The 72,089-nt window shown below is 37.2% G+C and overlaps 1 long non-coding RNA gene across 2 annotated transcripts; it reads right to left on the bottom strand.

Annotated features, from left to right (window-relative positions):
• Nucleotides 1-29,435: 29,435 nt before the first annotated feature.
• Nucleotides 29,436-38,729, bottom strand: LOC117661946 (uncharacterized). 2 transcript variants are annotated; one of them, XR_015731891.1, is made up of 2 exons: nucleotides 38,669-38,729; nucleotides 29,436-29,722 (listed from the first exon to the last, which is right to left on the bottom strand). It is a non-coding gene; the product is annotated as an uncharacterized LOC117661946 (long non-coding RNA). The 2 variants fall into 2 exon arrangements; XR_004590173.2 differs by lacking the exon at nucleotides 38,669-38,729 and adding an exon at nucleotides 37,982-38,064.
• Between the last annotated feature and the right edge of the window lie 33,360 nt (nucleotides 38,730-72,089).

The following is a 72,089-nucleotide window of genomic DNA, read 5'->3' on the forward strand; positions in this document are numbered from 1 at the left end:
CAATGCCAGTAGTTTAATAGTATGTGAAATAATATAATAAATCTCTTGTATGCACTCATCTGCTGGATGCCTTATGGGTACTTGTGATTAATATTTGAATTTTATCAATAGATTTCTTGTAAAGATATCTCCAGATCTGCAGTGACCCCTAGAAGAGAACTGGACAGTTTAAATGAAGCAAAGTAAAAATAATTATAAACCTAAGAAGAATTAGCTGATCTGTTTCTGCAGGAGCTTACTTCTTCTTTTCCTCTCATTATTTAGGTTTCAGTCAATATTTTAATCCTAATTTTTTAAAAAAAGGATTTCCATTTGCTGTACTAGGAATAGAAAGCCTATTAGGTTTGCTTTGAATAAAAAACTGATGAGTGTTACTATACTCTCATGATGTCCACTGTCAAAGTGATGGAATTGTGGCTGCTATGTTTAGAACATGTTCATCCCAGAAGAAAAAAGAAAAACACAGTGCAGGAAACTGCCAATGGCCAATTTTCAGTTATGCTCCCAGTGTGTCTGGAAAGACTGCTATTGCTCAGCCTCTCAATGATTCTAACACAAATGGGGACAGGTCCCTCAGGTCTGTTTACGTGACCTGCAAGAAGTTGCATTAGCTGCTATTGTACAGCAAAGACAGTTCCTGCTATGGTCACTCTGTAGGCATACATACAGGCTAGATTTGAATCTCGCACTTCCTTCTCAAAATGTACCCCTTATTTGTCCTCTCACTTTGTTAGACCTTTGCCTTCCAGGCAAGTTGGTGGGATCATTTTTGTGACTTTCAGAGGTTTCTTCCAAAGGTTGCCAAAATTGTACCTATTGACAAGGCAAGCCAATGACACTCAACCCTTTCCCTTTCTGTCCTTTTCTTTTCTGCAACCTTGTACAGTGTCCTGTAATTGACTCAGAATTTTAGTCAACACCTAGGAGAGAAGATGCCTATACAAAAAACTAAATTTTCCTACTTATCTTCGCATGTTGTAGGATAACAAAGTTCCTGTTCTAACCCCAATTAGATTATTATTTCCCACTTCTGTTTTAGCTGGTGCCCAATACCTGCCAGACAATTAGCAATGTAGCTAATCCTCATTAATATGTAACCTTCTCTTCCCGGTGCCCAAACTAAACAATTTTGATGGAGGAAGGGGAGAAGAGGTTGAAGGGCTGCTGAACTTGTCCCATGAAAACACCAGCATATTATTGAGTCAGCTGCTTACACTTGTTCAGTGATTTTAAAGTTTGAAAAAAGAAGAATCTTGGCCCACTTTATTGCTGCATCTTTGGTGTATTACATGAATAAAACACAAGAACAGAGAAATGAAGAAACTCTGGCATGCAGTGTGATAGGAAAGCAAATTTAGTAATATTTTTGTTTTGTTCTTTTTCAAGAGCATGTATTTACTAATCTTTTGTATCCTTAAGAGGTTGAGATTTGTCTGTAGGCTTTATTAGGAAATTAGGAAACTAATTCACATTACTGAGATGTATTTAACTAAGATGATTAAGGGCCTGGAAACAAAAATGTATGAACAATAGTTGCAGGAATTGGGTTTGGCCAGTCTAGAGAAAAGAAGGACTAGGGCTGACATGATAGCAGTATTCCTGTATTTGAGGGGCTGCCATAAAGAAGAGGGAGTCAACTTCTTTTCCAAAGCATCAGAAGGCAAGATAAGAAACAATGGATGGAAACTAATCAAGGAGACAAGCAACCTGGAATTAAGGAGAAACTTCCTAACAGCAAGGACAATTAACCAATGGAACAGCTTGCCTTCAGAAGTTGTAGGTGCTTCATCGCTGGAGATTTTTAAGAAAAGACTGAACAACCACCTATCTGAAATTGTATAGCGTCTCCTGCTTTAGCAGTGTTCTGCCCCAGCTCTGGATTCCCAAGGATATTGACACACACCAACGGTCCTTATCAAATTTATTAAGTAGCAAGAATAAACCAAAGTCCAGGAAAGGTTGGCAACCAGCCCAGAAAACAAGATACAATAAGACTTTTCCAAAAATGTTCTGATGAGAATTACAAGCTGTTTCCAGCAAGAAATTACTAACTGGCGACTTAAATAGGCTAAGGGAGTGGCCAATTATCCTCAATCCTTACTCTCGAGGAGACCTCCACCTCCTGAGTAGCCACTCCTGCCTTTTGGCAGCCCTACGTGCTCGAGCATTGAGGAGATGCTCCTCCACTTCGCTCTCTCCACTTGAAGGAGACTGGAGGTTCTGAAGGCCCAGGCTAAGTCTCTGCCTCTGGCACCACATCCTCTTCAGCCTCCTCGCTGTCCGACGCGAGCGCCAGCTGCACAGGCTGCTGGCGCGACCCCACACCAGTCTCGTCATCGTCGGGATCAGCCACAATCTGCGCAGACCGCTGGCGGGCCACAACAAGCAGGGGCTTGGACTGGAAGACCTCCAAGGTCCCTTCCAGCTCTATTCTGATTGAGATTGGAGAACTTACTCGCTCCTTCCCATATTGTAAAATAAAACTTTGGTTGAACAAAGTTGTGATGGGTACAAGAGATTAATTTCTATGGGTCCATAGAAATACCATATCATATGAAAGATTGTGACCTGAATTAGAAGTAAATGATAAAAAGTATGAATTATATAACTCAATAAAAGAAAAATAGAAGTGTATTTGCTCAGTATCTGAGCAAACGTAAAGGGTTGCTTTAAGTATGTAGTTTAAGAAGGAATCAAAACTACGTGGGATCAATTTGATCCTTTGGATTTTGAGGAAGCAGAGAGTATTATTTGCTGTTAATTCTGTCACCTGTGCATTCATTCTGTGCCCTGTCCATGTAGCAAAAGCTGCCAGGCAAGTGACAGGAAGTTGAAGAAGGGCACAATTGAGTGAGTAGTTTGCATCCCTTGTCTTGTTAATCCCTTCTTCAAGAAGCCATCATTCAATCTTAATATTCTGGATAATTATGACCACTCTTCCTTTTTGACAAAGACAATGTGTTAAAAGGTGTTTAACAGCTATATGCAACTTTGGAGAAAATATATTATTTTGTTCATTTCAGTAAGGATTTAGCCCTAATGATAGGACTGGGGGGTGCAACTTTCCTGATCCCACTCAACCTTTTGGCTGCCTCTGATAACATCAACCATGATATTCTTCTAGGTTGATTATGAACTAATAATGATGTTTGTGAGTGTCAGGCACTGTACTGAGTGTCAGGGGCAGAATCCTTGGGCATGTTATTTTGGAATGTCAGAAGCAGACAGAATTCTACAAGAATGTGCCAGTCAAAAGCCGATTGAGTCTGGAGATTGTCTGTCTTTGATACTGAATGAGGTTGCAACCGCAAACTTTTTGGATTTGCAACTCCTGTTTGAACAACAAGGGTCTAAGAAGGTCTTCAGATAAAATTGGGTGCTAATTATGTTTATTTATGTGACAGGAGATTTTGTACATAATTTTTCATCCTCTTGTTATATCTTGGCAGGATTATTGCAATTCATTCTATACAGAGGTGCCATTGATGACTCTTTGGAAACTTCAGCTAATTATAGAGGTGCTATAATTTACCTGTGTAATATTGTCACTTATGGGAGCTGCATTGCTTGCCAGTTATCTTCTGGGTGCAATTCAGTATCTTGGTTGTTAACACCCTGCATGGTTGAGATCTTGGGTATATCGGAGACTATGTTCCCAAGATTGAATTTCTTATTTGGTAAAGATCAGGAGAGCAGTCTTCCAGAGGACCTCATGAGTAAGGGAATGCCATCTCTATAGACCTTATACTAATGCTTTCTCTGTGATTCTCCTTACCCATAGATATCTGGATCACTCCTTCTTTCTTATATTTCTAAAGATCAATGAAAGCATGAACTTTGGGGATAAGTAAGACCATCCTACCTCTAAATAACCCTCTTGTTGGTATTCTACAAAGCATTCAGAGTTTTTGGAAATGGAACAGCATATAAACAAGTATATTTCTCTATTTCATAGACACGAAAATAAAAAGGCATTGAAGATTGCAACAACTGTTGGAGTATATAGTCTCTTTTATCACACCATTTTTCCCATTTCTTTCTATGGACCTTTAAATTTTTTGTGTGGGAGTGTGCAAGCACACATGTGCAATCTAACTTTCTCTTCAAGTCAATTCTCAGCTTAATTTTGTCCTGGGTTTCTATTTCTGGCAGTTTTGTAAATATTTGAACAGTTCTGAGGCATTTTTGCCTAATATCTGAGAAACTATATGATGGACACTTAAGTTTGTATGATCTGAGAGGATTGGTAATTATTAAATTGTCTTTTCTTACCTTCCCTAATTAGTATTTCTTTTACATGTCATTATCAATAGGGAAATAAAATCAGGCAACAGCTTCAGTTTTCCAGTTCAATGGAATTTCTAAGAATTTCAAACAATTAATGGGTATGTCAAGCAACAATATATCTTAAATGAAATACCTCTTATTCTTTTTAACTCTTCAGGAATTGAAAATGAATTTGCAAAATGTCAGTATAGACCAATAAAACAAAATTCTATATTTATAAAAATTCTCCTTGCTTCTTAGCTTAAATAACAACAGCAACAGCAAATAGACTTATATACCAATCCATAGTGCTTTACAGCACTCTCTGAGTATATACACATTGCCCCCAACAATCTGGGTTCTCATATTACTGACCTTGGAAGGATGGAAGGCTGAGTCAACCTTGAGCTGATTCAGGATCCAACTCCTGGCTGTGGACAGAGTTAGCCTGCAATACTGCATTCTAACCACTTTGCCACCATGGCTTTTGATATCCAGCTGTAGGAATGCAGGGTCACACATACCTTTTAAGATGTTATTATCTGCTTAAGTGGATTTCTAGGGGAGCTATGGCAAATTGAAGAAGACATCTCAGCAAAAGTGGAGCTGACAACCTCAGCAAAGACTAACAAACCAGTTAACAGACCAGTTCTTTGAAACCTTTCTGGATAAGAAGATGGGAGATCACCCACAAACAGCTATTCCTCACACAGAGACTGAAGAATTACAGCACTTTCAGAAATTTCCTGTTAAGCACCATAAAACTATTAGAGACCTTCAGAATCACAGGAGAGTGTTTTTGTTTTTTTTTTTAAGTTTTGGGTTTTTACTAGCAATCCAGGCAGCACCAGCTTTCCTGCTAATAAACTTTTAAAATTTGAAACTTGCCGCAAGTTTAGCATTTATTTTGTATTACCAGCCTCCTTTCTCATTCAGACCATTCTGTGTCACAACCATGTAGACTGAATGGAAGGAAACCAAATCAGCATATATATACATACAGGGGAAGATTCCTAGTTCACGTTTTCATAGATACGGTAACTGAGGCTGCCACACACATTTTGTTAGAATAATGGAATCATAGAGTTACAGTTAGAAAGGACCTTGGGCATTATCCTAGTTTAACCATCCATAATCTATAATGTACATGCAGGCCAATGGTCATCATCTAGTACCCTCAGATATGTGAGGTGCTGACTTCTAGAACTTCTAGTTAACCCAAACAGGGCAAGCCATTTTGGCTAAGAACTCTGAAAATTGAAGTCAAATTATCAGAAGATACCAGATGGGAATGCACTGAAATAATTTATAACTGAATTCCCAATTTATATTGTTCACTTTTTTATTGGTCAGAAATTCTGCCCATTTAGTGTTGATATATCCATGCTTCTATTGCAAAGGACACTCACCTTGTGGCAAAGTATAATCATGCTGTGAAAATGGGATCTATTTAATGAGGAATGTAGTTGTCTTCAATCAGCACGAAGGACATTCTGTCTAAATATAATAGATCTCTCAGAAGCAAAAAAAAAAAAAAAGACAAGAAAAGAAAAAAGATTCAGAATGCTTTGTGTCTGCTATGAAAGCCTCAGTTATTCACAAAAGTACAATTTGCAAGCTGATTATGTGCTGAAAAAGAATGCTTATGTTCAGTTATCAAGGAGGCTGCTAGAAAAATTATTCTCATATATTTGAACCATACCAAGCCTCATCAACTTGTCTATGGCTGCCACTAATTGGAAGTCGGTTAGCTTATTGTGTTTTCATGTGTATGTATGAGAAAGAGAAGATGCTCAAATGAATGAAGCCAATTACAGTAGGCTTTGAAAACATATTGTGAACTCATTAGCTTTCATACTTTATGTAATGGGGCTATTCTTGAAGAGTATCTGGAAGCTCAGCTGGTACAGAATCCAGCATTGTGGACAGTTATGGGCCATCCTAGAACAGTGTATTTTACACCTCTATTCCATGAGGTACATTGGTTGCCAGTTTGCTTTTGAGTCCAATTCAAAATGCCGGTTTGGACCTATAAAGGTCTTCTTGGTATAGGACCAAGCTATCTGAGATACTACCTCAATCTGGTTACATCAGCCCATCATGTTAGATCTGCCAGAAGCAGCATGCTGTAGTTACCATCAGCTAGATACCTACATTGAGTGGGTTCCAGGAGAAGGACCTTCTCTGCTGTGGCATCCACCTTATGGAACTAAAGAGAACTAATTTCTTAGAGTAACTAAAGAATTAGAAAACAAATTCTTTTGATATTATGGAAGGGCCTCCAGACCCGTTTATATTATTGGAGTTGAGGTTCCTAGGGAATGGGGACATGCTTATAAGGCTCCATTATTGAGATGGCTATTTTTATTCTCCCTTCCCCTAGGATTTATTTAATTTATTTATCATATTTTTATCTGGTTACATTGTGTCTGCTTTTATAATATTTACCATTAATGTGATCTTTATAGTTTTATACCTGTGGTTTTTATATGTGGTTTTACCTATCTGTTCTGTACTGCCCAGAATTGCCTTCCGTGAGATGGGTGACTATATAAATTCAACAAATAAACAAATCATCAAACATTTCTTCTTGTCACAAACAGAATGGCTGTTGAATAAGCTTCTCTAATCTGGCATCCTCCAGATGTGCTGGGTTTAATATCTAGGTGCTAGAATTCTATCCAGATGTTGACTATGCCCCTGGAAATTCTTTTGTGATTCTCCAACATTTCTGGATGTCAAAAAGTCAGAGAAAGACTGATATTTATAAATGGTTTTGAATATAATGCTATATTGCACAAATCTCTGACTAATAGAAGAATTAGAAGAATTTCACTATTCTGTAGAAGGAGGATATTTCTTAAATTATGATGTTTGGTTCTAACACATCTGGAAGACATCAGGATGCTGCAGGCTGAATATTCCCAGATGGCATAATTCTGGATATCTTTCACTCAAGATCAAACTGTAATGTTCATGGCTAAAGAGCTTTATTTCTCAAAAGTAGTATACCTTGCCCATGTCTGTTTTTGTTTGAATCAACTGCCCCACCTGAACCTTAGAATTTCACATGGAATGCTGTTCTAAAAGCTATGCAAGTAATCTTTGTTTAGCAATCACATTTGAGACTGGCAACTTGGTTATTCAGTAAAGTGGTTGTCTATGGAGAATCTCAGTCATTCAGGTCATGGTTGTCTCCAAAGTGCTTCTCTTCAAAAGGCAACTGGACTTTGTTTTTCCTTGAAGACATTTCACTTCTCACCAAGAAGCTTCTACAGTTCTGACCGAATGGTTTATATTTATAGGATTTATATTCCTTGCAGTCATCTGGTCATTAGCACTCTTTCTGAGAGTCATTGAGGCCACCTGGAGGTTTATCTGTGCTCTCAAGGATCACCTGAATAGTGCAAATGGGTGTGGAACTTTCTTGGAACTGTTGAAAGGACTGTGTTTTTACAACACAGTTGTGAACAGTAAAGTGGTTGCTGAGTGAAACCATGACTGGATTTGTGACCTTACTTCAGCTTTTCTTTTCTTTACAGACCTGTGAAGGTCATTAATATGAAGATTGCTTATAAACAGATGTGGGTTTCAGCAGGTTGTGATCAGTTCTGGAGAACTGGTAGTCAAAATTTTGAGTAGTTCGGAGAACCGGTAAATACCACCTCTGACTGGCCCCACCCCCATCTATTCTCTGCCTCCCGAGTCCCAGCTGATTGGCAGGAAATAGGGATTTTGCAGTAACCTTCCCCTGGAGTGGGGAGGGAATGGGGATTTTACAGTATCCTTCCCCTGCCACGCCCATCAAGCCACGCACATAGAACTGGTAGTAAAAAAATTTGAAAGCCACCACTGGTTATAAAAGGGTTGTAAAATCCTCTTTCTAACTGTGTCCTCTCATTAACAAAATTATTTTTAAGTAGTGACTTTTCTGGCAGTGGATCCAGTCTCTGTATGTACTCTATCTCTTGTGGGAATCTAACTTTAAAAAAAAAACAGTAATGGGTGTTAATCACTCATTTAATATGTACATTCAAAATCTTTTCACTTGCACTAATATTTTATCATTGCTACATCACAAATCTGGTAAATCCCAGTGGAAATGCCACTAACTAAACACAATCCATCAATGAGGTGGGGATTAATCCTACTTAGCTTTCATGCTACAAAACCGAGGACACTCAGGCCTGGTGAGGACATAAATCCCTGCATATCTTGGCTTTTCTAATGTATAGTCATATCAAACTGCAATGTCTAGCCAGCCTTTCCAATCTGTGATGCATATTAAAAGGAGGGTTTGATTCCATGGTTGGAGCAATCGTCTTGAGTTTGTTGTGTTTTTTTTTTTAACTTCCTGTGGATACCACAGAACCCGCTCCTTGTGGCTTGTAAAAGCTAGCAGGAAGACAGCAAAAAGAAATCTAATGATCAACCCAGAATTATGGCAAGTAGGCAGGACTGACTGAGCAATGGATAGAAAGGGGGCAAAGCAAGGCCAGTTGTCATGGTGACAAACAGATAATCACCTCCTTAAAACAGCTGTGAGGGAAGTTTTAAAAAACACACAGACATGTACAGGGAACCAAATTGCTATCAGCTGAACTTTCGTTAATCAAAAAGGAGCTTCCCTTCATTCAGCTGTAATGGAGAAAGAGAACAATAGTTTGGATCTACTATTCTGCTCTATTCTGGTTTTCCTGATCAAACATGAGAAAGAGCTAAAATCCTCCCTTCTCATTCCAAAGATGTAGCATTCAAATCCTACTCTAATGCCTATAGTGAGACTGTTTTGAATTTAGATGTGATTTATTGCTATATCACAATATAGCAAAGCTTGGAGATTCGTAGCTCTTTTCCTGTGAGCTTATAGTGAACTGTATGTACTGGAAAATCTTCTCCCACTACAAGTATGTCTATTTCTATATCTGGAATTTGAATGGGACAATTTGCCACAGCAAATTCGCTACAGCCAACTCACATCCAATTTGCCATGGTCAACTCACAACCAATTTGCCATGGGCAACTCACCATGGCCAATTTGCTACAGGCCAACTTGCCACGGCCAACTCACCATAGGACAACTCTCTGCAGGACAATTCAACAATTCAATTTAATTCTTTAAAATAATTTTAAAAATATTTTGATTTTTGTCATTCACATTTCATTCAGTCCCTCCTTTGGCATCCTTTCTTTAATTGTATTGTATTGAAAAGTATTCATCCTTTCTTTAATTGTATTGTATTGAAAAGTTCAAAAGTATTGAACTTTTTCTTCAATACTAATATAATTCTTGTCTCATGATGAGTCATCCTGCAGCTAGTTGGCCATGGCAAGTTGACTGCAATGAATTGGCTGAGATGAGTTGACCAAGGCAAATTGGCTGTGGCAAGTTGGCCATGGTGAGTTAAATATACCTATTGTACACAGGGGAAACTATATGAATGTATGCATGCTAGTATACAAGGTTCGATAGTATTTCATATGTAAGATTTGTAACTTGCACATAGTAGCCAGCATGTTTCTAATTTTATTTTTATTTTATTTTATTTATTCCACCACAGGAATTACTTGTCTGGAGCTTCCATGGCTTTTTTCCCCCCTACATATATAGTTATGTACTTGTAAGATTGTTCTCTTCTAATATGCCAATACAAATTTGCAAATAGTTTATTGAATAAGTCTTCAGGCTATTTTTAGTATACTTCAGCTAATGATAATGCATACATATATGTTTATCTCAAAATGGAACATTATTTAAATCTAAAAGTAATAGATTTAACATATATGATGTAATGCTTTAAAATGGTGAAGAATAAAAACTTTAATACGCCTAGCTAAACTCTAAACTCTAAAAGTATTACAGATTCATTATGTCTGGAGATTATCACTATCTCTTTCTCCTAGGTTGCCCTCACTGCAAAGAAAGCAACCCACTTTGTCAGAAACTGGATGGTACTTTGTAAGACAATATTCAGTTTATTTTCAACATTTCTTATAGCTGAGTAATAAGAATAAGCAATGAGACCTGTGTTTGACACACAACTAGCATTCCAATGTGTAGTGTGCCACATCTTCTGTTTCATATGCCTCACATATATGGAGTCTGTCTTCCATAAGGTGCCTCTGAACCTGCCTCCTGTATCCCATCTGTTCAAATTGGAGACCAGTAAAGGTACATAATAATATCTTTTCATTGCAAAAACAGATACTTTTCTTCTAGAAATTGGGATTTAACTCTCCCTATATTTTTTTAGCCTTGTAATCAATAGAACAGACACAGTACCTGCACTGTATGTCTATCTGTCCTCTAATATCTAATATTCATTGAAAACATTTCTTAGGTTGATCCCTGGTATACTGAACTACTCTAACACTATGCTGAAATGCCAGTTTTGAAAAATTAGAAAACCAGGACTTGTGAAAGGTTTTAACCATCTGCTCATTAAATCCTATGAAGTCTATCTTGATTCATTTGAGTTAACCAGACACAGTAATTAAATAACCTAAAAGGGATTATGGCTACCACTGTGAGTAATCCAAATTCAGCTCTGATAGGATGTGCTAGTGAAACAGTTAAGATCAAGGGTAAAATACCAATTCCAAGAACTTTCAATTCCTTTAGTTGTAGCAAACACTTGTTTGGGGATTAACGGTCAGCAAAATAGCATATAACCTTAACAACCTTCAAAACTGGTTTAATGAACCTTTATATATTTATAATTCAGCTCTCCATTAAAAATGTAAACACATATCTTCAGTTTTTATATCTTTATCTAAAGAATTCTGTAGCCTATGGATGAAAACACTATAACCAATCAAAGAAAAGATCCAACCTTTTCTATTTTATGGAAATTTAGAAACCACTTTTGTTGCTTCCTTTTCTTGCCAAAACCCACCTCTTTTGATTTTATACAATTAATAAATAGGTCATTCTAAAATAATACATATTAAACTTTTTCAGTTGTCTATGTAACCTCAATTGAGATGTGGCTAACAATATCATATCATCAGGATATGCTAGAATATATACTCTCCAATTCAAAACAGTTGGAATATAAAAATCCTGGTTGTAAACAGTGGGCTCAACTTAATTAACAAAGACATTAAAAAGAAATGGATCTAATATGTGTACTTGATGTAGTCCTTTAACAGTAGGAAGCTTGTTTGTTAAGGCATGATTTATACTTGTTCCCCCCATTAAGCCTGTATCTGTACAAAGGGCCTTTAAAAGGTAGTGAAGTCTTCAATGAACATTATTTTTAATAATTTCTCCCTCCAAAGATTTCTACTTATGAAATCAAATGCAGTACTTAAATCAATAAATGCAGCATTAAAATACCACCATTATTTGTATGTTTTATTATGAGGTGGAACAGGATAGGATAAAACATAGCTGAATTGACTCTCCTTGTTTAAAACCTGTCCGCTCTTCTACTAATGTGGAATTATGCTTTGCCCAGTCTTCCAGTTCTTCTGAAAGAGGAATTTTGCACAATGTTTTTGCTGAATATCTATTAAACTTATGGTCCTATAATTTCTAGGATCCGCTCAATTGCCTTTCTTAATCAGTGGTGCCACTATACTAAACTTCTCTCCCGGCATTATTTATGTGAGTAAACAAACCAATCACTAAGGCAGCCCACCAATCCAAATTATCTTTGAAAAGCTCAGGTGACATAAAATCAACTTCTGGAGCTTTTTTAGTGACTCTGCTATGGATTTTAATTCCTATATAGTAACAGATGGTCATTTGGGTAAATCAACAATACCTCTGAAAGTGTTTTCCTGACAAGAATTATCATATTGTGTTCCATCCCTGAACAATGAAGCTTAAAAATCTTCACATGCAGCAACTGATTCAGGTATCTCAAAATTTCTTGAATCTCTGAATGGTAAAATCATGTTAAATTCTGCCCAGCTTTTTGTAATATAATTAGGTTGTTTTTTTTATTAGAACCAATTTTTTACATTCTTGTCTAAGCATAAGTTTCAAGGCATGACTGCCTAAAAATTTGCCTACACTTTTTTCATTTGTTTTTTTATAAGCCTGCTCAAATTTCTACATTTGGTATCAAAATATAATTTAGGCAGTTAAATCTGTATCTGTATAACTAATACAAGTTTAATCTGAAAAGAGATTTATATGCATGCAATACAGTGTCAAAATTTGATTCTGCAGTTCACTCAGTACTTCCTTGACCTTTTCCTACCTCTGATGTCTGCAATGATTTAAAATTTAACATGTCCACCTACTATCATTTTAATATTTTTTTGTATACTAAATACACATTTTTAACACCTGTCTGTCAGCCAAAGACACTGGACTTAAGTCAGATTCAAGGAATAATTGTGTAGATATCAGCTGGTAATCATTATAGACTTTAGTAAAAACTAGAAAACAAACAAATGTTTTGCTTAGACACGTATATATAATTCTGCTGCCTGTATTAAGAAAATAAATTGTGTAAGGATATAATAATTTAGGGTCACTAGGGCCCAGCATCTGCAACTGTATTCTATATAACAATACCGATGAATTATGCCCAACACTATTCATTCTGTTATCAGCGGAGATCAAATATGGTTTTTTTAATCCTTCTGGAAACCCCATTAGTTTTGAGGGATGTGGTCTTATTCTGGCATTAACATTGTTCAACACTATGATTAGTGAATCAGAATAAATGGCATTTACTTCAGTATTTTTCCCAGAAGGAAGCAGATATCTATAAAATGATAGAGCAGGGTTTATTAGAGGGATATGGATATTTACCCAGGTTATAATTACACTTAAGGTTTTTAATTTAAGATGTATCCAGTTTGGGGATATGTCAATATTTGACAACAAGTCACCTGGCCATCCTTAGTCTTCCTTAATAAACACTGTTAGACCTAGTACTCAACCTTCATCTTTCAAAAGAAAGATTGAAAGATTCTTCTCTCCTCAAGAAGCCTTCTCTGGACCCAGCAGTGTTGGCTAATTACCGTCCAGTCTCCAACCTTCGCTTCATTGCGAAGGTTGTTGAGAGTGTGGTAGCGCGACAGCTTCCTCAGTACTTGGATGAATCGGCTTATCTAGATCCGTTCCAGTCGGGCTTCAGGCCTGGATACAGCACGGAAACGGCATTGGTCGCATTGGTAGATGATCTCTGGAGGGCCCGGGACAGGGGTTGCTCCTCTATCCTGGTCCTATTAGACCTCTCAGCAGCTTTTGATACCATCGACCATGGTATCATGCTGCACCGGTTGGAAGAGTTAGGGGTGGGAGGCACCGTGTTGCAGTGGTTCTCCTCCTTTCTATCTGATCGGTCGCAGTCTGTGTTGACAGGGGGGCAGAGGTCGACCCCGAGGCCCCTTGTATGTGGGGTGCCACAGGGGTCGGTTCTCTCACCCCTTCTGTTCAACATTTATGTGAAGCCGCTGGGTGAGATCATCCATGGTTTTGGGGTGAAGTATCATCAGTATGCTGATGATACTCAGCTATACATCTCCACCCCGGACCACCCCAATGATGCCCTTAAAGTGATGTCCCAGTGCCTGGAGGCTGTACGGATGTGGATGGGGAGGAACAGACTCAGGCTCAACCCATCCAAGACCGAGTGGCTGTGGTTTCCGACGTCCCGATACAGTCAATTGGTGCCATCACTGACTATTGGGGATGAGTCATTGCCCCCCATGGAGAGGGTTCGCAACTTAGGCGTCCTCTTGGACTCACGGCTGTCTTTAGAAGAACACTTGACAGCTGTGGCCGGGAGGTCTTTTTATCAGGTTTGCCTGATTCGCCAGTTGCGTCCCTTTCTGGATCGGGACTCGTTAAAAACGGTCACTCATGCCCTCGTCACTTCACGCCTGGACTACTGTAATGCTCTCTACATGGGGCTCCCCTTGAAGAGCACCCGGAGGCTCCAGCTGGTCCAGAATGCGGCCGCACGGGTAGTTATGGGAGCAGCATGGCGCTCCCATGTGGCTCCCCTCCTGCGCGAGCTGCACTGGCTCCCTGTGGTCTTCCGGGTGCGCTTCAAGGTCTTAGTTACCACCTTTAGAGCGCTCCATGGCTTAGGACTGGGATACTTACGAGACCGCCTTCTGCCACCAATAGCCTCTCACCGCCCAGTACGCTCCCATAGAGAGGGGCTTCTCAGGGTGCCGTCAGCCAAACAATGTCGACTGGCGGCCCCCAGGGGGAGAGCCTTTTCTGTGGGGGCACCCACCATCTGGAACGAGCTCCCCCCAGAGATACAGAAGATTCCGGATCTGCGCACTTTCCGCCGTGCCCTCAAAACATTCCTGTTTCAGCAGGCCGGCCTGGCCTAACTTTCCCTTTATATTGCTTTTTGATTTTATTTTAAACTGGGATGTCTTGAATTATCTAGGACCAGAATGTTTAGTATATTTTAATTGGTTTTTTATTATTAACGTTTGTATTACATGTATTTTTATCGTTCGCTGTTCACCGCCCTGAGTCCCTTAGGAATAGGGCGGTATATAAATTTAATAAATAAATAAATAAATAAATAAAACAAGTTTGAAGCCTGTGGTATACTCTGGTACAGATTATCTGTTTTAATTATAAATCAAGAGGAAACACAGTAAATCTGGAGAATATTCCAATCAAGAACAAACCTTCAAACTAGCTGCATTCCAAAAGAGGATCTTAACTAGCAAAATTGTAGTTTGTGAATTATAACTAATAGGAGGCAATTGTATGTTAGAACTATACACGATATGAGAGGGGAAAGTTAACCCCTGAATCTCTAACTGGAAATAAGAATTAACTGCCTTTTCTTCTTTTTTTTTGTACTACATAACTTTGCATATAGTAACAGTGGCCAGAATTGCTCTGGTGCAAATGTGAAAACAGATCAATACACCATCTGAAGAAATAGTAATTAAAAAGATCCTCGAATGTGCTGAAATGGATAAAATGACAATGGAGATTAAAGAAGGAGATGATTCGGACTACTATAAAGTGTGGAATAGATTCTATACGTGGCTAGAAAATACAAATCAAAACAAGAAATAAGAATGCAAATCGAAATTTGACCCATTGGAATCTAAGAGTATTGAACACTGGTAAGGATAAAATATTGACTATGTTAATAAATAGGATGCAAGTATATATAACAATTTAGTTTATAAGAATGTTCAATATGGTTATACAAGAATAAGAGAATGATTAGGATGATTGAATTTAAAAGTAAAGATAATTGTCGATGCAGAAAGTTGTAAAATATTATATAATGTTGTTATTTATGTTTTGTATTTTACTGTTTGATGTATGTGTATGTTTTTTTCTTTTTTTTCTCGTCTTGTTTTTTTTTATTTTTTGTCCTTTTCTATTATGTTTTTGGTTTTAAAAATGTAAAATATTCAATAAAAACTATTTTTTAAAAAAAGAATTAACTTGCCAATTGTTTTGAATATGGTTTCGCTCAACTCAAGTATCAAGGAATACAATGTCGCATTTGAGAAAACGCAATAACTAACATTAGACTTCACTAGCTAAACAATGTCTATTTGATGAAACTTTAGTTGATTTTTCTTTTGGCTCTCTTCCCAGTTTGTTTTAATTCAAGTACCTTATTTCAAGTTAGTTTGCAACCGCCATCAAATTCCCTTTTGTGTACTATGTTGCCTACACTGGACCAAGTTTTTTTTAATGCAACTTCCCCATACCCTCATCCTTCTCATTACTAATTAAAGTTTCACATCCAGACTTGTATTTCTCCCAAAACTGTTCTGATCCTATAATTCCCATTTTGTCTATACACAATTTACATTCACTTAATCTCACAATGACATATACTTGGGATCCCAGAGGCATGTCTATTTTTTTAATTACACAATTCCAACTATCCAGTATCTCTGTCTGAACAACTAATTGGCAGGACTAGAATGTATTCAATAAAGCTTTCTCTTGTGGGGTGAAAGACTTCATCCTTTCAACAGGCATTTGTACATGTCCTGAGTAGCAATTGAAGCTTCCCAATTAGACTTTTCAGCAGTTAATTGTATGTTAGGTAAGAGTAGATTTTTTGAGACCAATGTAAATCAATACGATTTGAAGGGCATTTCTCTTCCATGTAATTATTATCTTTAGAAGCTACAATTGAAAGCTACAAAGGAGATTGATTTTCAAAAAACATCTTAAAAATAGTTAAGCCATTCTCTGAATTTCTCCTTACATTTATAAATAGAAGTGTCCAGATCTTTGTATGTTATTATATTCTCAATGCTGATTCCATCAAAATATAAATATTCTAGAAAAACAGCTAATGTGGCAGGTGTTAAACTATTTAAGATATTTAAAAGACCTATTTACTCACACTAAGCTAAAAACCATATAGTTTTAGTGAAAATTAAGTATGACTAATTTGTTTGGCATTATCACTGATTTAGAATAGATTCTTTTGTGAGCTGTAATTATCTTTGGTGACTTACAGAACCCAGTCTAATCACAGAGACATCTATTTTCCTCCTTTCTTGAGTAGTATTCAAAACTGTTTCCAATCAATCTGGTATATTTGCACCATCAGGGGTCTAGTCTGCTTTATTCTTTAAAATTAAAGTTTTTCCTTGTTTATTTGCTGCACATTTGTTTAGTCCCATTTTCCTATTTTTGTTACAAACTTAGACTGGTTTTCGGTCCAGTCATTTGCCTAGGTTCTTTAAGATTCATTTCTAACAATGCAGGCCTTGTTTGACTCCCCTTATAATATTTTGATCTTTAAATTTTTAATTTTTATTCTGACTTTGGCATCCAACTTTTGAGTCTGCTTCATAGCCTCTTTAGTCAACTTTACTAATGGATTTTTTTCCTTTTTGAACTAGATTCCTTTTGAGCAGATCATTTTCTTCCAGCATCTCTATCAATGTAGCGTCCATTACTATCTGAAAGAAAATATTTAATGGGAGATTGTTTTTTACATTTATTAATAACTACGCTTCTATTTATTTTATCTGATTAAATGTATGAGGAATTGGATTTGCATTTTAAACAAGATTTATACATATTTGTTTGAGACACGTTCATAAAATTGGGGCTGTTCAGGATCTTCCATAAGTGGTGTTATTTATGCTATTAATCATTTCAACTTCACCCCTCTGCTGGTACTGCTACTGATACATTCCCTTTGTAGAGGGCATGGCTTGGCCAACTTAGAGACCAAGTCAACTGTGCCTCTTAAAGACATTCATTCTTTCAAGATCTTTTAAGATCCACTGACCATCTAGCATGGAATGCATGAAAGGTAAATCGTCCTTCCCTGGCTTCACTGTCCAATGTCATTGTCCTTTCCTTCACTTGGTTTCAAATACTGAGTAATTTTTAATTTGTTTTCTGGGTTGCTGAAAAATTGCCCTCTGAACTAGGAATGCTCTCAAGATCATTAAAAAGTCTCCAAATATATCTCATATTCTTAGCCACTACAGGTAATCTTTAATTTACAACAGTTTGTTTAGTGACTGTTCAAAGTTAAACGGCACTGGAAAAAGTGACTTATGACCATTTTTCACACTTATAACCATTGCAGCACTCCCATGATTAAAATTTAGACTGGCTCATATTTATGACAATTGCATGTGATCCCCTTTTGCGACCTTCTGACAAGCAAAGTCAATGGGAAAGCCAGATTCGCTTAACAACTGCACGACTAACTTAACAATTGCACTGATTCATTTAACAACTGTGGCAAGAAAGATCATAAAATGGGGCAAAACTCACTTAACATAAATGTCTCACTTAGCAACAGAAATCTTGGGCTCGTTTGTGGTCGTAAATCGAAAACTACCTGTACTTTTCTCCTCCTCTCTATCTTCTAAACTACTTGCAGTTACTTTTAAAGTGCTTCAATTTTAAGAGCAGACAAATATTTATACTTCTTGAGTATAAATATTGCTCTGCTAAAACAGAGCAGCTAAAACTAGAGTCTCATCAATCTAGAAAAGAGAGAGAGAAAGAGAGAATAAATGAAATATGTACATTTAGTTGAATTCAAGTTGTCTTTTCAAAATAGAAGAATAGATCCATGAAGAGCAAGAAGGCAAACTACAGAGTCAACTTTCTCTTGGAATAGGAGATACCACCATAGACCATCAAAGTTGCACCTGTACAGTTTCTACAACCCATTTTTAATTCAACATTTTCTGAAGAAAACTAGCCACAAAGGCTCTTACATTTTAAAAGATGTTTTTTATGCAACCAGGGAACTTATCTCTGTAGGGCAGCGTGTGCGAGAGTGAAACTGTTGTAGCATTCAAGTGTTGCGCCTTCTGTCTTGTTTAATGAATGATGTTTTCAAAGATGAAAATTCTTCTCCAATATGGGAATTCCAAGCAGCATTGATATTTAGCAATAATTATATGCCAGTGGCATTGGCAATAGAGGAGATTCTAAAAAGAAACTAAATGTAAGCAAAGCTCAAAGCAACCTGTTTCTTCTGGCTGTCATTTCCAGCTCTTCTTCTGTAATAATGTAAAAGCAGCCACTATATTCTACTAAGTTGTAATAAATTTGAAGGAATCCGGATAAATAAGTCACTAATTTATTTACTTATTTCTGTGCTACAAATACTTTTACAATATCTATTTCATCCAACTCCTGGAAGCATGTATCTATGTGAAAGGTCCTCCCCCCCACACTTTATGAGGACAAAATAAATAAAATTATTGGATGCATACCAGTATAGCTATACTTTAATAACACTTAGAAAATTTAATAATTCTCAAAATTATTTTGAGAATAAAATGTTTTATTTATTTTACCACAAATTGATGGAATATATATAAAGAACCCTTTATTTTGACATTTGTACTATACACAGCATGCACAAACATCAAAGAGAAGAACTGACCAAGTGCACTCTGGTCAGTTGTACATATCCATCCGCTATTAGTTCTGAGTTTCTCATAGCTTTGCCATGCAATATTGACGTGATTATGGAATGCACTTCAGCAGCTAAGCCAGTGGAAAACAAACAAAATCTCTTTTCTGTGCTTCTTTGCCATACATTTATTTTAGAAGCAGACTGTGTTCCATAACAATTGAGGGAGTCTATGCTAATTACACAAATCCCGAAACAAACTTATTTCCTGCTCCTTTGTTTCCTCTGAAGATGAATTCACTTTGCTTGAGATATAATGCTTGTAGTGACTTAACAGATAAGAGTCTCCCAGATATAGTGACATTTCTGGGCCTTCTGCATTCCAGACTTGCATGAACAAAGCATGAAACACCATAATATGCCTTCTATAGTTTGTTTTCTTGCATGTCTCACCAAATTAATAAAGCACATAAAAATGGCTCAGTGTAATCAGGGGCTGGGGCAGAAGTGGGTTTCAGCAGGTTCTGACCAGTTCTGGAAAACCAGTAGCAGAAATTTTGACTAGTTCGGAGAACCCATAGTAAAAATTCTGACTGGCCCCACCCCCATCTATTCTCTGCCTCCTAAGTCCCATCTAATAAGGGAGGGAATGGAGATTTTACAGTATCCTTCCCCTGGAGTGGGGTGGGAATGGAGATTTTACAGTATCCTTCCCCTGCCACACCCATCAAGCCATTCCACACCCACAGAACTGGTAGTAAAAAAATTTGAAACCCACCACTGGGCTGGGCATAGGGTCACAGTTTCAAAATAAATTGCAGAGAAACAAATGGGGGATTAAAATTAAACACCTGCTTTTCCCTACTGAGCAAACTTATTTTGCTACACATCAAGAGAGAAACTTGGCCATAGAACTTTTGGTCTTAATTTAGATATAAATTTGCAGTTACATTTGCAATTACATTTCCGCTCATCAGAGGATTGGTGTTCTTACTTTGAGCAGTTAGAGTCAAATGTTTAAGGACAATAAGAGTTTTGGCTTCAGCCATCCCAGCTTTTACAAGCACTGATCACTGTTCTGGAAGAAATGAAACCAGGAGTAATTAGAGTGTTGTTACTTGCTCGGTTCCTAATTCATCCTTGAAAATGGGAGCATCCTATTCATTTTTAGTCTGATAGGAGTACAGAAGTCTGTTTTGCCTTGCTATCATGTAAAAAAAGGACCGATTAGATCAAAGACCTATCTTGTACATTATTCCCATAGTGGCCTATTAAGACACCTATTCAGAAATTGCATGTGCAATGTGTTGTTCCCAGTTACTGGCAGTATCTCTGCAACCAGAAACTCATCTGTAGTCATTTATAACCAGAGACTATAATACCCTTAATTTCATTGAATTTGTCCAAGCCAATGTTATTGTTGCCTAGGTTGATGGGCATCTCAGCATATTTTAATAGCAATAGTTCAAACATTATGGCTGTCGAGAAACAGAATTGAAGCCCAAACCGTGATTTGAAGCATGCATAGTTATGCCTGTAGCATTTGTGAATTCCTTAAACCAATACACCTCTTTTCCTGGGTTTGCACATCAGCTGGGATGGAAGACAGTCAGGCAAACCCAGGAAGAGATACATCTATTTTAAGATGTTTCTGAAGGGTGTTATAGTTTCACGCATGTGTGATCTTAATCACATTTTGCCCTTTGAATCAAGATCTCTGTAAAGTCTTATTAAATATGCACTGTGCAAAAAAGTGCTTACTTTTATTTGTCCATGATCTCTCAATATGAAATTCCATTCATCGTTCCGTCCAGTGGTGCGTTGCCCCCGGTTCGCACCGGTTCTATAGAACTGATAGTAAAACCGGCGGGAGGCCCCGCCCACTGACCCTGACGTCATGAAAATGCTTCTGCACATGCGCAGAAGAGCTCATATGTGAGCGAGCGAAGCGAGCGCGCACACGCGGCCCCATTGCGAACCGGTAGTAAAGGTAAGTAGAACCCACCCCTGGTTCCATCCAAATTCAGTGTAAAAGAAGAAACTACGTCTCTCTTCAATAATCTGCATAATTCTGTTCGACTCTAACATGCTGTTCTCCATTTCAAATCCAGAAAGTTGTTCTTGGTTTGTTTGTTTGTTTTTATCATTTTGATTACCTTTTTCAAAGTAACCTATCTAAATCTTTCTACAGATAGTCCTCACCTTACAAGCACAATTGAGCCCAAAATTTCTGTTGCTAAGAGAGACAATTTTTAAATGAATTTTGCCCCAGTTTACAACTTTTTTGTCATGGTTGTTAAGTGGATCACTGCAGTTGTTAAATTACCAATGCAGTTGTTAAATGAATTTTGCTTCTCCATTGACTATACTTATCAGACGGTCGCAAAAGGTGATCACATGACCCTGGGACAGTGCAGCTGTCATAACAATGAGTCAATTGCCAAGTATCTGAATTTTGATATGTGACCACAGAGATGCTGCAATGGTTGTTAAGTGTGAAAAATAGTCATAGGTCACTTTTTGCAGTGCCATTGTAACTTTGAACGGTCACTAAATGAACTGTTTTAAGTCAAGGCTATATAGTACATTCAGGAGCCAATTTAGGGCAAGGACAATACTGCATTCTAACCACTGCACCACCAGAGGTCTTGACACAGACTGAATGTATTGTGCAGCACTCAATAATGGGACCATTTAGTATTTTAAAGTACTGTTTGACTTGGTTAAAGTTAACTTAGACATATATTAACATCTTGGGGAAAAGGCAAGTCTCAGAGCAAATATGCATATATTATTACTTAGTACACAAACAATTTTGCTTTAAAGCATTTTACATTTTCTTTCAAGTTTTAGTATCTGAATTTACATTCTGTATTAGCTCAGTTCATCTTAATAAGTGTGATCTGTTAAGAATGTTTGTTTTATCTCCCTATGACCTCTGTAAATTGTACCAAACTGTATACAATCTAGCTTTTCAACAAATCTATATAGTAAATAATACACAAAATAGGAAAAAGGAGCCTTATACCCTCTGCTTTATATACCTTTCAGATAAATTGTACCACCTTGTAACCTTTCTAGCTCAAGAGGTATTTTACTATAACTGATGCATATTCCAACAAGATATAGCTGGAGGGAAAGTGTATGCAAATGATGTAAATATACTAATAAAAAATAGATAGATTATGAAATATAGAAGAGTATCTCCTGCTTCTAAGTGTATCGTACTATCAAAAATTTAATAGGTTTTGAAGTGGTTCTTGCATGAGTACACTAGATGCACTCAGCAATGCAAAGCTGTGAAGCTGTACGGAATTGTAGGGGGGGAAAGGGAAAACTCCAGCATGTATCCATTGGAAACTCCTTAAAGCAACTGTGTCTTCCTTACTGTAAAGTCTCAAGGAAAAAAATGTATTTAATCCAGTGGTGAAATGTAAAATTTGTTACTACTGGTTCTGTGGGCGTGGGTTGGTGGTGGGGTAATGTGACTGGATGGGCATGGCCAACATTTTTTTTTTTTTGCTTATAAAAGAAAAAAAAAGCCTCTGACGATCAGGCAACTCAGCTGGAATCATCAGAGCCTTTTAAAAGCATTTTTTTAACAACCTCTTCAGCCAAAAAAGTTGTAGAAAAAATGCTTTTAAAAGTAAAAAAAAAAGCCTCTGATGATCGCGCAGCTCAACTGGGCGTGAGAGGGGCAGGGATTTTTGCTACCCGTTGTCCAAACCACCCGCCGCCATCGCTACCGGATTGGGCGATTCAGTCCGAACTGGGAGCATTTCACCCCTAGTTTAATCTTATAGGTGCTTTGAATGATCTTCTCCTTTAAATCTAGATCATTTCATAGACTTGGTTCATAAAATTGAAACATTGACAAATACAAACCTTTGGGGAAAATTCTGAACAGTATTGAACAATAAAATTATAAACTTTCCACATAAAGCTTAAAGAGAGTATTCTTCATCAGAGATCTTGACAACTGAACATATGACATCAGGGCAATTTTCCTTGAAGCATATTTTAGAGCCTGCCAAAATAATTAGTTTATACATTTAATTTTTTTATTATTATATGATTATTTCATTAAGCAGTTGGTGAATAATTGATAATTGGGGCATATTTATAGGTTGCAAAGAGGGAATAGTTGAAAGGAACTATATAGTGTTGTTCGGATCTGGACAGCATATAAATCTAAATAAATATATGTATTTGATAGTTATAAACAAAGCTTTCCACAAAGCTGGAAGTTTACCGGGCTGTGGTTATCCCTTCTATCCTATACAGATGTGAGTCCTGGACTCTGTATCAACAGCATATCAACCAACTAAAGAAATTTCACATGTGTGTTCTTTGCTTCATTCATCTGGCATTTGTTGGCAAGACCATATCTCCAATCTGGAAGTCTTGGATCCTATAGAGTCCACCAACACTGAGTTCTTGATTATCAGAAGCCAGATGTGACACACATCTGGGACACACATCATTATAATGGACAACCACTGTATACCTTGCCAGTTACTCTATGGTGAACTAGATATTGGAAAGGGAACTTGAGATCATCCATACAAGTGCTACATAGATGTTGTGAAGGACACTACACTAATGTAACATCTAGCTAAGGAAAATAGAAGCTGTAGCTGCTGACAGAAGCTGCTGGGGAGCCCTATGCTATGAAGTTTACCCCAGCTTTTAAGACAGGTGCTACCAAAAACTGATGGAAAACTGTGAGCAGTATCAGAGGATCATATCCACAACTATTGAAATAAAGGACTTCCAATGTACCCACCATGCTAAACATGCTAGAAGTCTACGCTTCTAGACTGGGATTGCAGAGCTACTTCTGTGTTCTCAAATGAATTACACAACAATGTGTCTTCTTCAAATTCAAAGGACTACTTATTATAGTTATTAAAAATTGCAGTTGCTTTTTGCTGTGTGCAGAGGAGAATCTTTATAATTCTACCCGTAGTATCACATCAATCCTTTCTTCTGCATCCTGTATGGATTTCTAGAAGTGAACTGGTAAATTTTAGCTCTGGGTGAGAACACAAAATGACAGATTTTTACCTGGACTATGATCTGTTCCCAGCTCTGAACAAACCAATTTACATCCATTTAGAAATGGAATTAATAGATTCCAGGTAGACAATCCTACCTATACTTCCCCATGAAAAAAATGCTATTGGAATTCTAGAAGCTTTGGAATTGGAAGCAGACATTACGCTGTAAAATGTGAGAAAATTCAAGATTAAATCTCAGAGCCATTAGTGTTCCTAAAATAAACTCATAATTTCTTTTAACAATTAGATTGACATTTAGAAAATTATAAAGCAATGATGTCATGGCACACTGCCAAACTGAAAACATTTAAGAATGTAAATGCCTGAATTTAGGAAATCTAAAAAGGACAGCTGTGGATAAACTAAGCTATTTATATATTTTTAGGGAGTAAGCATACTTTTTTTAATGAATTTAACTGTGCATAAGAGTGAAAACTCAGGCTGAAAAAGAAAAACATTAGAGGCTGAGATTTATCATGAGAATGTGTGCTATTTTGAACTATTTTGCATCCTACAATAGCATGGATTCAAAACACCCTAAGGCAGTGCTGGCCCCCTCTTAAAAATGGCACATTTTAAGGTCAAAACTACAAATAATAACACTGGCTGAAATTCAAGGTTGCTTATCTTACATGTGAAGCCATTTTCTTGTTTTCCTCACTTTTAGCATGATGTTCCTATTGCCCTGCAGTTTTGCAGATTGCACACCATCTGTTGGATACCTTCATATCCACTGATCCAATAGAGATAAGTTGAATATTTTCCAGCCTTTATTTTATTTCTAAGATTTATTATTGGTATATTACCTGGGATTTCTCCTGAATGTGGGGATGTGGGATAAATGCAATGCAAACTGAGATAATTTTGCATTTAAAAAGCAACAGAGAGACTGAAATTTAGATATTCAAACTTTATGGTTTTCTGATATTACAATAAAAATGTATTTAGGAAAATATCTGTCTAAAAATACCTGTATTTCTTGAAAATAATGTCCAAACTCATAAAATTAGGGAGAAGGAAGGAAGGAAGGAATGAATGAAGGAAGGAAGGAAGGAAGGAAGGAAGGAAGGAAGGAAGGAAGGAAGGAAGGAAGGAAGGAAGACAGAAAAATGCCTAATCTAGCCTTAGAAAAGCATAATTATACAGCAAGTGCAAAATAATATTTCAATCCATCATTTTTAATTTGATTTTCTTCAGCCACTCTATATAGTATAAGGATAATTTTATTTCTATAGTATAATTTTATTTCTATACCGCCCTTCTCCCGAAGGACTCAGGGCGGTGTACAGCCTATTTAAAAACACAAGACAAACATCAATTAAAATTTAAAATTATTAAATAAATTTGGCTCAATTTAAAACCCCAGAAATTTAAAATACCCCAATTTAAAATTATTATGTTGATAGCCCAGCCTGGCAGAACAACAGGGTCTTCAGTGCACAGCGAAATACCCGGAGGTCGGAGATCTTATGTATTTCCGGGGGCAGTTCATTCATTCCACAGGGCTGGGGCTCCCACAGAGAAGGCCCTCCCCCTGGGTGTCGCCAGCTGACATAACTTGGCCGATGGCACCCTGAGGAGACCCTCTCTGTGGGAGCGAACTGGCCGGTGGGAGGCTATTGGTGGCAGAAGTCGATCTCAAAGGTACTCGGGTCCTATGCCATGGAGCGCTTTAAAGGTGGTGACCGACAAATTGAATTGCACCCAGAAGACCACTGAGAGACAGTGCAGCTCGCGCAGGAGGGGTGTCACGTGGGCACAACGAGTTGTGCCCATAACCACCCGCGGGGCCGCATTCTGGACCAGTTGGACCTCCGAGTGCTCTTCAAGGGGAGCCCCATGTGGAGAGCATTACAATAGTCCAGCCGGGAGGTTACAAGGGCATGAGTGACCGTGCGCAAGGCATCCCGGTCCAGAAAGGGCTGCAACTGGCGAATCAGGCGAACCTGATAAAAGGCCCCCCTGGCCACGGCTGTCATATGCTCTTCTAAAGACAGCCATGCATCCAGGAGGACACCCAGATTGCGAGCCCTCTCTGTGGGGGGCAAAGATTCACCCCCAATAGTCAGCGATGGCACCTGCTGACTATATCGGGACGCCGGCAGCCACAGCCACTCGGTCTTGGAAGGGTTGAGTCTGAGCCTGTTCCTCCCCATCCAGACCCGCACGGCCTCCAGGCAGTGAGACATCACATCAAGGGCATCGTTGGGGTGGTCTGGGGTGGAGATGTACAGCTGAGTATCATCAGCGTACAGATGACACTTCACCCCAAAACCACGGATAATCTCACCCAGCGGCTTCACATAAATGTTGAACAGAAGGGGCGAGAGGACCGACCCTTGCGGCACTCCCCATGCGAGGTGCCTTGAGGTCGACCTCTGCCCCCCTGCCAACACAAACTGCAAGTGGTCGGAGAGGAAGGAGGAGAACCACTGCAAAACGGTGCCCCCTATTCCTACCCCCCTCAACCGCTGCAGCATGATACCATGGTCGATGGTATCAAAAGCTGCTGAGAGATCTAATAGGACTAGGACAGAGGAGCAACCCCTGTCCCGAGCCCTCCAGAGATCATCCACCAACGCGACCAATACCGTTTCTGTGCTGTACCCCTGCCTGAAGCCCGACTGGCACGGGTCCAGATAGATAGCTTCATCCAGGTGTCGGGGAAGCTGTCGTGCCACCATGCTCTCAACAACCTTCGTCACAAAACGAAGGTTGGAGACCGGAAGGGAAGGCTTCTTGAGGAGGGGCCTCTCTACCGCCTCTTTCAAGGTGGCAGGAAAGGCACCCTCACTCAGAGAAGCACTTATTATTCTCTGGAGCCAGCCTCGTGTAACCTCCCGGGAGGCCAGTACCAACCAGCAGGGTCCAATAAACACGTGGCAGAACTAATCTTACCCAGAACCCTGTCCACATCCTCGGGAGCCACAGGATCAAACTCCTCCCAGATAATATTCTCAAGACCTACCCTGGTCTCCTCCCCTGGAGGAGTCATCCAATCGGAGTCCAAGCCATCCCGAATCTGAGCGACTTTATCATGCAGGAATTGCACAAAATCCTCAGCACAACCTTGCAATGATCTTCCCGCACTCCCCCCCCCCCCGAAGAAGGGAATGGGTCACCCTAAACAGGGCGGCTGGGTGGTTCTCTGCAGATGAGATAAGAGTGGAAAAATAGTTAGATTTTGCCGCTTTTATTGCCACTAGGTAGGTCTTGATATAAGACCTCACCTGTGTCCGGTCGGAATCGGATTGACTAGTCCTCCAAATGCTCTCTAGGCGTCTTTTCTGATGCTTCATCTCTCTCAGCTCCTCAGAGAACCAAGGAGCTAATTGAGATCGGCATCGGGTCAGAGGCCGCAAAGGCACGACGCGATCCAAAGCTCCAACAGCGTCACTCTCCCAGGTGGGCACCAGCTCTTCAGTCGAGTCGTGTGTCAGAGTCTCAGGAAACGGCCCAAGCTCTGTCAGGAACCTTTTGGGATCCATCAGGCGCCTGGGATGGAACCATCTGGTCGGTTCCGTCTCCTTGCGGTGGGGGGAAGTGGTAGGAAAGTCCAAGTGAAGGAGCAAATGATCTGTCCATGACAAGGGTTTAATATCTAGGTCCCCTCTACCAAGATCATTCAACCACTGACCAGAGACAAAAATCAAGTCCAGTGTGTCCCCCTATGTGAGTGGGGCCTTGAACTAACTGGGTCAGGTCCATGGCCGTCATGGAAGCCATGAAGTCCTGAGCCACCTCTGACACCTCACCCGCAGATGGAAGGTTGAAATCCCCCATGACAATAAGTCTGGGGGTATCAACCGCCAGCCCGGCAATGACATCGAGTAGCTCGGGCAGGGTCGCTGCCACGTGGCAGGGAGCCAGGTACGTAGTCAGCAAACCCAACTGCACCCCACAGCCCCACTTCACAAAAAGGGACTCACATCTGGCTATCTAAGGAACAGTGGTCTCCCTCGGACAAAGACTTTCCCTAATAATCACCGCCAGTCCCCCACCCCTCCCCTGGGCCCTTGGCTGATGAAATGCATGGAAACCTTGTGGGCACATTTCAACAAGGGGTACCCCCCCCTTGGCTCAGCCAGGTCTCCATAATACCTGCCAGGTCCTCACCCCCCTCCAAAATAAGATCACAAATGAGGAGGGCTTTATTAACAACCGACCTATGTATATATTGTTTGTCAACACTTCAATTAGTTTTTTTCTGGCAAAGGGATAAGGAACAGAGGACGTTCAAACAATTTACAATGAATTGTTTATGAGACACAATTTGCAGCTTTTCATTCTTTTTTTTTGATCCTTTAATTAATTTAATTGAATTTTACAGTAGATTGCCATCTTCAGTAGATAGGTTGCCATATCGATTGTTAGCATTTCTCTGGTTGGTATGGTATAATGAAATTTTAAAAATTATAAAGGCACAATTCTCTGTCTTTTTGGATGAATAAAGAATAATACGTCTTTGGATTGGCTTTGCATATATAAAATGTGTTTTGTAGAGATACCTACACAAAAAGAGAAAATATCCAAGATAGTGGCAAACTGTCTGCACTCTTCTCTCACATCTCCCACTGTCCTTTGTGTACACTCTTATTTCTAACACATCCACCCAGGAAACAGTGGCATAATTGCCAAACAGTGGCCATGAGATTTGATTGGTAAAGAAAAGAGGTGAGGGACAAACATTTAGGGAAACTGAAGAAGAAACACTTGCGGATAATGCAGGGGTTAAGTGTAAATTAAAATTAAGAATAACAGAATAACAGAATTGGAAGGGGCTTTGGACATCTTCCTATACCATTTTAGACAAATGGTTGTCCAGGTTCTTCTTAAAAAATCTCCAGTGTTGTAACACCCATAACTTTGGGAGAAGAAGAAGTTGAAGTTATTCTCTCTCTGAAAAGAGAGAGAATAAGCCGAAAAACAAAGTAAAGTAGACTCCTATAGAAATTAAATACACAGAAATAGATGGCCGTAGGAATAGGAACGCAGAACAGGCATTAGAAATGTTTAAATTAAAAACTTGGAGCATGATAAAAGATTTAAAATAAAAGGTGCACAGCAAATTCAGTAAGACTTCTGGAAATAATAAGAAATCGCAACTTCCATTGTTGAACAATAATGTAATTTTGCATATTATTTACTTTTGTAATAATGACTTTGTTCAACAACAAAGCATCTGCAAGTGGCCTAAGTCCATTCCAACAAACATTATCCTGTCCATTTTTGTTGCTGATTTTAATTATCATTTTTGATGACGAGTTCTTCGAAACATGCAACAACAATAAAAGTAATAATACTTTTTATTGTTCAGTCCACATTCACACAAATTCAGTAATTTCATACTTTGCATAATTATGCACATGATGTTTTCACTCTAGTTCTGTTAATTTGCATCATTATGTAATGATGCAAATGATATAAATTGACATGCATGACCTAAAAGCCTCCAGGTCCAACTCAAAGTGCTGGTTGTCACCTTTGAAACTCTTTGCGACAGCAGCTCAAAGCTGTCTTGCCATCCTGTCATATGGTCTTGGAGACATACACACGGTTGTTATCTGGCAGCATAACCTGTGAGAAGAAGAGAAAACACACTTTATCAAAGACAGAAATTTTATCATAAGAAATGGAAGAGCTGCTACATTGCTGGTGGGGCAAGTTATGCAGAGGAAACAGCTGCAGGCTTAAAGACTTAAAGTAATTTTAGGAAGGACAATACATGGCTGATGAACCTGAGGTAAATTCAGAAGTTTTGTGCACTGTTGGAGACTGGCTGGTTTCTGGATTAATTTTGGAGAAACCACTTAAGAATTGCAGGTTCAGCAACTACCCAAAGATCAGAAACAGAAGGATGGACACTGAGGAGTTTTATACCCAACATAATGGCTTTGGTGGGAAGCTGAAGAGAAAGAACATATCTTGCCAGCCCAGGAGAAAATGCCAGCACATGTAATTACTCCCCTTAGTTAATACTAAATAGGAAGCTACCATTAACAATGCACTTATTTGGTCAATACTGCATACATATCCAACAAAAACAAGTTACCTTTAAAATGCTTTAATAGACACACATATAACAACTCTGGTTTATTATTTTATTGCTAATTACCAGGAAGCAGGAGAGTGGAAGAAAAACCCTACTTGGTTACTATTTTTTAAAAATGTATTTGCCTTATTTTGTTAATAAAAAGAAATGGGGGGGATCACAAACATGTTCTGTATATTAGCTTGCTTTCAAATCAACACTGGTGAATCCAAAAGCCATTATGTCACCATTCATGCCTTGACTCCTTGAAGTCCACAACACTATCTCTCTCATCAAGAACTGAGTGCTGTGTAAACCATAGAAACAGATGATAACTAGGTGACAGATAATAGAAGAGAGGGAGGGAGGGAGGGAGGGAGAGAGAAAGAGAGAAATGTGATTAGCTAAACTGGTTTGGAAACAATGGTTTGCTTGCCTTCAGCTGCATAATTTAATTCTTTTCAGCTGCATGACTGTTAGATCAACTGGAAAAGAAACTTTTTATTTCTCTTTTACTTTAGAGTACAGCTGCTGAGCACAGCTGTGTGCTTTGCCATTTCTTGAGCCCAAAGAGAGCTTATAGTGTTCAGTCTCTCCGGAACTAGCACAATATCACCAGAAAATCCTTACTATGTTGGGTTATGCATGACCTGGCAATCCATGCTCATCAAACATACAAAGGCACCCTATCAAATGTAATGGCTCTCCCATTGCAGACATCATCACAGAAGTAAGGATGAAACACTACCACACGTTTTTAATCAAACCATCTACCAAACTAATATGAAGATCAGAACTAAATTATGCCGCAGAAGCTATGCTTCAAACAGTGAAGAAAAATAAACGATCACAGATGAATAATAAATTTGAGGGGAAATTTCAATGCAATCAGTATATCAAGATAACATTTAACGAAGAAGTGTTCTGAGTATAACTTCTAATACTTAAAATGTACCAATTGACTTGATATAATGTAAATCTCCAAACCGTTAATAAATTGGATACTGGACATTTATTATGAGAAAGGCATGGTTCCAATGTCCATATATCAGTCCTTTGCTGTAGCACGTGTGCCTCTATTCTTCACCTTTTATTCAAGGACATCTATTTCTGCTGTTCATCCTTCAAGTGCTAAATGGAATTAATGTACCTCATAATTAACCTCTTAATGGCTGTTTTCAGACCCAACCTGCCTCACTTGGGTAACATGTTCCTAAACAGTTTGCAGATATTACTGACAGAGCAAACAACTGTGTGACTTTCTAAAGAAAAAAATTACATGTGTAATAAACCATTTTTAGAAAAGTAATGACAACTAAACAAAAATGTTTAATGTATGCTGGTGTATATCTTAAGTTAAAACAAGAGAAGATCTGGAATCAGAGTGTTATATGCTATATGCTAGGTTTTCCTATATTCAACTGAAGGAAAGATTTAAAGTTGATAAGAAGAACTATGACTTTGAAAATGGTGAGATTGAATTTGGTGTGGAATTATGTACAAATGATGAACATATTACTGTTAAGGTGTTTAAACTTTATTGAAAATGGAAATGGAAGATGAACAAGTTAAAAACTGTACGAAAAGATAGGCAAAAATCCTTGGATATAACTTTGGACCAATGGGAGAATATGCAGAAGAAAGGATTGAAATTCACACTGAATTAAAACTTTAAAAATATTTTTTATAAAATGATGTATTGCTGGTATTTGACACAGGATAAACTGTCAAAAATGAATGACTTTGGAATTTCAAGAAGGCACATTCACCCACTCACCTTTTTAATTTCCTAACCTTTGGAAGGTTTCCAACATGGTCCATGACTGTCTGATCTCCAATTCTCCACCTCTTCCAAATGTGCAGAACTTTGATTGAGCCAACCAGCATAACATCTAGCTAGTTAATGTGTAATGAGTGTCTTGCCTGATCATGCAGACTATTGCTAATGTGTTTAATCCTGTCCTCCCATCAGTTGTTTGTCTACACAATCGGTCTTATTCCTGGAGTCCAGATTTCTGCAAATGTCTGCAAATTTCTGCAAATGTTCTCCAACCAATGTCTCATGCAAAATAATTGAAAAATCTTTCGGAAGATTTATACATCCTTCCTCCTTCCCTGCCAGGGGTTCTGTTATTCAAAAAACAGCTCCATATAGGATTGGCTCATATAGGCCATAAGTATTTGATATCACTATTCAAAGGATAATTCTCTTCTGAACTCTTAATATAACCACACACATACACACACACCCCTAAAAAACATTTTTGGTAAACTGGACTTCAGAGGAGCTTGTAGTTTAATTTGTATGAAAAAGGTTTAGGAATATTTAACTCTCTTTGATTGTCATGATGAAAAGCTTGATTATATAGTGAATTGGATAATACCTCATTGCTCTTTCAAAGATATATGAATCACATTTTAATGATATTCTGGGACAGGCTTTTGATTGTGGATGCGGATGATTTGCAGTTTTATTCTGTGGATCCTGTCCCCCACACTAATCAAGTAAGAGCAATCACTGAATGCCATTGTGAATTATCTAAGTTAGAAACCCGCCTGTTTTGTATTACTGAACCTCAGGAATGTATGTGGCTCCAATTAAAATAGAATCCACTCTGTTGTGGAAGCATTTGCAACATCATGCATTATGAAGTATATAGTAAAAGTGGGGATCGTGGACCAAGGATCATATCATCTATTTTTAGAAAACATTTCTTGAAAGCTACAATTAAAGAAAAGCAGGTTCCTGCAAATAAGGTATTGTGTAATTGTGTGGAAGGCAGTCATCAGACCAGGTCCCTTCTGAAACATACATCATCATCATCATGTGGTCAATAATGGATAGTGCATGTCTCTCTTCCATGAGGACTACAGGTTTAAAGTCATGATCAACTCAAGGGTCAGGGTTCATATCCAATTTTCAGCCGAGGGAGCCTTTGTTTTGTGATGGGGCCAGCATGTTTCTCAGGAGCCAGCATGAAAATACAGAACATGGTAACCTGTTTGGCTGGCAGACTCCACGAGAAGAGCCTTCTCTGCCTGGCTCCTGCCCTCTGGAATATCTTACCCCCTGAGGTGAGATTGGCTCCCTATCTAACAAAATGAAATTCAATGGTGAAAAATGTAAGGTTCTACATTTAGGCAAGAAAAACAAAATGCACAGGTACAGTATATGTGATACCTCACTCAATAGTAGTAACTGTGAGAGGGATCTTGGAGTCCTAGTGGACAACCATTTAAATATGAGCCAGCAATGAGCAGCAGCTGCCAAAAAAGTCAACACAGTTCTAGGCTGCATAAACAGAGGAATAGAATCAAGATCACGTGAAGTGTTAATACCACTTTATAATGCCTTGGTAAGGCCACACTTGGAATATTGCATTCAGTTTTGGTCACCACGATGTAAAAAAGATATGGAGACTCTAGAGTGAGTGCAGAGAATAGCAACAAGGATGCTTAGGCTAAAACATATGAAGAATGGTTGCAGGAACTGGGTATGTCTAGTTTAATGAAAAGAAGGACTAGGGGAGACATGATAGCAGTGTTCCAATATCTCAGGGGCCACAAAGAAGAGGGAGTCAAGCTATTCTCCAAAGCACTTGAGGGTAGAACAAGAAGCAATGGGTGGAAACTAATAAAGGAGAGAAGCAACTTAGAACTAAGGAGAAATTTCATGACAGTTAGAACAACTTGCCTCCAGAAGTTGTGAATGCTCCAACACTGGAAGTTTTTAAGAAGATATTGGATAACCATTTGTCTGAAATGGTGTAGGGTTTCCTGCCTAGACAGGGGGTTGGACTAGAAAACCTCCAAGGTCCCTTCCAACTCTGTTATTCGATTCGATTTCTCTTGGCATTTTGAAAGAGCCGCATGACCTGGCTCTGCCAAATGGCTTGGAGACCCAATGGGGGAGCTTCATCCTGGAGGTGGTTAACTAAAACTTAATCCCACTTCTACACACACACACACACACACACACACACACATGTGTTGGACTCCCTTCTTTTCCATCTGGTGTTAATGGTTTGTACTTGTAAATGATTTTTATCCACTGTATTCTATGATTGTTGTTATGAATGTTTTTAATGCCTTCATTTTTTATTCAGTAAGCTGCCCAGATCATTGGATATGAGATGGATGGCAAATAAATTTCCTAAATCAATCAAAAAAATCAATCAATCAACCTTTCCCACAGAAGCGGTACCTATTTATCTACTTGCATGTGCATGCTTTCAACATGCTAGTTTGGCAGGAGGGGCGAGTCATGGGATCTCACACCATCATGTGTGTTTGGGTCATGAATCTGGGCTGTAGGCTTTCCAGCTGACAAGCTCCAGCGTCTTAACCACTGAACCATTGCACCGTCCCCATGAGGACTAGACCCTTGTAAAGCATGCTAAATTAGTTACTACACAGGAAAAAAAGACATGCCAATACAGTTTAAATTTAAACTGCATCTCTTGATAAATTACATTAGCAGGTGATCCAGATTAGTTTTATAAACAATAAAATAGATTAGTGCAAAGAATTGGAAAATGGTACTTTACAACATGTGGTTGTTATAAGCCAAAGAAAATATTCCTCAGGAGTTGCCAGATGTTTCAGAAAGACCAGTGCAGCTGCTCTGAAGACTTTCCCAAGCAATCTCTAGGTGGGTGGCCACGGCCCCTTTGCTTTGCATGGAGTCTCAGCAAATGTTTGGAATTATTCTTCAAAGCAGCCATGCAGGATGGCTGAGACCAGGATGCAGCTGCTTTAATTCTTTGGGAAGGGGTTCTGCTGTTGGCCATTGTTCCGCACAGCTCTGTTGCCTAGGTAGCTTATCAATGCCAGCAGAATTTTGCCTGATCTTACGGTACTTTATTGAATGCAAAGAAAGAAAACGTAACTTGAAAACAAGCAATAAGGAGTTTTTTTCTTTTCCTTTTCATGAAGAAAAAAGGGATTTATTGAGAAAGTTCAAAATATGTCTCCTACTTGACAGAAGTCCTTTGGGGCATTTGCTCTCAGCTTAATCTACATTGCAAATGTTGCTGCTTGACACACCTCCAATGTGCAGGTGACCTTGACTTTGACATTCAGGATGGTCAAAAAGGCTGATTTGAATAGAGCTAAGATACTAATCACAGAAGTATAAAGACAGCAGCACTCTCTGCCCAGTTCTTGTTTTTTATTCCTTATGATAAATACCTTCATCGCTGAAGGAATAATTAAAAGCAGCTTTACTAAACCAACTATACCTGCACGATGATCGAAGCAGTGTAAATAATGTCCAATTGTATTCCTTTTGGCAAAGCTTTGAAGCTTTGGAAGTAACAAGGCGATTTGAAATGTGAGAATAGGCATGGTTGGATGCTATTTTCCCACAAAAACTTGTACATTCAGCTCTACCCTCCTTTTCTTCAGAATTCCAGGACAGAAATTCTGACATTTAATCTGAGGAAGCAGCTGCTCTCAGTTTGTTTAAATGCTCCTCTTAACATTCATAATGTATAGTCATAAAACACACAGATGTTCTTGCAGATAGCATTCCATTTATTCTTTTAGTATAACATTTAATAGTTTCCCAACAGTGACATGAAACTCTGGGATTATCTACTCTGTTTAGTTGCCCCATCACCAGAATAGGTACGCCACTGTTTTCAGAGGACAGAAATGAATGTTGCCCTTGATTTAAACCTCATTTACTGTCAACATGTTTTTCTGTTTGGTTTCTGAAGTATGCTTCTCCATAATGTCGCCTTGAGGTTCCTGATCATTTCGGAAAGTATATTTCCGTTTGCTGCAGGTAAGCCCCAGCAATTCATTTGCTGCTTTGCAGAGGAAAGATTGTCCCATCAACTGAGATATTGTTTGCTGAGCTGTCTAATACCTTTAAAACTGCTTGTTGTGATGAATGGTATAATAACACAGTCCTGCATTACAAACTGGAGCTTCCTGGTTCTAAATCTAGTAGATAGGTGTGTTCTTTATCAATTACTTTTTAACATTGTCTTGAGTTTCATACTGTTCGCCATGCATTTAAAAAACATCCAGTGGTGCACAATCCCCATCATATTAAAGTTCTATAACTAAAAAATATTTTCATCTCTATTTCCCTTTTAGAAGAAGAAGCACCTTCCCTTTGAAGAAAGTGGGGAAGTTCATCTTCTATTAGTGATGATTATTAGTGGACTCAAAACAGATTTTTTCCTCTCAAACTGAAGGAAGATCTAGAATTTTGGGGGGGAGGAAATGTTCACATGCATGACCTTAATTGTTGAATTGTTCGCTGCCTCTTGCAGCTGCTACTCCTCGTTGCCTTCTGTTTCATTTAACTATTGCTTTAGAAATAGATTGTTGGCTGTGACCATGCAGCAGGATTCCTCAGAGCCAGATGCTCCCAGAATGATGCTACATTATGAGGTAACATTGTCCTCAGATCTTACTTCACTCAGCAGGCTTTTTAGGGCCTTCCAAGAGACCATTGTTAACATGAGAGGATTTTCAGTGCCCCATTAAGTTATAAACTGTAACTGTGGCCAGGAGGATAGTAAGACAACCAAGGGGGAAAAAAACCCACAAGGAACTATCTCCTCAGAGAGACTTGGTCTTATCTGTAAAGGCGAAGGAACCAAAGGCTGCAGATCAGTACTCTATTAAGAATGCAGCTGGGAAAGAAAATCCAATATGTTGCAAAGTTCATGCATTGCTACCTGTTCTTGGTCCGTAGGGCTTAGTAGGTATGTTAGAATAGTAAGACTTCCCTTTCTTAGTACCAAATAACAAGAGTACATTCAATATGCAACATGTTGTACCCAATACTTTTTGATTCTCATTTTCCACTGGTGTAAAAAAAATCTATGACTTGATTTGTATCAAACCCATCATATACTGGAGGAAGAAAGTTAATGCTTATCTTCAACCAGTGTGGAATATTAGTTATGATGTCAAAGAAGACTAAGTGAGGACTGGATTCAAGTCCACCTTTTAATCATGGAAGCTCACTGGATGGATTTGAATTACTCTCTGTCCATGCTACTTCACGGGGAACTTTTTAAGGTGATAAATTGGAGTAGAGACCATTCTGGATGCTCAAGCATCCACCTTGAGCTTCTGCATCAAATAAAGAAATAAATATCTCGTGGTCTGCCTATAATTAACTTTAAAACATCTACTGGCATCAGATTACATTTATTTATTAGATTTGTAGCTGCCTTTATTATTTTTACAAATATTTCCAGGTGGCGAACATATCCAACATACATTCTCCTATTGTCACGACAACAACCCTGTGAGATGGGTTGGGTTAAGAGAGAGTGATTGTTTTGTTTTCTGTCTTCTAATAATTTACAGTGTGACATTTTAAATGAATTCCTGGTCTCTGATTATGAAAAGGGTTATCATGCCCTCTTGAAATCTTTCATTCCCCAGGCTAAACATGCCTAATCATTCCTCATAAATTTGTCCTTCCACGTGTTTTTCTCTACCATCCCCCAGTATTGTTTACGCCCTTTTATAACTGGTTCTATTGGCTCAAGCTATATTCATACAGTGGGAGTTGGTAAAATACACATAGATACAACCCTGAGCCAGGTCTCGCAGATAGCCAAGAAACACAAAGACAGACTTATATCTGCCTCAGGGAAAGGCAGGAAACTCACATCTTTCTGCAATATGTTCCTTTCCCATCCCCACCCCAGAAAAACTGGACAAGCATACTTATGTTAAAATCAGAAAACTTCACCTAAAAGTAGCACTTGAAATAAGTGCAGGCTTATATAAGAAGTGACGGGCATGAAAACCATGCCTGTCATGACACTTACCTCTGTATTTTATTGCATTCTACAGCTCTGTGATTTATTTTGAAACTGATGAAAGAATAGCATCCTTGTCTAAGCACCAGAATGCTGCATTTCAGGGCTTCATTGGCCGTGTATAACAATTCATCATTATTTCTTTCATCAAGCTGTTTTACATAGGCATTGATCAGGAAATCTATCATCCCCAATTGATCAGGAAATCGATCATTTCTAATAATATGCTCAGAAACAGTTCGTAGATGTCCAGAATTTTGTGCAGCTTGTTATAATGAAAAGAAACAGTGTATGTGGAGTTAAGATTCCATGATCAGTGATCTGACGTACATTTCGATGAGCTGTCAAGCTCTCACACTTTAGTCATTTCCCCAGTATCTATTTAAAGCACATTCTGCAGTTATCCAACCATTGTTGAACCAAAATAACAATATATAGGATGAAAAATCTGATCAAAGCATATCGGTGTATCAAACTATTCTTTTTTTAAAAATCATAAGTAAAATAAAAGAAACATGTTTGAGTTCTCTGTAATCACTTTTCTTCAGACCAAATAATATTATACTATTATTATAAAATACAGACTCTCTTTAGTTGTGCACACTAAATTCAATAACATGCCTCTGGTTATCTCAATGAGCTTTTCAGCCAGTGCTGATGGGAAGAGTAAACCCTGAGCAGACAAGAACTGTTTACCTTTGACTGCAGAATGTTTGGTCTGGAGTACAGCCTGAGCTCCTTCATCACTTGCTCTTCCATCTTTTGCTAAATTTCTTGTAAACTGAATCTCATTCTTCTATCATTAAAGCCAAGATTTACAAAGCAACTTTGTGGAATATTTGGATTTGGAGTTTTTATGGTTTTTAAATCCTGCCTTGAGCCTTTCTTATTTGATAGCTTTATAAATATAATGCTGGTTTTGTTGTTATGGCTACCCAAAAGAAGTGAATTGTACCAAAAATACACATGGTTTTAAAAGTAGGTTCATAAGAAATATATTATCTATATTACTCCACATGTGTTGTGTTATCTGACTATGTTTAGATTGCAACAAGAACCTTTCATATATTTCCAGATGTTTGGATTGCTCAAACTGAGTACTGAAAAGCGTATTGAGAAATGTGGGGATGAATGAATTCATTCATTAAACTGGGAGATAAGTTACTGTACTTTGACAGCCTCTGTAAAGCTGAAAAATGTTAGCCTTGTACACACTCTATCAGAAGATAACTGCAAATTAGAAGAACTCAAAACCTAGCCTAAGCTAGAAATTGCATATCTGAGTACAGTCTCTTCCATTAAAGCACATCACTAAATCTTTGCCAACACAAACAACTTTCACAAAGAGCTTGGTGTTAAATAACTCATTCTGACTTGTTGAGTCTGGAGGGAATTTTACAGCAATACGTTAGTTGTGGAAAGCCAAAAGACCCCTTGGCACATTTAAACATCATTTAAAAAGCAGTCTAAGTAGCAGTTGAGACTTCAGAAGTCTTAGTAAAAGAAGTTATGGAAGGAAAAAAAATGTTATCACCTTCTCTTCCACTTGATACTCTATGTCAAGGGTTCCCAAACTTTTCAGCATATGCTTTATTCTGACTTTTAAGAAAACCTCTTACCTTCCCACATCTCACTGAAGCCAAACTCACCTCCCCCAATAGAATAATAATACTCAATTCATAATTAAAAATAAAAACACAAACACTTGATATACATTTGTATTTTTAATTTAAAATTCATGAGCAAGTTATAGGGTTGCCAGATCTCCACTATTTGAGCGGACATTCCACTTTTTTCACATTATGTTCACTATTTTTTTTTCAAAAAATAGTGAACATAATGTGAAAAAATAGTGGACATTTCAAAATTTCAAAAAATAGTGGACATTTTTTTTATTCAAAAGCTTTATGATGAAATGGTATGTAATCTAAAGCTGTACAGTCTAAGAGAATAAGGATAGGAGAATCGCATTTTGTCTTTTTTTTCATAAGTTAGAATGAGACAAAGATCGAATGCTCATTGCAATAATCACATTTTGCACAACAGCGCAAAAAATGCATTAAAGCAGTTATCTTTTGATATCAAAAATGTACTGCTGAAGGTTTTTGCCGAATTTTCGAATTCTGCGAAGAAACGAGAAGAGTTGAAATCATTTTTTGAGTTTTGCGAGTCAGAATTCCATGAAGTTTTGCGCCATGTTCCAACACGTTGGTTAAGTTTGTTTAAAGTGGTCGAAAGACTTCTTTTAAACTGGATACCTCTAAAATCGTATTTTATTTCTCTTGGATCTGATGAGTGCCATAAGGTTATCTGGAACCTTATTTCGGATCAGGAAATTGAACTCGCAAAGGACGATGAACCAACAATTTCAGAATGACTTCTTCATGTCAATAATGCAAGACACCCTACTGAAGCTGGAAAGCAAGAAAATTCTTGCATGTGATCTTCAGATTATCATGTGTAAGCTGCGTGATTCTTTGCAAAAAAAATACGATGAGCAGTTTTTTGGAATGAAAGTTTTATTTGCCTTACGTAAAAAACATTTGCCTAAGAATGCCGTGCAAAAGTTCAAGAAAGAAGCCATCAACATGTATCAAAGAGCCATTGCGTACCTAGAAAAGTGGTATAATTTCACCAATTCAATATATGAGATGCTAAGTTGTTTCAATCTAATTGATCGCAATAATCCTCCAACTTTAGAAGAAATAACGAACATCTGGTTATTATCACCATGGCGAGAAGAACTTCCACCCAACACTCTCTTCGATGAAATTTCTGCCTTAGAAGAAGTTTATGTTCATCTGCAGGGCGATTCATCCCTTGATAAGTGGACTTCCTTTTTCAAGAAAGAGCCAGCTCCGAGTTTACTGAAACTGTTCCAGTATTGTGCATCAATTCCGGTATCAAATGCAAATGTTGAACGAATTTTCAGCGTCATGGGAAATTTGTGGACTGATGAACGTAACCGACTGCTTGTATCAGTTCGAAGTAAACTTTGTATATTTTTTAATATTTCTCAACGATGTACTGAAATTAAAGAATTATTCCTTAAACACAAAAAATTGATCAAAGCTGCGCAGTCAAATAAAAAATACACACGACAGCAAAGTAAAATGTAATTTAATATTTTACATATTATTATAATATATTTGATGTTTTGAATTTTAAGTAAAGTTTTGAAGTGATTATTTTAATACGTGTTAAAATGTTTGTAAGAAAATATATAATTTAATTATATATTTTTTTTAATTTTTTTACTACTTAACCCCCCCCCCTTTTGTCCGCTATTTTTTGGAAGCAGACCTGGCAACCCTAAGCAAGTAACAAAAAACTATTAAAATGTAATTTGTCATAAAAACAACAGAAATAATCCCTGCAGTTTTTTTTATATGAAGAATGATGCTGCACTTTCCTCAGGAAAATCCCAGGTTTGATGGATGGAAGTAGGCAACACATATTTCACATATAGTTGATTCTTTTCAATTTTATCAAGAGTAAAAAGTTGGAAAGAGAGTCTGTTCTTTTGTAGTGATTAAATACATCTGGTTAGCCAATTGATCAATCCTGGGCCAATCACTCTCTCTTAGTCCTAGGAAAAAGGCAAGGGCAAACCACTTCTGTAAACCTTGCCAATAAACCTGCAAGGACTTCTCCAGCAACCACCTGGAATCAGAATTAAGGGATGCATATCTACAGTAAGTTGAAAAACCTTTTTCAGAGATATGTGAAAGAAATGAAAGAACAGTACATAGTGCTGCTTCTCCAAATTTTGGGAAAATTGAAAAATATTTTATCCAAAATTTTTCCAAGATTGAATTTTGAATTTATCTTTTGCATTTGAAATCTATTTTATATCTACTGTTTGATTTTGCAATAACTCTGGCAGTAAAGCAACATTAACACTGAATGGACTGTGAGTAATTTATGAATGGAATTGCCAGAAAAGTTGTCTGCTTGCATCAACAGAGGCACAATGTTGAGATCAGAAAAAGTAACAATACTGTTCTATGCTGCACCTGGGAACTCCTTCCATGACGTTTTGTAAAACTAGTGCTCTTGTCATGGCCAAGAGTATTCTACCCTTAACAAACCACTGGAGAATTTCTTTCTTCTGAAGACAGTCAGAGTTACTGTCCACTCAATTTCATTGCCCACAGATTAAGTGGGGAATTTTGAAGGGCTATTTATGTCTAGTTTGGTCAGCTATGTAAACTAGTGAAAGTGTTTTAATCCAAGAATTTTGTCTGCAACGTGAACTCCCGTGTGCCTAATTAACAGATAGTGGAAAAAGTCACTGCTGAAAAAGCTGCTCTCCAGGATGACTAGTATTGACAAATCTGATATAATCCGCCATTCATTTATTTGAAATGAGCATTTGTACTCCAAACAACACTCAGATAAACAGCCCCAGAACACAAATTCAAGAATGGAAGTGTTTAGTGTCATTCTTTTACTGAACCTGAAAAGCTAATGAAAACCTGAGCCCATTTCTACTTGGATGGGTAAGTACCATGAAATCTCATGACTATAGGCTAGTAAGAACACATTCTGGAAGAGAAAAGGACAACTTCCATATTGTTACAAGAAAACTACATGGCTTTGTCCATGAAGTAACAGGGAATTGAGCTCAATTTGAAGGACATTTTACTTTTGAATCAGATTCAGTTTTGAATCAGATTCACCTCCTAATGACTATATGAGCAAATGCTTTCCATCTTGACCTATTTTTAACAATAATTCTAAAAAGAGATTCAATCCAGGGCATCTATTTCTATTCATATATTATGTTTATTTGAAAGGGAAAAGTACCCTGGAGATTATATAAGACACTGTCTTCTAGTATGTTTGGTGAATGGTTCATTTAGCTAAATATTCCTTGGTAAATAACACCCGGTACAATCTCATGTAGAGGACTCCTATCAATTTACAACACTGAGATTCCTAAATTCTAGAGCATCTTTTGTTCTAGCATTTTATTTTATTTATTTTATTCATTAATTTTTTATGCTACACATCTCCCCTATAAGGTGATTCTTGAAAAATAAAGTTATGGGGTTTTTTTTATGTCTAATATACCTTCAACAACAGACACATACATTTTTTTTTCTTTCAGTGACTCAAAGGTTTCATAGAATTCTGTACTGTGCTGAAATCTTTTTTTCTATCTTGCATTTGTACCTTTGTTTAACAATTTATTTTATCTACAGCAGTGTTCCTCAACCCTAAGTGTTTTAACTCCCAGACTTCTAGGTGTTTTAACTCCCAGACTTCCATAACCAGCATGCTGGTAGAAAATCCTGGAAAGAGTGCAGAAAAGAACAATAGAGATAATTAGGGGCCTGGTGGCTAAAAGATATGAAGAATGCAGGAATTGGAAATGTGTAGTTTAATGAAAAGAAGAACTGGGGGTGACATGATAGCAGTGTTCCAATATTTGAGGGACTACCATAAAGAAGAGGGGAGTTAACCTATTTTCCAAAGCACCTGAAGGCAGAACAAGAAACAATGGATGGAAACTAATCAAGAAGAGAACCAACCTAGAAATAAGGAGAAATTTCCTGACAGTTAAGATAATTAATTAGTGGAATGGCTTGCCGTTTGAAAGTGGAAATTGGACAACCATTTGTTTGAAATGATATAAGGTCTCCTGCTTGGGAAGGGGTTTAGACTAGAAGACTTTCAAGGTCCTTTCAAGCTCTGTTACTCTGTTATTCTATTCAGTTGAAGTTCACCCATCTTATATTTAAAGGGTTGAAAAACATTGATCTTAAACAATTTCTGTTCCTCTCATCCAGCAACTGTTCTTCCAAGCAAATCCTGTGCCTTCAAGTTTATTATATTAGGTTTCTGCCACAAAAATTCTCATAACATCTTCACACAGATTTGCAAATAAATCCATGGCTTTACATTTTATCCATTGGAAAACTGTCAGTATGTTGTTATTAACCTACCAGAATTACCGCTGAAAGCATTTGACTTTGATTTCCTAAATCTTTACAGATTTGTTATGGAAGACAATTTTTATACAAAGTCTCTACTATAGTTATCTAGTCATTTGGGTAGCGGATTAAATCAGATTTGCAAAGCTTGTCTATTCCACATTTGCTCTTAGAATGAGAAACTTGGCAAGTATTATAAAGTCAAATGGGACATGTTTTCTTAAAAACTGAATTATGTTTAAATATTAATGCATCTATCTTTCCTGCTGCTACATAAAATGAATGAGGTATGTTTGAAGCTACGGACTCAGAATAATATTAATTTAAAATTAAGGGGGAAATAGTACAACTAAAATAACATGCAGCAAAAGAGGTTGAGGGTTATACTTTTCTTAAGTGGAATAAATGCTTCAGAGTCTTTTCAGAGAAAATGTCTCACTGCAAACAAGTACATATATATTTAAAATGAGACAAGTACAGCATTATATTCTTAGAGCAAGACACAAATTGTTTAAGCATCTTTTTAGCACTTGTGTAAATTTTCAGAAAAAAAAGATTTCTCAAAATTAATTAATAACGTCCCCTAGAATAAACAGATAAAACAAATGTCAAACTGAATGTTTAAAACCCACCAAGATGAACTTCCACTTAATTCAAATTTATAATAGCTAATCTTCAAATATAATAAAATGAGAAACTAGATGAAAGAGGTAATAGTTCAAAATTGCTGAGTCTAAGCCTGAGAGCCCAGGGAATCCCTCTGCTGATGGAAACTAGATGCAATTTATCTATGGACATAAAGAACTCTTTCTAAAAGGACAATGGAGAGTGCTTTAGTAGTATTCATGAGGTAATATATAGATACATAACGTTCCAACAGTTGTATGGGATAATCAGATAAACAAGGGGGGAAATAAAACCTTCTCTTAGACAGTTCGATTTTTAAAAGCTCGTGTACTATAATTCCATGACAAAAACATCAAACTTCTCTAACAACATTGAAGCCTTGAAACAATCAGTGTGGTGAACGAGTCTCTCTGAGCTCAGATTAGTAATTTAGAAGGGAGAAAATTAGAGGCACCACCACACATGATGTTCAGTAAATACATGTACCTACAGAGGAGAAATCAAAGAGAGTCTCATTTCCCCCTCTTGCGATTATGATGCAAGGTGAGGAGGCTTGTCTTTTTTGAGAAATAAGCACATCCTACACCTGCAAATTGCTTTGGAAGCAGCTGCTAGCCTCTTTATCACCATGTGAACAGCTCTCGCCAAAAGAATGAACAAATGACAATTTAATAGGCCGTAATACTACTATTCCAATTTGTAAAGCCCCCTATTTGTTAAGCCCCCTAAACAAATAGAATTTTTACCTGTGAATTATGCAACTCTGCCCACTTTGAAATGGAATTGTCTATAGAATATCCTTCAGCTGCTCAATATTGTACAATATTTTAAGGTAATATTTAAACATCTGTATTTTTCACTTGTTACACTGTCAGTCTAAAGTTAGCAGTTGAACTGCTCCCAGTAGTAGTTGTCAATCTTGCTCTGGAGCTCCTTTATTCTCTCATAGTTTAAAAAGCACAATAATGTTTAGAGGAACTTGCCTTAACTTAGTGCCTTCTAGAATGTAAAACTTGTAGAACTTCAGTGGGGAAGTCTGCTTTAGAATAATTGATGCTAGGGAACTTTAAAAGACAACTTTCCAAAAATTTTTGCTTACTTAAGCATGCAAAGAATGTAATAGATTCCTCAGCATAATCTGCAGAAGTTCTGGCCTCCTGAGATTTGAAACTAAACCAATTTCTTCCTTTAAGGGCAATAAGCTTTCCTCAGCAAATGCAACATTTAAGTGCACAATATTCTTTTTTGAAAAATGGCTGATAATGTTGAACACTTACATGTTGAACAATTCTGAAAACAAAGAAGTGGAGACTTCAAACATTATACTTTCAAATACTTATTTTTGGACACACATTTTCAGATGTCCAAAATTATTTCCAGAACCAATATTTTAAATACCAAAATCCCAGTAGGTTTTTTTTTTTCATTTAAAATGAATAGCAATTAGAATATTAAAAGCAATTCCATGGTAAATCCGATAATATGTTTTTCCTGAATTTGTGGCATTACACTATTTAACCATTTTGCAAATGATGGATTCAGCCCCCATTCTTCATTGGGAACAGATGTATCTCAGCCTTGTGATTCATGTGAGACATTATTGGTTTTGTGATGGTCTACTAAACTAGATCAGATGAGTTTATATAGTTGCAGACTCAGCCAAAGAAACATATAATAATTTCAGTGCTGCTGAGCTGCAAAATATTCCTCACAGGAGTTTCATTTTTCCAACTACTTATACTACACAAAAATCACTGAAAGCAAAACTCTTCAAGCTGCCACAAAATCATGATTTCTTCCTCTCCATCTATTTTACTTAAAGTAAAATGCAGACAAACACAAATTCCACATTTTACTCCTTGCTCAGAATTGTTGGTTTTAAAAAAGCTTTTGGATCTTTAATGCCTCAGAGAATCTTTGTTAATTACAGTTTCCCATCCTGCATTTTACCTAAAGCTCTACCCTTTCACTAATACCTTGGCCTTTAGTCCTGAGCTACCTGAAACAAACAATCTAGACATACAATAAGAACTAAGGTAGGAGTGCTCCTCTGAATGTGAAACACACACAAGGAAAGAGAGTCCACAAACATCCACTCTCACTTAACCCGTCTTGACTTCCTTTTTTAAAAAAAGTTTTTTATTTTTATTTTTTATCAACATATTCAAATGTACAGTCTTTTGTCCATCATTAATCATTATTCATTTATCTTATTCTTTAACTTCCATTTGCTAATTAGTTGTTCAAGTCTGCTCTTCTACATCTCCTTCCTTTATTTTAATACAATCTTTCCTTTTCTCCTTCCCTTCTCTCTCCTCTTCTGTCTCTTTTGACTTACCCTCTCTCCTCCTCTTTGCCCTTCTTTCTTCCCCTCCTTTTCCCGTTCTTCTTTTCTTCTCTTCTCACCTCCCAACTCTTTTCTACTTCTCTCCTCTTTTCCACTCCCTTGTTGTTTCTTTTTTCAATTTAATCTGAGATGGTATTCAAGCAGCTCCGATTTCTCTTCACATATATCTTCATTTCAGATTTCTTTTTTACTTTATAATTATATCACTTCTTACATTCCTGTACATTATTAATCAATTCATGTGTCATCTGGGTATAACATTTTTGTGCCCTCATCTTCATAATTTTTCATCATTTCTTAATACATACATTTGTCTTTCCTTTTTCATTTAATTTTAATATACTACAACTTAATCATCCCAAAGTTCTTATCTTTACCATATTTATTGTTTATACTCATTTTCTATCCATTGATAAAATTTTCCCGATATGTTATAATACTCCGACTCTTCTTTCCCTTTAATTGCCAATGTCAACCTATTCATTTCTGCACATTCAATATTTTCTTAATTACCTCTCCCTTTGTAGGAATTTTTTCTGCTTTCCAATTTTGTGCAAATACAATTCTCACTGCCATTATTACATGTATTATCAAATATGTGTGTTCTTTACTATACTTCTCTGAAAGAATACCCAACAGGAACAATTCTGGTTTTAAGTCAATATGTTGCTGTATCATTTTCTCTAGCCATATTCTAATCTTTGCCCAATAGTTTCTCGCTTCTGAGCATGTCCACCACATATGATAATATGATCCCGGCATCTGATGACATTTCCAACATTTAGCTGATTTATCTTTAAATATTTTTGCCAATCTTTCTTGTGGCATGTGCCATCTATAAAACATTTTATATAGGTTCTCTTTATATGCTGTGGCTACCCCTCTTGATTTCCAAAAGGTAGTGTTAAAACTTCTTACGGGAGAGGTGGGCTCTCATACCAATATTCTACTCCATCTTGGACAAGCCCCCGGTTGAATGAGAGAAATTCACCATGACTCATATTATGACCACACAATCTGCATAAGCCTAGTTTATTTTATAGTGCTGGGGATAGACCACAAGGATACAAATAATCTTTATGCAGACATACAATAAATGTTGACCAGTAATAAGATCAAATGCCAATCATAAAATGGGTTAGATTTTCTGCTTAAAGTGCGATAAGCAGAATACTACAGTATAGGGCTGTTAAACTCATGGCCCGCAGGCCGGATGCCTCACATGCTGGCAATGCCCACGACCAGTTTAGCAAAGGGGGGGGGAAGTCCCGATACATCACATGACATGACAAAACACCCCTGCTAAAGTAGAGGTTGGCACTAGTCACTTTTTGTAGTTGATTACTTCATAGTCCCTGTTTAAAAATACAAGCGAGGTTTTAAAATAACTTTTGAGCCAGCAGTTGTAAGTAACCCATTAATTTTAGTTCAGGACCTTTGTTAGTTTGGTTGTTTTGGTTTAGGTTTTCAGAGTCTAGCATTTCAAGTAATACTAGTAGTAGAGATACAATAGATGAGATGGGAAGGACAGATTGCAACAATTCTTACAGAAGTAGGAATAATTAGCAACAATATATTCTTTCACTTTTAACAAATACAATATATAGGCTTTTTTAAAAAGCCTATATATTGTATTTGTTAAAAGTGGAAGAATATGTTGTTTCATGCCAGTTCCAGAATTAATCCAGATTTAAAAATATCTATTCCTATTTCATAACATGAATGTCATTTACATAGAAACTTTGTATCGAATATGAACTTTGTGAGTACAGCTAACCAAATACAGAGTTATTATAAAAACTTCATTTTATTTTTTCACTAAAACAAAAGAATAGGGAGAAAAAGACTAAATATAGGTATTAATGAAAACTGAAGCTATGTTCATTTGCATTCAGAAAAGATTTCAACTGGAAAATAATTTTAACATAGTTATTTTTTTGGAACACCTTTCTATTCAAACAAGCAGGACATAAAAAGGAAATGTGCAGCTTTGAACAAAACAGAATGATTTGGTTCATTAAGCAAATCTATGTTTAGAACAAGGTTAACTTCCAAAGTAAATGCAGTAATTTTATCTTATGGGAAAAAGTAGTCATTCATTATTTAAGTTATTTTAGTGCACCTTTATCAGGCTGTCTGAAGTTAACTGACACATCTGTTTCAGTCTCTTGGTTGATGTCTTTCTGGGACTCATAAAAAATGTTCCATAGCTTAAAATTATCTTTGCCTGACAATTTACAAGCACATCTATAACACAGTGATGCTGAATTAATATTAGACATCATATATGAGCTCAGTATTCAATTATGTATATATGCCCTCAAGCTTTAATTCATTGTTTAAAAAAAAATAACTGGTATGGATTAAATCATACCATTCCATATATATATATGGAATTGGTACCATAAAATAAACAAGTTATAACTCAATGACATTTCCACTGTTTTCAAAAAAAGATACAGTTCTTGATTCCAGATGGGCAATAGTTTTCTCCTGCAATAAACCATGAACAGTTTCTCGTTGTAAGTCAGAAGTATGTAATGCCTGGGCAAGGCATTGCAACTTTACTTGAAGTATTCTCTATTATGACAGAAAGTATGTTTATTTCATTGAGGCACAGAAGCATTGCACACAGCACATCCCTCCAACTTTCTACTGTAGTGCTTCCAGTAGCTATATGGAAATACCAGAAGAAGCTTCCTCACATGTCTATGGCAGGCACACAGGGCATATGATTACTGAAGTGCTGGAAAAACAAGCAATGTATCACAAGACACAGCAACGTGGCAGCTTTAGGAATGGGAGTGTTTTATTGAAAGTTTGATCAAATATCTCTTGAGAATTTTGCACAATCTTGGTAAGTAACATTTTGAAACCAAAATCCATCTATAGTCTTTATGGCCCTTTTCAAGGTTTGGCTCAAAAGGTAAACCATGTAGGAACACATCTGATATTTATTATTTTATTATTATTATTATTTATTAGATTTCTATACCGCCCTACTCCCGAAGGACTCAGGGCGGTGCACAGCCAAACAATAAAAACACATACAATACAAAATTTAAAAAATAGAATAAAATCAAATTAAATAATTTTGGCCCCGACAAATTTAAAACCCCAAACTTTTAAAACCAATTTAAAATTGAATATATAAATACTAAAAAATATTTAAAATTTTAAAAATCTTTTATAAAAGAGGGGGAAAATTAGGCCAGGCCGGCCTGGTGATTTGATGTACTTTGACTTACATTTAGTTTTAAAAGGATAATTTGGTGACGAATTTTTGAAGGAGCTCTGGGAGGCATTGTTGGGAAATTATTGAGAAGCTGCATGAGGTGCTAGAACAAGGTTAAAAGAAGAAATGTGCAGCTCTCTTGTAGCTGACTATTATTGATCATTTATGTAATGCCAAGAAATGGGTGGAGAGGACAGAAATGTACATAAAAATAGATCTGCTGATGTACAACTTCATTCCCACCATTTGAAAAGAAACATAGTACATGCTATTAGGGTGTGAAGACTGTAACCACATGATATATAAACACGTACATATGTAAACGGTTCATGGGAAGTTAAAGATCACAACTCTGCTTTCTTGGAATGTTTATCTTTCAGTGGAACTTGAACTAGATAGTTTGGGACTGGAGAGAAAAGGATTGCCTTTTATAAACATGGATTTATGTTTACCATATGTGTACACTGAAATATTAATCCAGAATAATGTTTGACTCATCTCTATGAGATAGAAGCAGTCTCTTATCCTTCAGTCTGCAGGCAAATTAAGATGAACCTTCTATCTATATTCAGTTCTAGAAATAATCTTTTATTTTCTGTAAAAATGTCAAGGAATAAAACTCCTACAAATACAGGGACTAATCAGGCCTAGAATTAATAAAAGTGTCTTTCATCTTTGTCCAGACCAGACCAGGAATAATTTATCCATTTGGTTCTGGAACCTGAATCAGATAAAGAGAATTGCATTCTTGCTGCCAGACCTCTCTCTGTAATCTTTAAAATGAAAGCTCTCATTAGAGCCATGTTTCTCTTTTCTGTTCTTCATTTAAGCCATTGTGTCAGAGTTCCAATATGCTGTTGTGCTGAAGGTGCTGGGGACTTTAGGAATGGGGAGATCCAAGTTCTAGATTTTTATTAGGCATGGGGGCAAGTGGATGATATTGGGCCAGTCACTCCCGGAGCCCTATCAACATCAAGCTCTGTGAAAAAAGGCAGCTGATAAACAAAAACCTTTGTCACATCATACATTGATAGCTTCATTGCAAAAAAGCATGCAGTGCAAAAACAGGTAGATTCTACCACCATATGGCAGAAACACAAAATAATAACTTGAGAAGGGATGCAATCATGTGTTTTCCAAGCGTTGAAACTGAGCATGGTTTTTCCCCCAGAAATTCTATTCATTGCTAAATATTCATGCATCTGATTGCATGCATTCTCAAGAAGAACTTCTAAGTTGTACATTTCCAGCTTTTTAGAGAATGGAACCTGTGTAAAAGTAAGGAAAGGTCACACCTCTCTTCCAAATGGCTTTCTGGACTCTCTCCTGGCCACTCCATCTGATGATAGTAAGACAGGCTAGAATCCTTCTTTGTGTTGGGTATGACTCATCCTAGGTTTCTGGTTATTATTGTTTTAGCAAGTGTTTGTTTAGACTAATTCCATAATATCTCCCAATCTTATCCAAGTTCACAATTTGCTAGACTAGCCCCTACCTTAAGGAAAGGAAAGTACTCCCTGCAGATTTTATTCCACTAATTGGTCCCAAGAATAGGGGATGGCACTCATCTCCATTTCAAGGCCATGAGCCACCACAGTCTGAAGACATTTCTACAGTCATGTGGCCAGTATGATGTTGCAGAGTGCTGTTTCCTCTCCACCAAAGTGGTACCTATTTATCTAATCACATTCGCATGCTTTCAAATTGCTAGGTGGGCAAGAGTAGATGAAGATGGCGCTCACCCTGCTGCATAATGCTCAGGTCTCCAACACAGGCTGTTGGGTCTCCAGCTGACAAACCTAGCATCTTAACCACTTAAGCCATCCCACCACCCTAAACTAGCCCCTACCTTGCAACCCTTAATTTCTCTAGCTTTATTGCATAGCTCAATCATGTTATGTTCTGCCCAATAATCTTGGACCCTTAGATCCAGTGATTATGAAGGTCATTCATTCTGTTTGATGGTGATCTGATAATAAGGGCCACTCTGATTTGAAAATAGTCTTGTTAGTTGCTGACTCTTCCTTTATCTTTTTACCTTGGCATGATATGTACGGTTTTCTGGCTTTTTTGACTTGATTATCACATAGCTGGGACTTGAAGAGCAATGGAACTCTGAGGTAACATAACTGGAACTTGGTCCAGTGTGTAAGCGTCACCAAAGTTTTGATTCATAACAGGATGCATTAACGCCATATGTTCTGTCTCAGCTTTATGACAAATTGTTTCCTATTACTTGAGATCACCTTGAGATTTATCTGGATCCAAAATGTCACCCGTTGCTATAGAGCTGTTATGCTTTCACCCTCTAAAAGAAAGTGTGAGCATTTTCAACATTGACAACTACACATAGAAATTATCCTTTTTCTTCTAGCGAGGTAAGCTGCACTGACATATTAAAATTATTCCCTCACCTCCTCCCATTTTTCTCCTTCCTTTTTGACTGCAACAAATTAGTCCAAATAATTTTACCTCTCTCCTAATTGCTGATAATGAATTTCCTATGAAACAAGTTCATGCTCATTTCAGCTATGCTTATTGCTTTGCCCCTATGTCTCTGTGCTAGAAGTTGTGGTCCCCCACCACCAGCTATTCAGTTCAATATGAGAGAAAAGAAAAAAAACTTCCAATGATATTCTTGCGGTGTTATGAAACAGCTGAATACTCATGAGTGGTCTGTCTTTCTCTGTAATATAATTATATCCATAGAGTTTTAGGCACCAGGCTAGAAATTAGGAAACCATAAATTCTAGTTCTACCTTAAGCATGAAATCTATCTGGGTGACTGTGGGCCAAACACCGCTTCTCAGGCTTGGGCAACAAGTCAATTGTCAATGCATGTCACAATCAATGGATCAACATTTGGTTGATCCCAAAAAAGCAAACTCTGCATTTGTGGGAAAATGCTAAGAAGAAAAGGAGCTCTGGTAGCGCAGCAAACTAAAGCAATGTTATTAATATCAGCTGCCTGCAGTTACTGCAAGTTCAAATCCCACCAGGCTCAAGGTTGACTCAGCCTTCCATCCTTTCTAAGGTAGGTAAAATGAGGACCCAGATTGTGGGGGCAATAAGCTGACTTTGTATAAAATATACAAAAGTATGAAGGCTATTGCTTAACGCATTGTAAGCCACCCTGAGTCTCTGGAGACGAGCAGCATATAAATCAAATTAAAAAAAAGAAAAGAAAAGAAAAGAAAGAAAGTTGTCCCAAGCTTTCTCGCTCATCGGTTGCAATTCAAAGAAAAAGATTGTGAAGTAATGTCATCTACAGTATGTCTTCTATGAGGCAAACAGAAAAACAATAAGTTCAACTCTCATAAGGAACCATTGAACTGGCTCAATCCCAAATGTGCTTTTTCAAGAAAAGATCCCTCTTTCAAACTGTCTGTCCAAAATGTGGACTTTTCTGTCTTCAAAAGAGTGGGCTTTGTCTTTTAAATGCAGATGGGCTGCTGAATCTTGTCTTGATGGGTATGTTCTCCTATAGTTCTCCTCCTTTGGACTTTGCTGTGGACAGCAAAGACCACATTTTGGACAGAGATGGGGTCAAAGAAGCCATCTATGTCAAAATTGTACAGTCCTCTCTCAACAGAGGAAGAGAAATGACATCATCTAACTCCAGTCTACAACGTAGTCCTTTCAGCAGTTCCAAGAAGGCTCCGCACCCATTTGTACTACTCAGGTGACCCTGAGGACACAGATAAACTTCCAAGTGGCCTCAACAGTTTTCTTAAAGAATGAAAATGATGAGCTGTTCTCAAGGAATATTAATGCTTCCATTTTCCACCATCTTCAGAGCTGAAGAACCTTCTTGGATGAGAAGCAAAACATCTTCAAAGAAAAATTTAAAAAGTCCAGATGCCTCTTGAAAAAGCACCTTTGGGAACTTTTGGTGACTATATGGACAAATGCCTGACATCTTCACAATAATAATCTGTAGGGGTTGGTAGGGTCAGTCCAAAGGCACAGGGAAGTCATAAGATAACTCATAAAACACCACCCAAAGAAAACAGTCAGAGGAATAGAAGCACCTTTTTTTCAAAGGAAGGACATTGTTTAGAAATTAGAAAGTACTGTAGATGTTGCACTATTTTTAGTTGATGGTCAGATTTTGCACTGTATAAGCAATCTTCATTAGAACAGACAACTACTCAAGGTAGTAGCTGTTTGCTTAGACTCTTCTGACATTAATCCAGATCCATTGAGCCTAGCAAGAAACTCTCCTTGCCATGACAGTTGTCACTGCAGCTTTTTTTTGCTGCAAGCTGCAGGTTTCTAAATGCTACTCCAGGTTTTTTCCATTGGCTTCATGAGTCATAGTTTTAATGGGAGCTTATGTTACCAATTCAGTGGCACTGGACCTACATTCATACCAAAACAAAGGCTTGGGAAAGGATACTGTAAATTTTGTGCCATGGGACAAGCAGCTGTTTGCCAACTCCTGCTGAAACTTCTGCCATTAATTCCTCTTCTGTTTCAAAAGCTAGTCAGAAGACAGAGAACTGAAATGGCAAATTACAATATGCTGCCTCTCAATCATCTTCACCACAGACAGTATAAGGAGAAAACAATCACTAATAAACTGAATTCTAAATTGGCGAGCTAACTATTCCTTAGATGAGGCCCACCCATCATTAAACATATGACAGGTTAAAAATATTTGTATTGGCAGCTATGTGAATTTTCTTTCAGCAAAATTTGATTTCTTGGGATCTGCTTTTTCTAAACAGGCCTATCATTCATAGTAAAAGTTTATGTACCTTGGAGACAAGTGAGGAAGAATGGTGAAAAATGGATGTGATATCCAACTGATGTTCAGAATAACAACATATCCAAAACATTTGCACAAATGTATGAACTTCAGATGGAGGAAGGAAAGGGAATATAGGTATTTAATATAAGTGAACAGTCCTGTGTTAACAAAGCTGACAAGATAAAGGACAAATGTTTGTTTATGCATCATTTTACACAGTACAACATTGTATTCCATTCCTACTCTCTAGAGCTGTGCAAGGCAAATGTTAAATGTACTATTAATATATTTGCTAGAAAATAGGATATTTAAAGGCTCTCTAATGTGAAGGGTATATCAATTCTAATCTGACTTGCGTTAACATTCATTTTGATCATTCTTGTGATACAGGGTTTTTGTTAAAATTTATTTCGGTTTTCAGTTACACTGAAAAGTCTTAAATGAAAGATTTGCTAAGGTTTGAGCTTCCTCATTATCCATGCATAGGTTTTATTAATTGTAGTGACATAAGTTACTGCTTCTAAAAGATGGATGACACCCCAGTGATAACTTCCACAAATTAGATTGTAGATTGACCATACAAGGAAAAGCTCGCATAAAATGGTTCCAAAAATTTAACCTACATAGGTATCTATTGCTAGCTGCTAGCTGCAGTGACACTGTGTACAGTGATCATGAGACAAGTGTTGGACACATGTATCTAAGTCATGGGCTTTGTTTTGAGATGTCATAAAGCACAGTTCATCATTTATTCCTGCTTGCTTTTATGTGGCTACTAGAGCTGATTGGAAATGACATTCCATAATCCTGATGCAGAGCAGCCATCTCATATATAACAAAGGATAGGACTGTCCCCTCTTTTAATTACCTAACAAGGATGTCCCAAAGTTGCTTTTTTTCAGGAGGCAATTGGACTTTCTTGTTTTTTGTTTTTGTTTTGAAGACGTTTCACTTCTCATCCAAGACATTTCTTCAGCTCTGACTGGAAGGTGGGGAGGAGAAACAAGGAGCAAGAAATTAGATACTTTATGAGCCTATACGCGTAGCTGTATACATATAGAATAATGGATACTCAGTTTCTTCTGTCTGCAACAGTGTTGACCATATTTTAAGCATTGTTCTGGTTACATCAAGTGCAAATTCAAACAGTGGTTTGTATTTAGCTGCGGTAGGGCTTCAAAAAGTATTAATCATTAGAAACTATTAAAAATTTAAAAGATTTTCATAGGATGTGGAATGCAAGAAACAAATAACATAGAGATATATTAATTAATGCCAAATCCAAGTTTAATTCGTTTGACAAACCATCCATAAAATACAGTACTTTGGGAATTCATTCTATTTCTTATTCCTACAATGAATAAAAGACATCAGTGGAAGTGTGGAATGTCTTATTAGGCTCCCAAAGTTGACAGAGAAAAATATCATCTACAGGCATTACAAAGCTAGTAATTAGGAGAAAAAATTTCACAGCATACATGAAGAAGTCGCCTTTGGTTGCTTCCATTTGTGCATTTACTGCAGCAAAATTCAGTACAGAATAATTGCAAATAATGTTAACACCAAAAGACAGAAGTATATCCAGTGAATAGCAAAAACAGTATTTTCCTTATTATCCATAGAATAATAAAGTTCAGGCAAGCTACTTAGGTGACATAATGAGCTTAGCGTCAGCCACCAACTCCTGAAACTTTATAAATGTTAATTATAATCCCGGTTCATAATGTCAAAAGAACATAAATTTTGTGCTGCTGAGTCAATCTGTGATCCAGCAATCCAGTTCTAAAGGATCCAAATTTTATCTTTGACTTTTGATACTTACACGTGTAAAATGTAAGATTTAAATTCAGTAGATACAGATATGATACTGATATGATACTGATGTAAGGGCAACAAATTTTAAAATATTACATGTTAAAGAAAGAATCCATTATACACTCCTATACACTCTTATGCCTACCTATTTATAAAATGCTCTAGGAGCAAATATATTAATAAAATTTGGCATTTTATTGTTGCATAATCTTTGAAGCTTTTGTATTAGATAGTAATTTTCAATGAAATCTGATTAGATTAATTATTTCTACACTGAATTAATTAGTTTGTCTAGTTTTAATATCTCCATCAGATTTTGTTAAATTCATACTAATATATGAGAAGCTTGGTGCTGAATTATTATGTACAAATAATTGCTAAATTAGGATATAATATATGGAGCAATCTGGAGGCCTTAGCGTATGCCCATGGGCCTGCCGTAAGGGAAGAGTTCCAAATTTACACATGTATTAAAATAATTCTTGCACAGCATCCATAAAAATGATAATTATGTACCCCATCTCTTTTTTTTCCTTTCCCAGCTGAATTTTTTTTTCCTGACAGTGGAGTTTATTCTATCTATATTTATCTCCTCCCCATTACAAGATGCACTTAAAATGATGATGATGATAATGATGATGATGATATCTATTCAGTCATGTCCGACTCTTAGCGATTCTATGGACCAAGACTCAGCACATCATCTGAGCTTGTACTATTCTCCATTGCATTCACAAATAAACCTTGTTGGTTGGACTTGTCTATTGGAAAGAGCCAGAAAATCTTGGAGGGAGATGACAATACAGTTGTGGTTCACCGTTAAAAATTTCCATTTCTTGTGGAAAACACTATTTATTAAATTCCTCTTGACTTGACCTTCAGTCTCAGAGCAGGCCATAGGGATGTGACCTCAGAAACTACTTGGAATTACATTCTCTTATTTTGGTTCTTACTGGCATGCAGACATGAGAATGTAGAAAGAATATGGTTAAAGGGGGGCTTAATTACACTTGATTACTTTGCCATATCTGGCCAATTAAGTGAAATGGAACTTCCCCCATAGAATATGTTCTGCAATGCCTAACAAGGGCAACAATAAAAATGCCAGAAAAGAAATTTCTCACAAGCAACAATACTTACCTGTCTCTAACAGTGATTCAAAAACGAGGGTTACTAATGGTGATGCTCTGATAGCTAAAAAAGCAAATGACTAGCAAACCTTAGTAATGAAAAGCAAGGACCATCACCAAAAAATAGGCTAGGATTAAATATAAAAAAGACCAAATTAATGACCACAACAGGTTCAACAACCAGACTTAGAATCAACAATGAAGATAATGAAGTGATAGATAGCTTTTGCCTTTTACTGTATGAACAGTAAAGGAGCTAATGGTTAAGAAATAAGCCACTATCACTTAGTAGAAAGAAGTTGGAAAAGATATCTCGATGCCATGAGGTGTTAATGCGTATGTTCATTTTGAGTTCTTATAAATAGGTCATCTATTCTGTTAGCTTAAGTATTACAAAGCATGAATCTCAACACTGTGACTCTGCAATAGAGGCAGATAACAAAAACCAGACAGCTCTCCTTCTTTCAGAGGAAGAATGGAATGGTGCAAGAGGATGCAGACACAATAAACAATGTTGTTTACTGAGTGTGTTGATATTCTCCAAAACCACAGAATACTAACAGTGTGAAAAGAAACAGGGAGGTCAATTCAATAGTTTATCAAAAGAATTCTATTGTTAGGGTCATATTGTAATTTGCAGTGTTCCTTCTATCTTTCTCTCCATGGTAACAACTCAACTCTACACAATCTCTTTCCTGTAGTTCTTTGGTGAGGAACCCAGTGATCATTGTAATTAATTCCAATTAAAGTATGCTTTGTTTCATCTATCTCTAAAATTTTGGTTTCTTATTTAAATTGAACATTGATTCTCACTACGTACAAAAATTAAAACTGTCCAAGCAGTGTTTTTCTTTGTGACACAATGGAAGCAAAAGCCGGATGGCCTGTCTCAAATTATCATACTTCAGACATATTGTGCAAAGACTTATTGTAGCTCTGTAGAAAAGACTCTAATGCTTATAAAGGGAAAGAAGGAAGGAAAGGGGAGAAAAAGACAATCAGCATCAAGGTGGATCAGCTGTGAAACTATTTTGAGATACCGGAGGAAGAGCTGCAGACTAACTACAGTCTGAAAAAAAATCTTAGCCCGTGAAAGAAATGGGGATGGAGAAAACATCTCAGGAGCATCTCTAGTTTTCTGGACAATAAAGGCAAGGGTGGGGAGTCTTGCAAGTCCCAAAGGTGCTTTTTCAGGAGTCAACTGGACTTTCTTGTTTTTTTTTCTTTGAAGACATTTCGCTTCTCATCCAAGAAGCTTCGTCTTTAAAGGGGAAAAAAAAAAAAACCAACGAAGTCCAGTTGACTCCTGAAAAAGCACCTTTGGGACAACCATGACCTGGATGATTGAGAATCTCTGACTTTGAGTCTTGCAAGATTATGTTACTGTAACCTTAAAATAAAGGTTTAATACTCATGATTTTGATTTCCTGCCTAGAGTACTTCAAAGCCTGACAGATTCAATGATCTTAGTAATAGGTACACCGTTGGAATACCAGAAGGATTAGGCTGAGGATCTTCCTGAAGAAAATTTATATATGTGATCACTGAGAGTTGACACCATATAATCAATCCATCATAGCCTGGACAAGAAAGAAATTCAAATTAAATCCAGAGAAGGGAGAGGTGTTGTTTGTAAATAGAAAATTGAACTTTGAATAGAAAATTGTTGTCTTTCATCCACTTTTTGGGGATTTGTGATGTTACTGATTTAAAAAAAAGAAGGAAATGGGACAAAGCCTATCCCAGTGTAAGACCTAAGTTTTCATGCCTATCAATAAAGCCATGCCTATATTTTAATTGCTATAGTTCTATTCTAATGAAGTACTTATATTAGAATTAATCCTTTGGTAAATTAGCAGTCTAGAAATAGATAGATGATGATAGATAGATAGATAGATAGATAGATAGATAGATAGATAGATAGATAGATAGATAGATAGATAGATAGATAGACAGATAGATAGATGCAAACATATCTATGATTGGATATAGAGTTATAATTTTGTTTCATTCATATTTTATAAAGTCTAATTCTTCAGCTACCATATTTTTCCAAATGTTGCGATGCTGGCCTCAGCTCAAAAATGCAAAGAGATATGTCCCTTAGAAGAATGTTGCTTGCAAAAATACACACAACCATAAAAATAATATACAATATGAATGCTAGATGAAAAATACATTACAAAATTATTTTTTTTATAAAAACCAAAATCATGGACCGATGTAGAAAAAAAATGGAATGGGCTTACAATCAACTACAGGTGAACTGACATGGCTCAAATATAGACAGGTCCCTTTGATAGTTGAGTAGTCGATCTATTGAAATCAATGAATGCACTTTGGTGCATCAAAGTATAATCAAGGCTGGATCAATGAGTCCTGCTTCCACAGACACCCAGCAAAATAGGGTCTTAACTATTTTTTAATGAAATATCAATTATACTAAACAAAGATACTTACTCTGGGCGACCAGCTGAAACTGCTTTACTATAACTTTAAGAGCTAATCATATATGATGTTCTATGATCCTGGAAAATCATCATGTTGTTCTCACCAAGGGAGAGATCAAAGTTATCCCCACAAGCATATGAAAATATCTTGAACTGTGGTTTCTGAGCATTTTCATTCCATCTTTCATATACATGCAGCAATGCAAAGAACAATTATTCTGAACGGTTGCAACATTATCTTCACTATCTTTTATTCTTAAAAAATTAAAGGGCTTAATTCAAAGAGTTTAAAAAACCATTTTACTATTGAAGGTCCCAAATAGCTTTAGCATGTCAAGAACTTCAGTTTAACATCTCCCATCTATGAAAAGTTCTAGCATTTCAAATGAGGAAATTCTGATTTGATTCCAACAACATGTTTTCAAAATGCAGGAACTGTTAATTTATTGATTAATTGCTGTAACTTTTATGCCAATTCAATTCTGACCAGCTGGAAGCAGTTTACAAAAATCAACGTACAGAATGCAAACATCAAAATACAACTAATAAAATCAACATAACCACACTTGATTTTTGCATAGTTGTTAGTTTTTTTATTTATATATGTACACATTCTTTATTCCATTCTTTGCCATTTGTCTTTATATTTAAGGCAATTAAATCAATAGCAATAGAAATAACATTATTAATAATGTTTGAGAGGTTGGTAGCTGCATCTCAGTTTCCCAATAAATTGGAGGGCTGCAGAAGGACTTCTGGCAGTGGTGGGATTCAGCCAGTTCGCACCACTTCGGGAGAACCGGTTGTTAACTTTCTGAGCAGTTTGGTGAACTGGTTGTTGGAAGAAATCATTAGGGCAGAGAACCGGGTGTTAAATTATTTGAATTCCACCACTGGCTTCTGGTGATATGGTGACATCCCTAGAAGAGTGGGATCAATGTTTTTTCAGTTCATTATTTTCTGATTTGAGGCTGTTTAAGACAGTAGTAAGTTTAAGAGCAAGAATGGGAACAGAGAGCCTCACAAAACAATCTCTTCCATTCTGACTCTTAATTTTGGAGAGAGAAAAAATATCTCCCAAAATATCAACATTTTGCCATTTGGCAAACTACTTTGGGTGGCATGCTATTACTGCAGGTCACAAATGAGGTTGCTCAAATTTTATTTCAGTTATTTGATGCTGAATTATTTTTGCCTTCCTGTAATTGGGATCTCTCCTTTCTTTGTATTCTGCAAAGCCCTCACCGAATTGTTATTGAACAGCTGATCAATACAATGAATGGGTGGATACAATGAATGGGTGAACAATATCTTCTTTTGAGCAGGCTGAAGAGGTTTTAACCTTCAATACCCAATAGCTTTCTAATGATGTACCAAGAACTTCAGGGGGATCAGTCTCATTAAACATCACAGCAAGGCTCCAGAGTTAGATCCTTTTGTCAAGTTTTTTTTTTTTTTGGTCATAATGATGGATTATAGCCTTGGGTGGTTAGTTGCCCAATATACTTTTGTTATTTAGGCTTTAAACACTTCAAGTCAAAAAAAGCTTATACTGCTAAGCAAAGCATCATGTTTTTGTAGACCTGCTGGCTTACTTGTTTTTACACATGAATGGACCATTCAGTTCGATACCTGGAGTGCAGTTTTATTGAGGATCCCATTGCGTTCCTTTGTTAATAGTCTCCATTAAATGTTGACTGAAAAGCAGATCTCTGATTACAGTTTAAAATGTCCCCTGCTATGTAATATCCTGCTTACTTGATTTTTTTTAAAAAAAAAAAAAACAAAAATCCACGTTTCCCTTGCAGCCAGGGGAAACAAGTGGTGCAGAAATTTAGAATCCATCAGCCAATCAGAATATTACATGATGGCTCACATTATGGCTAAATTGTTTTGTCCTTTCTCCCATTATTCCTTTGTTTATTAATTTGTTTGTTAGATCTATATCCTGCCTTCAGTTTAGGAGCTCAAGGCAACATACTGTATGTGGCTTTCCCTCCTCTTATTTTTCCACACAAGAACCCTGTGAGCTAATTTGAATTGCCCCAAACTCACCCAGAAAGTTTCTGTAATTGAGGATGGGTGCAAATCAGGGTTATTACATTTCCAGTCCAAAATCTTAGACACCATCCCACTCTGATTTTCATTGCATATTCTGTATTAAGTATGCCCAGATATATCATTAAAAAGCTGTTACATTAGCATTGATATATACTAGGAAAATCCCGCTGAGCTTTAGGCTGCCTCCCCTGGTTTATGCCTTCCTCCAGGGCATCTAGTATCACTTCCTGCATATTTATAAAAAATCTGATATTTTTGATGATTTGTATAATATTTATGCCTACATAGTCATTTAAAATACTGGGTTACAGAAAAAGTGCTTACATCATTCTTATTTATAAATGATAAGGAATTACCTTGAATACGTAAGATGGGTGGCAAATAATTTTAATAAATAAATAAATAAAATTACTTTGACAATGTGGTCTGTTTCCAGAAGGATAAGTAAAATTTCTCGATTACTAGGAAACGTAGCTCAAGCTTTGAAGTCCTGGACATTTTTGCTTGTTTGATTCAGGAGGGAAGACAACTAGTCGCAGGGAGAGTTTGCTAGGTTCAGGGAAAGTTTTTACACACATTTCCTATCACTACAGGTAGTCCTCGCCTTACAACAGTTCATTTAGTGACCATTCAAAGTTACAACGGCATTGGGAAAAAGTGACTTATTGACTATTTTTCACAGTTACAACCTATGTGTCACGTTCTGTAGTTCAGCATCAAGAAACCTCGGACAACACAGTTCAGTTTGAAGCGTTTATCCTTGAAAGCGCGAAACTTGGCACAAAGTGACTAATAAACAAAGAAGAAAACAAAGTCAGCGCTAACTGCAGTTTATCCCTTCACCCTTAAGTATGTGTGTTTATCCCACCCCCTGCCATGCCCAACCCCCTATTGTCCCCACTTCCTGGTGTCTGCCCACATTTAGTCCAGCAGGAGCTTTGTGTGTGTGCCTGCCCCACTCCCTTCCTTCCGGTTGCTGATGTTCAGTAGTTTTGGCCATTCTCCGCTTCCCAGCTAATTGCAGGCTACCCAGTTCTCAGCTGATTGCAGGTCCGGAGGCATTCCCGGCAGCGCACAGTCCAACAGACCAGTGGCTTGGGTTTCACCCGGTGCTCAGCCGTTTCACTCCTCAGCTGGGGGTTCACCAGGTGCTCAGCCGTTTCACTCCTCAGCTGGGGGTTCACCAGGTGCTCAGCCATTCCACCTCTCAGCTGATGGCTCACGCAGCAATGGTTGATCCTCCCGTCCCTGAATGGCAGCCTTGGACGGCTCACTCGCAGCTGGCTGTTTCGGGGTAGCATCCCCATGTTCATGTGACCAAAATTCAGATGCTTGGCAACTGGTTCATGCTTATGACGACTGCAGTGCCCCGGGGTCATATGATCATCTTTTGCAACCATTTGACAAACAAAATCAACGGAGAAGCCAGATTCACTTAACGCTCATGTTACTAATTTAACAACTGTAGGGATTCACTTAACAACTGTGGCAAGAAAGGTTGTAAAATGGGTCAAAACTCATTTAATAAATGTCTCACTTAACAACATACATTTTGGGGTCAATTATGGTCGTAAGTCGAGGACTACCTGTATTTTAGGAGTTATTAAAATTGTACTTCTCCTATTCCTACTCCTGGATTATTTTTTTGTATTTCAGAAATTTTCAAAGATAGCATTGCCAATGAAAATGGTGAATATAAAAAGCCATATCGTGTGCTTTTACATTCACTTTGATATATATTACAGGTGGTCCTCGACTTATCATCACAATTGAACCAAAATTGATGTTGCTGAGACATTTGTTAAGTGAATTTTGCCTCATGTTACGACCTTTCTTGTCACAATTGCTAAGTGAATCAGTTAATTTAGTAACATGGTTGTTAAGTGAATCTGATTTTCCTATTGGCTTTGCTTGTCAGATTTATGTCAGAAGATTGCAAAAGATGATCACATGACCCGGGACACTGCAATCGTCATAAATATGAGTCAGTTGCCAACTATCTAATTTTGATCATGTGACAATGGGGATGCTGCAATGGTCATAAGAGTGAAAAATGGTCATAAGTCACTTTTTGTGATGTTGTAACTTTGAACAGTCACTAAATGAACCGTTGTAAATCAAAGACTACCTGTATTGGAAATTTATTAAACATTCTTTTTTTAAAGAGCAGGCAGGAAGTCAGATATCATAGAGAGTGTTCCATTCACTTACATTAGAATAATGTAAACATCAGAAGGGAAGTCCGACATATTTCCAAACCAGAGACAATTCTCTGTAAGGCAACACATTTTGCCAGTTTACCTGAAATTTAAAGCTGTCCCCTAACCTAGCATATAAATGAGATCACTTTAAATTTAAACTAGTGCTTTTATCAAACTGTAAAATCATAAATTCAAACTCTGGTAATTTTATTGTGATTTGTTATTCTCCAAGCTGCACAAAACTATTTCATGTCTCTGCATTAGATGTTTGGTGCTTGATTTACAATCCAGCCTGGGCTTCTAGTTCTTTTTCATTGCATCAATGATTTAATCTCTTTGAAGCTTTGCTTTTAAATATTTCTTTTATTATTTTTTCTATATACAACTAGAATAACCTTTTAAGAGAAAAGAAACATTTTTCTAAGGACAAATTAAATGTTTCTCACATTGCGTCTGTGGAAAAGAAAATGTATAAATACCTTTTTGGCAGAGGCCAGTCAACTGGTGTCCATGAACGTTAAAAAGCAACAGAAGCCTAAATCTAAATCTATATATTGGTATTTTTTAAAAAGTTAAAATTAAAACTGGCAGAAGCTTGCAAGTTTGCCATATCTTTGTGAACACTAACATCATTTAGGGCAGAAGTCTTCAAACTTGGCAGCTTTAAGACTTGTGGACTATGCTGGCTGGAGAATTCTGGGAGTTGAAGTCCACAAGTCTTAAAGCTGCCAAGTTTGGGGGCCTCTGATTTAGGAGAAAGATTGCTGAAAACCCACAGTATTTAGCAACCTTAAGAGATTTCAATCAAGACATTTGGAAGGTCCATGAAAGGGGAAAATGATGGAAAGCCTCTTTCCCAAACCACCTGGGAATTATGGGATTTGAAGTCTAATACAATTGCCAGATGGCAGATAGAGATTGATTCCTGTAACATTATGACTGAAACAAAGTTCTGTTTTTATTGTTCAGATTTCTGTGTTCGTAGCATACAGGAAATCAGCTATTATCTGCACTGTTTCTACAGCACAGCAGTTCCCCTCCTCAAGGCAACCTACGTCATTCTCAGCAGAATCCTCAAAATGAATGGAACTGTGATTGAAGGAAACCATGGAAATAATTTCCTCCGGACAAACTAAAGTGGGAAGTGCTGTGGAAATGATGCTAACTGGGCAGAGATTTTAGCCTAGGTGAGCTTCTTTTGTAGTATACAGTACCTCTTAGTAGCTTTAAAGAAAATACGTTAAATTTTTAAAAAAATGTTGGGGGAAAATGTGTTTCTTTGACAGGGTGACCTTTGATCCATTTGCATGGTTTGAAGAAAAGCAAAGCAAAATTGTTTCCTAAATATTTTTAAATTTTATTTTAACCCATGTTAGAAAAACAGCAAGAAATAGTTAAGGGAAACCTGAAGGAAAATGATAAGATTCCAGCTATTTTTAAAGAAAGAAATAGCTCGTGCAGTGTTTCTTAACTTTGGCACTTTAAGACATGTGGTCTTCACCCCCCAGAATTCCCCAGGAAATTGGGGAAGCAGGCCTGAGGAATTCTGGGATTTGAAGTCCATATGTCTTAAAGGGGTCGAGGATGAAAAACACAGGGCTAGTGGGTTGTCATTTAGGAAAATACACCAAGTCAGGTAACTGGTTTATCTAGCCCTATATTATTGGCAGTAGTTGGTAATGGTCATCTAGGGTTTTAGACACGAGTTTTCCCATTCATTCCAGGAGATGCTGTGGATTGAAAATGGGACCTTCACCTACTTTCAGAATCCTCCTAAGAGAATAAGGTTGCAGTTCTATAGAATGTGGAATCCTTTCATTAACATTTCTTTAAGACTATAGGCTCTATTCTAGAATAGATGAATTACAGTTGGGGAAATTATACTTAATATGAATTGATTATTATTTACTAATAATGCCCAATTTTGCATTCAATAAAATAGGACCTCCTACTAATAAATTCTAATGGACAAGTTCCAGCTCCAATACCTTTCATGCGCTCAGCCTCACCAGTAAATTTACAACAGTTTTCAGGTACAAGGATTAGGGTTCTTTTCATGGTTTGATGACTCTACAACTCCATCCAAACTGAACTAAGTAATGTCTCTTCTGTGGTTACTTATAAATGAAGAATAAAGAAGTGTGGCGCAGAGCTGCTTTTTAATGTTGCTGTGTTTGAAATTGCTGGTCTGTTTAAAGGTGTTGTAGATGAGCTATTGGAATGTGTCCCGTTATATTGTTAGGATGCTCCTCTGTTTTGTTTTCCATTTGGGTCTCTCACAAAATCTGCAGTTCCAAAGGAATATTTGTGTGGTTCCAATTTCAAGTTGTGTTATTTTAACTAATGTAAATAGTAAGCAATTAAAAATGAATCGAAAACCCTAAACAAGCATATCCATTTAACCCCTATCTGCCAAAACATATCCCTCTGCTAATCTTGATAGGAAGGAATGGCAATGTTGCACACATTGACAGTCACAATGCCATATTTAATGATGAACTAGGAGCAGGGAGACTCATGTGTAGTCCACACTTAACCATATAGGAACTCCCTAGTTCCTTGGAACATGTATGCAGAGAATGTAAATGGCAGAATTAAAATCATAATTCTTCTGTTCAACATTTTCCTTTAGAAAAAAAAAACATCCCTTGGTTATTATAATTATTTGGTAATATTTTTTCTTATGTTAATATGTTCTTTATAAACTTGTGGACCTTTTATCCCTAAAGGCAGGCTAAACACCTTGAAGCACAGTACATAATGCTACAATTACATTGTTTTAGAAATAAGATGTAGATATGTTTATTTCACCATGAATGCATGTGTTTGAAAGCCAAGTCATTCCAGGATTCATATATGGGACGTATATCTTAACATAATCCAACTTGTAGGGTTGTTGGGGGATGGTGAGAATGGAATACTATATATACTACCTCAAGCTCCTAAAGGGAAAATGGGTTACAACTTTAACAAATAAACAAATAAAATTAATTAATGTAACTTGTTATCTATGCATCAACAAGGAACAAAAAGAACACATGTCAATGTACGTATATGCATAAATGCAAATTTGGAAATAAGGCTATTAAAAAATCATAACTCACTGCTGTAACAAGTGTGCCTGTTCAATCTCCTATCAAGATAATTAACTTCAAGTCTTCAGTTCTACCACCTTCAAGGGTTCTCTAAACTGAATTTGGATCAGTACAGAATACTTTTCAGAGAGAGAATGACTTCATTTCTGACAATCTTCTAAAGAGAGGACTGTTTTTTCATCAGACAGAGAGACTTTCACCTTTGTAAAGTGAGATAAGTGGTAATTCTGATTATGAAGAATGATTCTAGCCTTTTTAAGAACGCATGTGTTGGGAAAAGGGCTCAATTTGATCACCATGTTTCAAGTTGACAAGAATAGGTAGCAGATAATTAAAGAGGCCTATGCTTGCATCTCTGGAAGTGATGCCCATCAGAGCAGAAAACATTGAATTGGGAGGACATCCAGTTTGACATAACGTTCAGGCAGTTTCTCATGTGCAAAATATGCCAGTGTTTGGCAATAGGAAATTACCATATGCAATTCCTTGCAGGATAGGAAACTAATGAAGGGCATTCAGTACCGTGAATTAATTTTAAATCAGTCCTCAATCTCCTTAAACATTGTATCCTGATGAGATAAGGCCCATAGAGTAAAATTTGTTTCTCCATTTTTACAACATCTGATGTCTATTAAGGATCTTCCCCATATTGAAGCCTTGTATCCGAGCAATACTTCTGGCAACAAAGCCACTACTTTGGCACCATGCTGACCTTCATTTACTAAATTTATTTAATTGTTTCTTGCTGCTGTATATCATCTACCTTGTCACATTATTTTAGCTGAGTCTGAACTGGCACAATAATTTGCTTATCAATCACTTTGTTGTTTTATATTCACCAAGGGTAAGAAGATATTCCACATTTGCAAAGGCTTAATAACTCAGCTCCCACACAGACACAGGTAAGCTGTCTAAAATATTGGGGCAGAATCAAGTACAAAAAGCTATTTTAAAAAGGTTGCATACTCAAAAGAAGTAGCATACAGTGCAGTACAAAACAATGTACAATGTACAAAAGATAGTATTGCAGGATCCAATCTGGGTCTGTCACCAGCAATAGAAGTTTTGTTTTCAGAGTTTTTAGACTCGTGCTGGATCCCATCTTCGGGGAACAAGAGCCTTGATAGTACAGTGGTTACGCACCCTGTTATTAACACAGCTGCCTGCAATTTACTGCTGGTTCGAATCTCTCCAAGGCTCAAGGTTGACTCAACCTTCCATCCTTTCTAAGGTAGGTGAAATGAGGTCCCAGTTTGTGGGGGCAATAAGCTGACTTTGTATAAATATACAAAAATATGAAGGCTATTGCTTAATGCATTGTAAGCCGCCCTGAGTCTCCGGAGAAGGGTGGCATATAAATCAAATTAAAAAATAAAAAAATAAATAAAAAAATAAAAAAATAAAAAAAAACTTCTCTCTATCACAGGGGTGTCAAACTCGTGGCCCACGGGCCAGATGCGTCACATGCTGGCTCCGCCCCCACCCAGTTTAGTGAAGGGGGGAAAAGTCCCAATACGTCATGTGACGCCGCCATGACAACACAAGTTTGACATCCCTGCTCTAGCAGAACTCTACCACACACAGAATAGTTTAAAGCAAACACTCTGCTAGAGAGAAGTTCCCTGAAAATGGGCTCCAGCACGAGTGTGAAAGCTCAGAAGACAAAACTTCTGGTCCTGGTGACCTTCCCAGATTGGATTCTGTAACATTATTCTGGGATACGTACATTCACCTTCATTCATAAAAAATATATTGCATACTTAATTCAGATGTTTCGTACACGTCATTCAATTTACCTTGAGAAATGATATTAGCAAGAATATCTAGCAGCTATTAATTATATGAATTATATGTAGAGGCAGTTTGATCTAGTGGTTAAAGCAACAGGCTAAAAAGTGGGAGATGGGAGTTCTAATCCCATTTTAAATATGAGAGTCAGTTGGGTGACTTTTGGTCAGTTAACTTGTCTCAGCCCAGCAATCCAAAGGTGCTACTCAAAAGGCAACTGGACTATCTTAAAACTGAAGAATCTTCTTGAATGAGAAGCAAAACATTTTCAAGGAAAAACCCCCAAGAAAGTCCAGCTTTGAACAGAACCTTTGGGACAACCATGACCTAGATGAATGAATATTTCCATAAATATTCAACCCAATTCATTCCACAAGGTTCTTGTTTGGGAAAAAATAGGAGAAGGAAAGAGTATTAGGTGTGTTTGCTGCCTTGAGTTATTTATAAAAATAATAAAGGTGGAAAACAAATAATCTTGTCTCTATCTATTACTATTACTACTTCCTTTTGTTCTTATTAAAGTTGCACTTTATTAAAACCCTGAACAAATAAGGCAATTGTTTATGCAACTTCCAGCTTTGTATCTAACACTAAGCCATTTGTAACCACACATCAGTGGTGGGTTCCTTCCAGTTTGGCCGAGCCGGTAGCGGTGACAATATGACGTCACCGAACTGGTTCTCTTTGTTCAGGAGCTGCCCCCCCCGCACCCCCCACCCACGTTATTCTTACCTTTTATTTGGCCCTGCCCCCAATCTATTTGCTGTCTCCCGAGTCCCAGCTGATCGGCTAGAAGGAAAAAAATTGTTTAAACTCTTGCCACGGGGCTTCAAAGGGCCACCCTACAGCTGATCAGTGTTAAAAGGCAGTGTGGTGGTAGACCAGTGCGCTCGAAAAATAAATGGGTAGACCGGTGCCTCCAAAAACAAATGGGTAGACCGGTGCCTCCAAAAACAAATGAGTAGACTGGTGACTCCAAAAAACAAATGGGTAGACCAGTGTTTCCAAAAACAAATGAATAGACCGGAACGCTCCAAGAACAAATGGGTAGACTGGTACAGCTCTGCAAGCAGTTAAAAGCCTGGTAGACCAGTATCTCTGCTAAATCCTAAAGAATTGTCACATGACCATCAAGCCACGTCCACAAAATAAGCCACACCCACAGAATCGGTAGTAAAAAAAATTCGAATCCACCCCTGCCACACATGGTGACTTGTGAGCCAAACTGTCTGAACCAGGTTTATAAATTATAAAGTTTATAATAGGATGATTCAGCTATTGATGATTTCAAAATATGGAGTTTAGAGAATGACTAGAAAAAACTCTTTCTGCAAGGAAATATGAATGGAATTGGGAAAAAAAATTAGTAAATATACAAGAACAAACATTTATTTATTGCTGCTTAATAGAAACATACAAATTTACAGTAAGTGATTTCCAACTCAGGTTTGCAGAAATTTTGTAGAAATCCTTACAGTAAATTGCTGGCAAACTATTTTGTCCAACATGTGAAGTCGTATTAGTTAGGTCCCTCAACTTTTCAGGAATATAACAAAGTAAAAATTGATGCAACAACAATGGATATGATGACTGGAAGATTAAAGGAACTGAAATTCAATTTATTTGGAATGGGTTTTTTTTAATGACAATATTCTTTCAGAAGGATTGCATTCACCAAAATTTTATAAGACCATCTTTATATTTGACCCCACATATTATTAACTTGAGTGGCTCTCGCTGTACAGAGACTTGGTGAGTTGATGTCAATGAACTCCTGCCTGCTGCTTGCCCTAAAGAAGTCTTCCAGTTTTTTTTTTATCCATTTTTACTTTAAGATGTAGACTCAAAGTTGCCTTATGTATTACTTCATAGGACATCTAATCCAAAGAAATGGAATGGAGAAGGAGGCAAGTAATTGCAATTTGAAAGGGGGGAACTCCAATACACGATCTGAATTTTACTCATGATTCTTGATACCCTGAATCCAATATTTAGAAATAGGGACTTAGATAATGCTAATTATCTAGTTAGACAAAATAAAAATGATGTTATACAATAACATATTTTTTAAAAGGCTACTTTTTTTCAAATTTCTCAGATACACTTGAAAATACTATAGCCTTAATACTCAACATTAAAGATAATTAGGCTTTAATTATACATGCCACTCTTTCTAATTTCTTGTAAAATATGTTAATAACTTCTTTAATTAAACTACTGGGAAATTTCAAGGTAGGCAGTGCATAATTATGCAGCCTGGAGTGTGACCAGCTTGACAAGGTTAATACTGTATTTGGATTAATGTTTTTTTAATTAAGAAACTGTCAGTACTCATCTATATATTTATAAATATTAACTTTATTTAGTCTGCTTACAACTACATTTTCCTTAAACTGTGAATGCCATATGTATGGAGGGGCACCCTTACCTTCCTTATTAGTAGTAGCTGTTTTGATAAATAAGTGTTGAGAACCATAACTAGGCTTATTTTCTAGTGAAATTACTGTAAAATATTTATTGATTTAAGAAAATTTATATGGCCACCCAACTCACTTTCAGTGACTCCGGATGGCTTATAAAGAAGTTGATCTTACAATGAAACATAGATAAGTCTCCTCAGAAGTAAACCCTAGTGAGTTCTCAAGGAAATACGTTTAGGATATGTTACTCTGTTGT

The sequence above is a fragment of the Pantherophis guttatus genome, chromosome 2 (assembly GCF_059756535.1).
Source record: "Pantherophis guttatus breed Tessera chromosome 2, ASM5975653v1, whole genome shotgun sequence".
NCBI lineage: Eukaryota > Metazoa > Chordata > Lepidosauria > Squamata > Colubridae > Pantherophis > Pantherophis guttatus.